At 43.8% G+C, this 69,725-nt stretch overlaps 7 protein-coding genes across 13 annotated transcripts in view; 3 read left to right on the top strand and 4 right to left on the bottom strand.

Annotated features, from left to right (window-relative positions):
• Positions 1 to 7,984: 7,984 nt before the first annotated feature.
• On the top strand, positions 7,985 to 28,546 carry rin1b (Ras and Rab interactor 1b). The gene is made up of 12 exons (XM_084003461.1): positions 7,985 to 8,269; positions 18,199 to 18,342; positions 18,560 to 18,674; positions 18,875 to 18,947; positions 19,176 to 19,267; positions 19,372 to 19,553; positions 19,633 to 19,917; positions 20,010 to 20,559; positions 22,862 to 23,170; positions 23,532 to 23,663; positions 24,198 to 24,367; positions 26,657 to 28,546. The coding sequence occupies exons 2-12, from the start codon at positions 18,199 to 18,201 to the stop codon at positions 26,978 to 26,980; spliced, it is 2,376 nt and encodes a 791-aa protein (XP_083859587.1). The 5' UTR covers positions 7,985 to 8,269; the 3' UTR covers positions 26,981 to 28,546.
• Positions 28,547 to 28,592: 46 nt separating this feature from the next.
• On the bottom strand, positions 28,593 to 32,620 carry LOC311009348 (actin-related protein 2). Its single transcript, XM_084003462.1, has 9 exons — positions 32,473 to 32,620; positions 31,579 to 31,689; positions 30,912 to 31,070; positions 30,643 to 30,772; positions 30,408 to 30,544; positions 30,179 to 30,328; positions 29,688 to 29,833; positions 29,471 to 29,603; positions 28,593 to 29,029 (listed from the first exon to the last, which is right to left on the bottom strand). Exons 1-9 carry the CDS (start codon positions 32,518 to 32,520, stop codon positions 28,862 to 28,864), a joined length of 1,182 nt encoding a protein of 393 aa, XP_083859588.1. The 5' UTR covers positions 32,521 to 32,620; the 3' UTR covers positions 28,593 to 28,861.
• A 2,198-nt stretch (positions 32,621 to 34,818) lies between these two features.
• On the bottom strand, positions 34,819 to 37,612 carry six7 (SIX homeobox 7). The gene is made up of 3 exons (XM_084002993.1): positions 36,977 to 37,612; positions 35,591 to 35,754; positions 34,819 to 35,498 (listed from the first exon to the last, which is right to left on the bottom strand). The coding sequence occupies exons 1-3, from the start codon at positions 37,382 to 37,384 to the stop codon at positions 35,291 to 35,293; spliced, it is 780 nt and encodes a 259-aa protein (XP_083859119.1). The 5' UTR covers positions 37,385 to 37,612; the 3' UTR covers positions 34,819 to 35,290.
• A 9,667-nt stretch (positions 37,613 to 47,279) lies between these two features.
• On the bottom strand, positions 47,280 to 50,932 carry b4gat1 (beta-1,4-glucuronyltransferase 1). The gene is made up of 2 exons (XM_084003118.1): positions 49,514 to 50,932; positions 47,280 to 49,299 (listed from the first exon to the last, which is right to left on the bottom strand). Exons 1-2 carry the CDS (start codon positions 50,612 to 50,614, stop codon positions 49,108 to 49,110), a joined length of 1,293 nt encoding a protein of 430 aa, XP_083859244.1. The 5' UTR covers positions 50,615 to 50,932; the 3' UTR covers positions 47,280 to 49,107.
• Positions 50,933 to 52,706: 1,774 nt separating this feature from the next.
• Positions 52,707 to 54,803, bottom strand: pfdn2 (prefoldin subunit 2). Its single transcript, XM_084003231.1, has 4 exons — positions 54,699 to 54,803; positions 53,783 to 53,871; positions 53,495 to 53,618; positions 52,707 to 53,359 (listed from the first exon to the last, which is right to left on the bottom strand). The coding sequence occupies exons 1-4, from the start codon at positions 54,777 to 54,779 to the stop codon at positions 53,168 to 53,170; spliced, it is 486 nt and encodes a 161-aa protein (XP_083859357.1). The 5' UTR covers positions 54,780 to 54,803; the 3' UTR covers positions 52,707 to 53,167.
• A 483-nt stretch (positions 54,804 to 55,286) lies between these two features.
• nit1 (nitrilase 1) lies at positions 55,287 to 57,990 on the top strand. Its single transcript, XM_084003257.1, has 6 exons — positions 55,287 to 55,472; positions 55,831 to 56,064; positions 56,171 to 56,274; positions 56,392 to 56,528; positions 56,862 to 56,987; positions 57,080 to 57,990. The coding sequence occupies exons 1-6, from the start codon at positions 55,384 to 55,386 to the stop codon at positions 57,344 to 57,346; spliced, it is 957 nt and encodes a 318-aa protein (XP_083859383.1). The 5' UTR covers positions 55,287 to 55,383; the 3' UTR covers positions 57,347 to 57,990.
• Positions 57,991 to 58,511: 521 nt separating this feature from the next.
• The window catches only part of clcn3 (chloride channel 3), a 26,374-nt gene continuing 15,160 nt past the window's right edge, over positions 58,512 to 69,725 (top strand). For 3 of the 7 annotated variants that reach the window (XM_084003247.1, XM_084003249.1, XM_084003250.1), the window contains exons 1-2: positions 58,512 to 58,659; positions 63,998 to 64,179. In XM_084003247.1, coding sequence (XP_083859373.1) covers positions 64,017 to 64,179 — 163 coding nt within the window. In that variant the 5' untranslated portion in view covers positions 58,512 to 58,659; positions 63,998 to 64,016. Of the gene's footprint in view, positions 58,660 to 63,997; positions 64,180 to 67,062; positions 67,315 to 68,043; positions 68,255 to 69,725 lie in introns of those variants that run through there. The other 4 variants (XM_084003252.1, XM_084003251.1, XM_084003248.1 and 1 more) reach the window with 4 other exon arrangements.

Genomic DNA, 69,725 nt, shown 5'->3' on the forward strand with positions numbered 1-69,725 from the left:
TTTATGTTTATTGAATGAACACTGACTGGTTGATGCCTAAAGAATGATTTCATACACAGTGTTTCTCTCGTGAGTCTTTTTCTTTGTTGTGAAAAACAGCGAACGCATGAAACGTGATCCTCGGATAAAAGCACTCCGTTATTTGGTTATTGAACAGAGGGACAGAAAGCTGGTGGTGATGGAGGTGGAGGAGGACCAGGGGGGTGGGGCGGGGGGAGTGTAGTCGGTGGTCTTAACCGTCCTCCGTGGCCCCCGAGAGCGGGAGTCATGGATTTAAAAGACAAATGAACGGTTACAAGAGGAGGAGGGAGACGAGGGGAGTAATCTGACCCCTCTCTTGCTTTGCATTCACATTAAAGAACTACTCTCTGCTGCTCCTACACACACACACACACACACTCACACACACACACACTCACACACACACACACACACACACACACACACACACACACACACACACACACACACACACACACACACACACACACACGCACACACACACACACACACTCCCCTGAAAGACAGCTTTCAGAATTGGATTACCAGCTCTGAATGGGGTCGGTTCCCCTCCGCTGGGTTTCGTCTCCATCCCCTGCCGGGACTAGTGGTCCACACACACACACACACACACACACACACACACACACACACACACACACACACCAGGCCTCCTTAATTGGTGGGATGTGCCCTCATTACATGTCCAAATATATGCATGTGCTGCTATTGTCTCTCCCCAAAGACTCCCTCTTTGAATGCGGATTGAAAGAGTGAACCATGCTGTGTGTGTGTGTGTGTGTGTGTGTGTGTGTGTGTGTGTGTAGTGATCTTGATGGCGGTGAACTTGATTCTTAATCTGACCCTATTCTTTGCAGGAGGGGTTCGGAGACAAAGCTGCATTCTGTCTACGGGGACACCCTGAACACACACAGACACACAGACACACACACACACCTGCGTGCAGGTGAGCTCGGTGGGAGTTCGGAGAAAGAGATCCGGTGTCTTGTTATCTGCCGCAGGCTGTTTCTCTCTCCCTGCTTCCCTCTGATAAACGTCTCAGAATAATTACCATAAAATATTCAAGCACAAGAGAGTAAAGTGGGAGAAGCACTTCAACAAAAAACACAATTATCTCCGTCCAGACCACAACGTGGCAGCGAGGGAAACCCAAACACTCCAGGAGCTCATTGCTGGTCATGTAAAATCCACACCAGCTGTTTCATGCTGTAAATATTGGGGTGGAGGAGGGGGGGGGGGAGATAGTGTGGTGCAGCTGCTTTAATATTCCCTTATTTTATCATACAGCTTATAAGAAGCAATGTGTAACTGTTTGTTAGCTTTGATGCATCTAATTAAATGTTGTTTTCGTTCATTATTAAGCAGTGTTTGAAAATTCTGTATTTCAGCTCGAATTATGAGCAAAAAAAGTCTCAAGACATGTAAGTCCATCGTTGTGTTGGTGGTTTGTTGAAATGTGATATATTTTGATGCTCATTTTATCAACTGTATAAGGTAGTAATATGTCAGTGTAATGTTTACCGCTTGTTGTGCTGCCCCCAAGTGGTCAAAAACAATACTGCAGCCACAGAGGTGATTCATAATTATACAAATGGTCATTTTAAGGGCAAAGTGTTCCTTTAAGAAGGAACATGAGTACAGGATATACTGAATTCATCAAGCATAAATACTTTGTTGAAGTCACCACACTCATACTGTCGGTCGGTGCCGGATGGCTAATTATATCTATGAGTTCTATGAGTGTGGAGACGTCTTCCAGCGAGGAAGGAAAGGCATGTAAAGCATGTTTTTGGCCTTCCACTTCCTGTTTGCATCCGTCCGTCCGTCAATCATGCCTTCCTCTCTTCCTTTGAACAGATTCGCTCGCCAGCGGCGGAGGAGGAGGAGGGATTAGTCAGTTAGGTGTGATCGTCACGCCTGTCATCCCTCACTTTACACATCCTCGCTCCCCAACACCATCCTCAATAAATAAAACACACACACACACACACACACACTGTCTACCTGTGAGTCTAGAAGGTGTTTCTGTAGGACGACAGTGACATGCTTATGTAACACACAAAGAGGAGGTGGAGGTGGGGGTGGAGGTGTTCATTTGCATGTACAGAAAAGGAACAGAGGGGTAAATTCCTGTTTTTTTTTGGTGCACATGAACACCTCCGCTGCTCACCTCTTTGTCTGTGTCACTGTGTGTGGGATGGAAATGTGTGAGAGAACAGGAGGGTTTTCACAGCGTGGAGGAACAACAGTGCACTTTGCTCTGTCGTTTCATCTCCTAATGTGCAAAAAAAAATATATATTATATATTCAGGGTCGCCCATAAAGTTGGAATCATTGGTTTTTCCCACACAATCGTCTGTTTATTCCTATTTGAATGCATCAGTAATCACTTTTGACGTGCAGGTGCATTGATTACATTATGTGTCACAGGTGAGATTAATTCACATTGGTATAAAAGACAAGACATGGGCGACCCTGTGAATATATCAAGTGTACCCTCTTCAGCCAACACGTCCATGGAATAAACTATATAACACACTCATCATTTGTGAAGAGCTCCTTCCTGTATTATATTTCATAATCAGCGTAGGTTGCATTTAAGCTTCATTATCACTGTAAAGAGTGCATGAAATAAAAGCATACAAAAGGGTCTCTAAAGATGACAAACGCCCCTGACAGCACCTGCCCGGACTCTGCAGGGACACCTGAACACATCTTCAGGTGTCGGGGGATTTGGATCGTGTGATTTCACGGCTCCGTGGTGACAGTGTGGCGAGCGAGGCGACAGCTGCAGGAGATTTTGGGGGATCAGCTGACGCCTCGGCGTCTGGAAACAGATGTTGGTGTCAGAACATTTTTATGAAGTGTCTGTTCCGGTGGATGGGCTCTGATCTGGGAGTTCTCCCCCGTCCCTCTCCACTCGTTCTCCTTCTGTCTTTCTCTAACACATTCAAATGCAACTTTTAATTACTGACATTTAGGATGAGCGTACAAATATAGATGTTTCCCTGTTTATTGCTCGGTTTTTAGACCATCTGGAACAGCATTGATTAATAAGGAACATAATAGAAATTGAATTAAATTGGTTGATTAAATGTGAAGAAAGTATGATTTGATTGCAGGTTTTACAAACTAATCCAGAAGAAGAACCTTCGTCGTATTAAAGGTGGAACCCGGTTCTCATCATATGAAGCAAATAACAGCCTGGAAAGAAGGAAGTCCACCTTAAAATTTTACACAAAAGTGACACGAGTTTATATAATACATAAAGCTAAATCCTGATCAACTGTTTTCTTGCTCCAATGACTTTGAGGCATTGAAATCTGAGATTTGCAAGACTGTTTTCAACACAATGAGCATTTTTATATTCATTAAAATGAGTTGTATTATATATGAGATATGTTTCTGACTATTAGCCTGTTGTTGCAATGGGGTTAAATGTGTCTTATTCTGCTTTTAAACAATAAAAGACTTGCTCAACTGCGCTGTTATGAAAAATCGGGAGCATTTCGATTGCGTCCCATGGCGACAGCTGAGCCGGCGGCTCTCAGCTAACAGTACTAACAGATCAAACAGCGCCGGAGGGTGCAGCTGCTAAATTAAACATCCGGAGCATTAATACTGCAGCAAACAACCGTGTGTTATGTGAAGACACGGCGGAGGAAAAGTCCTCCCCGTCCGTGTGAACGTTATCTGTGTTTGTCTCTTCCTATTACTTGTTTCTCTGAGAAGCAACACCTCTCCTGCTCACTTCCAAGTGTTTCCCCCGACTGCTAATCAGCCCGGATTCATTGACATCTAATCACAATTAATCAGCCGAGGAGAGGGACCGGACTGAGGAAACGTAGACCACGTCTCGCTGAGACAAACACAATTTCCGAACCACTTTCACAGTCTAATTAACCGGGTCACATTCCTGGTGTATGCTGTCCGCTTGGCAAACACCTGAACGCCAGTCGCACGCTGCTTTCTGACTAGACTGAGGATTAACTGATTATCAGATCCGACCCCCGGCGTAACCCTTCCGGCCCTCGCTCGTCTGGGTCCGTGAGTCCCGGTTCTGGGGCTCAGGGGGACGTGGACAAGGTGTCGGACGGATCCGGGATGAAGGGGAGGCGAACGGACAGACAGGAAGTGGAATAAACAGGGTGTCAGGGACACGACCGAGTCAGCTCTTCTGCGTGCTGTCATGAGTCGCTCTCGCCCCTTGGCATTGTGGGAAATGTGCACATGAGAGTCTGGGCCTCATACATGTGTGATTTTCTCCCTCTCATGTTACTTAATGTTGATTCACAGGTCTTGATGTCCTTCAAAACAGGCTTAAAGTGAAGCCAATGCAGAAGTGGCATTCTTTCTTATGGCCACCAGAGGGCGACTCCTCTCTGCTTGTATAGAAGTCTATGAGAAAATGGTCCTACTTCTCTCTGCTGGCCACCAGGGGGCGAATCCTCTCTGATTGTATAGAAGTCTATGAGAAAACGGTCCTACTTCTCTCTGCTGGCCACCAGGGGGCGACTCCTCTCTGGTTGTATAGAAGTCTATGAGAAAATGGTCCTACTTCTCTCTGCTGGCCACCAGGGGGCGACTCCTCTCTGGTTGTATAGAAGTCTATGAGAAAATGGTCCTACTTCTCTCTTGATGTATTATCTCAGTAAACATTGTAAACATGAGTTTATGGTCTCAATCTCTAGTTTCAAGTCTTCTTCAATCCAGCATGATGTTCATTTAGTACATTATGGTCCATTTAGAGTCCACCTGACCAGAAAGCAGGGGATGCTTTAGTGGGCGGGGCTTCCTTGGGATTGATTAAACTGTAACCCATTCACAGTGTATTTTCAGTTCATTAATTGAAATGTTGTATTGAAAATGGCAAACTTACTATATATCTCTATATAATATACTATTAACTAACTTCTGTGGGTTTTGAGTTTTAATTGACGTCGGTTCCATCAGGCATCAAACATCCTGCAGCAGAACAGATGAGACATGTTTGCATAGCGACGACGGCAAACACATAACGACACGTTCTCCACGTCTCGGTGGAGAAAGACAAACACATTTTAATTCGCAGACGAAGGTTTCCTTAATTAGGATTCTCGGACTTGTTGACAAAACGTCACGGTGCAGCTTCAAATGTCTCCAACGAAACTCACGATTCATTAAAACACATATTTGAGTGGAGGGGGGGGGGGGGGGGGGGGTGTTAAAAAATAGATGAGCGTGCTCATTGTCTCCTGAAGATGGACCTACCTGTCACGCCCGCCTGTCTCCATGACCGGACCCACAGCATATGATATGAGCCCACACACAGTTTCTGACATGCTGACACACACACACACACACACGCACACACACACACGCACACACACACGCACACACACACACACACACACACACACACTGACAGTATGAGCAGTGTCCGTGTCTCTGCTCGTTTCTCGCTCTGTGAGTCAGAGATGCTTTGCACAGCGTTGAGACCACAACACATCACTTCCTTTTTAGTTCACACTCTGAGAGGCTGTGGGCGGCGTGTGTGTGTGTGTGTGTGTGTGTGTGTGTGTGTGTGTGTGTGTGCAGAGAGAGAGAGAGTGCAAAAGGCCAGGAATGGAAATGTGTGTTCCAATTAATTAGCATTAGCTGAGCTCCGTTGGTTTCCGGGTGGCTGCAGATTGCCACACTAGTGGTTTTTCCACTCAGTGGACGGAGGATCTGGCCCACGGTGATCTGGCAGAGAGAGAGAGAGAGAGAAAGAGAGAGAGAGAGAGAGAGAGAGGCCTTTACATGGCAAACGCCCAGGAACGACACACTGCCAGTTAAACGCCATCTGAAGCAGAGCTTTCCGACCCTGAAGGCGTTCGGCGGGGGGGAAGATCGGACGTTAAAATGGCCAGAAATGAGATGTTAGAAAACAGTAGCCACGTGAAGTTGGAAATGGTTTCTTCAAGTGTGCGACAGACAACGGGAAAGGTTATAGTGTTTTAGTTTTTGCTATTTGAGAAACAAAACAAAAGGCTGCTTGTCATTTTGTAATTCGGTCCCTTAAAATACAGTCGATATCAGCAGGGCTGCAGCCACCACTGGGGATGCTGAGGTCACGTCTGGATTTGGCCCCAAACAACTCTCAAAACACCTACTTGCACATCTTGTACAGACATTCATGGTCCCCAGAGGATGAATCCCACCGACTTTCGTGACCCCCTGACTTTTCCTCTGGGACTTTAATCAATTTAAAATGTTTTCGGACAACAAAACATAAATAAATAAAAGCCTGAATAGATAACCGAGTATTTCTGCACCAGAACGTTATTCCTGCAGCCTGGAAACGGAGGAAATCACCTCAAACCAACGTCCACAGCAGCTGCTTTAGTGGTGATTTCAAGTGCCGGGAAATGAAGACGAAACACGTATTTTTGTTAACTTTTAGCCACTTGTGTTTAGTTGTTGATACAACCCCGGAGGAGTTTTCCTGAGAGAGCTGCTCCAGTCTGGAGGAGTTTGGTGTGTGTAAAAACCATGGTGATGCCGTTCTCCCAGGTCAGAGGTCAATGCTTAATTGGATTAATTAAATTAGAAAAACGATGTTTGTGTTTGACATTAACGTTTCTTCAGTTCTGCATTCAAAAAAATTACATTTTGGGTCCGTAAAGCAAAATAGGGGCATAAAAAGAATCAGACGTCTACTAAAAATGATTATTATTATGAAACTCTCAGCTCTCAGTCATGCCAGCCTGTACGTGTCATGGTTTTTAAAATGGCAGGATTTCACAGAGACACTCATCCTCACGGACGAGTCCAGAGAGTCTCACTGACAAACAAAAACAACAAACCCGACTCAACTACAGAGAAGCGATGGTTTGTGGCGGAGGCCCAGACAACAACGATCTGCTGCCAGACACCCAACGCAACATCTGGAGCTGCAATTAGAAACATGAGTGATGAGGGATGTGTGTTAGTAGGAACATTATCACGTATCAAACTTCATCCCGTCAGAAAGAATGTGCTGGAAGAAGATAAACCGAAGGTACACAAATGTAGATTGTGTCTGCGTTCTTTTAGCTATACGAATAGACAAATAGATTATTCATATTTTAATTATTATGAACTAAAACATGAAAAAGCACTGATTACCCAGTAGATTTCATTTTAATATGTGTGTTTTTTTAATGAATGTTTCTTGTGGTTTCGCATCACTTTCACACTTTTTCTTGAGTTCTGTTTGTGTAAATGAGACATTATAAATAAAGTTTATTCAAAACCACAGCAGCTCCTAAGCCTTTTTTTTCTCCTCCTCCATATATTGAGCCATAACGTTTCTGGTTGCCATGGTGCTTTGGCTCTCGTGTGTGAAGCTAAACGCGGCCTGTGGCGCCCTCCAGCGAGCAGAAACGGAACTACAACACCCTCAACTGTAAATAGAAAAAATAAAAAAATAAAAAGATGGGCGCAGCAGCAGTCCAGAAATAACTCACTCACATACACACACATGACAATGCACCGTCAAAGTCCAGTTCCGGTCAGACGATTATGATATTGATAATTAATATGCTTCACCTGTTGATTCAATTAAAACCCTCAGCTGTTTCCTAACAGCTTAACATGGCTAAGTGTTTCATGTAGGATATGATGAAACTTTTATTTGTAGCACATTTATGTTTATAGGACATTTTCTTTAATGTGCTATAAGTGCAATATGTATTTAATGCAATCATCATAATCAGCATTTTGTTAATTGCTAATGATTTGAGTTATTTTTTAATAATAATAATAATAATATGTAATATTGTATATATACTTATATAATAAGGGAAACACCCTTTTTATTATTATTCCCTAATTGAAAAAAGTGGTCTAGACTGTGAAAAGTATGTTTTTCTTGGGTGGTATAATATGATTTGGTGTGTGTGTCAGAGTCAGGGAGGCGGGAGGGAGGGGGCACACACACACACACGTGCACGCACACACGCACAGTCTCTCTGCTGTGACCGTGTATCACTTCAGACGCTCAGACAGAATTACAACAAAAAAACTAAACAAAAAAAATAATAATAATAATAAAAAACGCGCTCCTCCTTGTCGCCCGCGTTGCGCGCACATTTTTTTCTTCTCCCTCCCCGCCGAGCCCGCGTTTTTTTCCCGCAGCATGGTGCTCGGACTCGGAGGCGCGGCACCGTCTCACATCCACACCGTGTAAAAGTCGGCAGCAGACCACGCACGGCGCCGCGCAGCACCTGTTCCCACCTTCACAAAGGTAAGTTATTTTGGATTTCTCTGCTTTAAGAAGGAGAGAGGTTGCAATGCTTTAAAAAAAATAAAAATACATGTGAGTTCCTGGAGAGTTCCTGCTGCCTGCAGGCTATAATATCTGCATTCATGTTATTTCCTCCCTTGTGAAGGTCCTCTCTTAATTCCCAAGTTCAAAGCGCGTTGGCGTGTGTTGTTTCCCGTAGTTTCCGGTCGTCTCGGTAAACAATGCGAGGTGATTCATGCATGTGTGTCCCCTTTGACATCCCAGCGCTGACAATTAATCAATTAGTGGCCAAAGGGGGGGAACATGTTCGATCACTGCAGCCTGGCCAAAGCCAAAAGATTTGATTTCATATAAGAGAAGTTTTGTTTTTTTATCCTTCATGATAAATGAGTTATTAATTATTATTTCTTTGTGGTCTGACTTTTAAAGTTTCATTCTCCAGACAGCTGATGATTAAAAAGCAGAATCCTGCACTCATGACATACTCCCGATAAGTGATTTTTGTGTGTTCAATTAGCCACTCAGACTCTCCATCTCTGAGCATCTTGATCTGTCGGAGGGCAAAGTGAATGTAAGCTCCCACCAGTGGACTGTTACGTAACTTTAAACCACTGAAGTGCCATCCTGCCTGCGTGGGAGTGGATGCGATGTTCCCACTTCCTTGCTGTTGCTTCATTCTGAGGCGCATTACTGTAAGTGGCGTTTTGTGACTTAACGTGGCTGCTGATTAGGTTTTTTATTATTTATTTATTTTTATAATTTCTTTGTTTTTTTTATGCAGATGAGGCCTCTGATTGCTTTACACGTCCCTGCTGTGATTATGTGGAACTACCTACATGAAGTCTGTGATTGCTGAACGTGGGAATGGCATGTTCATTTTGAGGGTGGCATGGCCAAGTGTGTGTGTGTGTGTGTGTGTGTGTGTGTGTGTGTGTGTGTGTGTGTGTGTGTGTGTGTGTGTGTGTGTGTGTGTGCGTTGTGCCCCTGTGTTGTGTAGGAGGGGTGTGATCGCAGTGTGCCCGAGCATGACGCTCAGAGCTGTTGGACAGAGTTCAGTCCTTTCTCTGAGCAGTCTGTCCTCCTCGGTGCTGGAAGTGGTGCAGACAGACCCGCTATACAGTAACCCTGACTCATGTGTGCATGGCAGGCTTCCCCGCCGCCACCCGCCACCGCCACCCTGGACCTGTGTGTCATCACCGTGCAACACACACCAGCACATGGAGCAAATGGACAAAAAAATAATATGTAAAATGATCTTTTTCCACTTCAGATAAATGCACTTTTAGTAAATACACAGATCAGTTTCTACAGAGTCTCATTATTAGAAACTGCTCGTTTTGTGTCCAATAAGTCCGTCTCAAGAGGAGTAAAACACTTCATGTTACAAGGTAACGCTTTCTTTTATGTCACTTTCCTACTAATTACCAGGAAGTTTACTCTATAATATCAGAAATAACACTCAATATGTTTTCTTCATAATATCCAAACTAAGACTCAATATGTAACTGTTTCCTTAAAAATATCCAAACTAAGACTCAATATCTAACTGTTTTCTTCATAATATCCAAACTAATTATCAATATGTAACTGTTTTCTTCATAATATCCAAACTAAGACTATATATGTAACTGTTTTCTCAATAATATCCAAAGTAAGACTCAATATGTAACTGTTTCCTTAAAAATATCCAAACTAAGACTCAATATGTAACTGTTTTCTTCATAATATTGGAAATAAGGCACAATATGTAACTGTTTTCTTCATAATATCCAAACTAAGACTCAATATGTAACTGTTTTCTTCATAATATCCAAACTAAGAGTCAATATGTAACTGTTTTCTTCATAATATCCAAACTAAGACTCAATATGTAACTGTTTTCTTCATAATATCCAAACTAAGACTCAATATGTAACTGTTTTCTTCATAATATCCAAAGTAAGACTCAATATGTAACTGTTTTCTTCATAATATCCAAAGTAAGACTCAATATGTAACTGTTTCCTTAAAAATATCCAAACTAAGTATCAATATGTAACTGTTTTCTCAATAATATCCAAACTAAGACTCAATATCTAACTGTAAAAGGGTCTTATGATTTGCTAGAAATAGAGAAATTAATTTGTAAACACTTACTCAGTCTAGAGCTTTTAAAGAAATAACTTTCAATAGGTTTTCAGGGTGTGGATGAATTACAGATACGCATTTGTGAAGCATTTTGAGTCACAAAACAATCATTTCTTGGACCTCAGTCACTTAAAGAAATGTTTACAAACCCAAATAACTGGTGTGTGCACTACTTCCTCCCCCATTCTCCTTATAATTAGTACCAAATACCAGCTGGGACACTGGGGAGGTTAACTTCATACTACATTCTTGTGTTTCGGTTATATTTAAAGCTGGTTAAATGTCCTTTTTTCCTCAACCTTCATTAAAAGTCTCATCAAAGCTCCTGACTGAGGTCTGACTTCCAGAGTAAAAGCATTAATGCAGGCTTTCGTCCTCTTGTGGTCACTCTAACACAATCTGAACATGGAGGATGAAAGTGATCCCTCACTGTCGCTGTCCAGACCCACGCTCGGGAGATTCACGCAGAAATCCTCGGGAGGCGCGGGAAATGAAATAAAACGCAAAATGTTATGATAGAGATGAACATCTTATGGGCAAAAGTAAAGTAATTACTTGCCTGTTTACCCCCTTCGTCCTGCCATGTGTTATCATCAGGTTTTTGTTTGTCTTTGGAAAAGTTGTGTTGTGATCTTATCTGATTTAAGGAAAATACATCCTTGACCCAAACTTGGAATTGAACACAATTCCTTGGACACTTGTGCTGCCCGTGATGTTTTAAAACTTTAAAAAAGCACTCCGTTTTTTATTTTACAAAGTATAATTCGCACTCACGTCTATAGAAAAAACCTCCAACATTACCTAACAGCCCTTTACAAAAATAACATTTTGTTTGAAGTGCTGCTCATGTGGAACCTGTCGTTAGTCACCCGGTGAATCACGCAGTCGTCCAGAGGTCACAGCGGATTGAAGGCAGGACACGTGACGTCAAAAGGAAAAACCTTTTAAAGTGTATTCATTAATTATTTTCCAAGCTTTTACTCAAAACCGTATCCAAATAAAAGTATTTACATTCCTCACTTTTGTGAACCTTTTCTCTGAGAAACTCTCTTGTTTTTATTCAAATAAATTGAAAAATCAGACAGCACGGCTGGATTATTGCAGTTGTTTTGTCTTTTGAGAAGTGACACTAACAAGTGACAGTATCTTGGAAAATGTTGGGGGGGGGTTTTTCTTCAGTTTTTCACAGGAAACAAGTGGTTTCGTTGGAACTAGATTGTTCTGCTGGATAGTTTCCCTGGCTTATTGTGAGGGGGAATAAAATAAATACATCTCAAAACTCAATGGACGACCTGTTCAGATGGAGGGATGGAGCCAAACGCAGCCTTCATAAAATAAAAAGCTCACAAACATGGTGAGAAAAAACAGGATTCAGTGATAAATATTCATAAGTACTTAGATACTTAAAAACAAATCGACAAAGAAGAATTTATCAAACTTCATTCAACCACCAATCAAACATGACCATTATGCATCCATATCACCTAACAGGTCACTTATGATGGCTGAGTTGACCTCTTATTAAGACTCTATAATTGGGTTTGGTGATATTGTGTAAATTGACTGTAAATTAGAATTTAAGTAATTAATATATATAAGTCACTCATTATTCATAATATAAGATTAACCTCTCCACCCTTTCCCAATTTAATGTCCAGACTATATTTTAAAAAATGATTAAAAAAGTGACTATACACAACTAAATATCCATTTTATATTTTATGAAAACGTTGATGCATTGGAGTGATTAAGCTGCAGTACCTGGTTTTGGCCACCTAGGGGCAGCAGTACACGCTGTAAACACAACTTTGACTAACTAACTTGCTAGCTAAAACTTGCTAGTTTATACATCAGCAGCGGCGCAGAAACATTATACTTGATATGTCGTCGTGTTTGTGGCCACCTGGTGAATGTAAGTCCGGTATTTACTATCTTTTATCCCCGTGTGTTTGGTCTCTACTCCCGGAGGTCAAATATCTGCTCTGTAGCCGCTAACGTTAAATGCTTCGCTATGTCCGCTAGCTTGTTGCTAACTCTGTCAGCCGTTTGACGCTGAGCAAGTAGCTACACTCGGTTTCACAACTTGTTTACGACGATAATAACCGCAGATAAGGGTGGTAAGAGTGAACATAAATAGTGACGGATGAATAAGCTGTAAACTAAAAGTACTTTAGAAGATGCTAACACACGTAGCAGAGCTACGTTGGTGTTAGCTAGCTGCCTCAGATGATCGTTTTCTGTCCATTAAATAATTCCTAAATAATAAAAATATAGACTTTAGCAGGGTGAAAAGCATTTTGTATGTGATGACAGCATCTGTCAAATTAATCTCAAGTAATAATATTTTATTTTTCAGAAAAAGCTAAATTCATATGAGAGTATATCACCGCTAGATGGCGCCAAACCAGATCCAGAAATTATAGTCGTTTAATCAATTTGAGCCAGAAACAGGTGTGTGTATCACATACAAATAATCTTTAAAAATTAGTCTTTTACACACACACACATTTACCCCTGGTCTGACAGAACTATTCCTGATAATGCCCCCTTCTGAATCACCGCGTCAGTTAAACTGATATGCTTCTAAAATTATGAATATTCACAGTTATGCTAACAGGCCATCTTCTCTCCTACAGACCCAGTGTTACTTCTGACTCACGCTATGCCTTTGTACAACAGTGTCACACACACACACTCAGTAACACACACTCAGTAACACACAGCTCTCACTCGATGTCATCGGCCCTGAGTGCCATCGCTACAGCGCTTTTTGCAGCAGGCATCAGTAGGGACACCTGTCATCAGTCAGCAGGCCCCCCGTGCCCACTGTTGCCCCCTGTGGACACTTATAGCCCACTGCAATTATGCTGTTCCATTAGTCATCCTACGCATGCACTGATGGGCCGCTGGCTATACTTAGCCATCGTCATGGTCACTCTTGTGCAAAATAGGAGACATTAACAGTCTGACGCTTGTGGATGGCGTCAACCGCGATGAATAGAGATGAATAATAAGTTCTCCTTGTTTGTTGCCTTTCTGACACATTGTTGTTGCATTGTTGAGGAAATAGCCGCTGCTTGTTAATACGCTACTATTTTTGCATGTTTGTCACGTTAGAGAAGCTATTTTCGTAACGTTAAAGCTGTTTTCTTAACGAAACTCCAGAAGAGATTATTATTTCAATGTCAGCTGAAAGTCTCAGAAATGTTTTTGCGTTCAGTTAAATGACCAATTTTGGATAGATAATTTCCATTTCATTCATCGTATCAAAAATATGATCAGGAATCAGTCTTACAATACAATACAAAGTATTTTTGGGCGTGTACACATGTATGCAGAGAGTTTCTAAAATATGGAGAATCATGGAATAACAGTATTTGAGAATCGCATACTTCTAATCAATCTTACCCTGTCATGTTTTAATATAGCAGTGACAGAGAACAGTGAATAATACCGAAATGGATCGCACGCATTAAAAGTGCCACATAAACCCTCTTTGATTAAAAACCATGAAGTTACAGAAGCTGAACGGAGGACTTTTGACTGTTACTGTGGGAGAATCTAAGAACTAAGAACTAGAACTAAAGTTTGAAGAAAAGTCGAGCTTCTAGTCCACCTCTGCATCTTTGCTTGGTTCAGAAATGGTCTCTGTTGCCCGTTGCCTCTGCAGAGAGAGACAGTGGATACTTTATCAAATCTTCCAGCAGAGATTGGGGTTGACTTCCCATCCCACTGGGAGTGTCTGTCGTTCCTCCCTGTGATATTTGGAGGTGAAATGTCTGCGTGTGTGAAAAAGATGAGGAAATACTTAAGATAATAAAAACCCAAAGGTGTGAGTTTGCAGTGGATATGTGCTGTGCTCGCTGCCTGCTCCAAATCTCCAGATGGAAATCGCTTGTGTAGGATGTGACAATGAGCAAAGTGCACATCGCCGTCTGCTTTCGGTGTCGCCGTCATTACATGCTTGTTGGCTGGAGGTTACATTTGTGAAGGAAAGTGTTGGTGTGTGTGTGTGTGGCTCAGTGTCGGGGGGGGGCAGGAGATGGCGTGGAAGATGCCTCCTCATCCTCCCTCGGATGCCGTCTCTGGACTTATTGAGTTAAGGTTCGTGTTGCTGTGTGGATAACTGGCCAAATGTAATCACAGTACAGATGGTTTATCACTGAGATTAGTCTCAATATTGTTGCGCTGGTGATTTGAAATCATCTCAGAAGAGGCAGAGATATTAATCCTCAAGAGACCACAATGCAATGCGGCTAGAAGATGTGATGCATTAAGTGTAAAGGGCAGTTTTTCTTCACTGGAACCCTGTGTGTTTGGGTTTTTTTTCGCTCTTCATTATGGCTGCATCCACCCACACAAATTACTTAGCAGAATACAAGTGCATGTGCATGTGGAGGCTGCTGAAAGTAATTGGGGGTAATGTAGGAAGTTGCTATTTGGGGGTCGAAGTAGGGGAGGCAGGTCAAAGGCTTCCTTTAAGGCACCATTTGCAGATGTTTCATGGTGGAGAAGTGGAAAATAGAGCAACACAGGATTCAAAAATACATTTAAAAAATGCATTCTTTATTTATGATCATCTTATTTAAGGATATTTGATGATTTTCCACACAAAAAAATGTGTTTCTTATCTGCAAAACAATACAAATATTAGCTTCTTAACAAAATGTTCTGCCGTTTTAAGGGATTTAATCTGGAATTATTTATTCGTCCCACGCCTTCTTCTATGTTCAGGAAACATCTGGAGGTGGCACAAGTTGTTGAGGTTCCTGGAGTAAACCATTGATCCCGTGGGGGGGGTGCACTGCTTCGGAGGTGGATGAATCTGGACGGCCACGATGTTGTCCGTCTTCACCACAGCGAGCTTCCCTGTCAGCGATCTCTTTCATCCTACACTGTTCTCCTGAAAAACCCTGTGTTTTCATAATCCTCCTCCTTCAGCTTCGTTGTGACCGACTTAACTTCCGCTTCACCTCCAACCCTGAAAGCCTTCTCACTCTTTTTTTTGGCTCTTGAATCCGTTCTACTCCAGAATTTGCCTCGTGAAAAACCGTCTCCCTGTGAAGTTAACAGGTGCACGACACTGTGGTCCGCCGAGCGACGGCTGGCGATGCTTTCTGCGTAAAAATCACGTTTATTCTTAGGTTTCACAAATTGATTTATGTCCTCAACGCCTTGGGAATCGACGCCGCTACCTGTAGCACCTGCTCTGTTTTCTCATCTCCGGGTGTTTGAGTCACTCCGTCAATCAGCCGGCGTGTCGTTCTGCATCTCGTTCCAGATCCCTCATCTCCTCCTGCAAAAAAAACATTCTCACAATAAAAATCTGATGTTCACTTTCCAACATACCCATTAGCAGCCTGCTGATTTTTTTATTTTTTGGCACTCCAGAGTTGCCTGTACAAGCCAATTCCCCCTCTACTGGCTCCCGAACGTGGGCGCATCATTTCGGGTTTCCCTCTACAACTCCCCACAGATTCCCACTGCTGCTCTCGGTCTGTTTTCGTCCATCTATTCCCTTCATCCTCCTTCACACGAGTCTCGCCCCTGACTGTCTTTTCATCTACTTGTTAAGTCCTCCGTGCGTTAAGCAGCAGCAGATATCGTTATTGCCCTCAGGTTTCAAATATCACCTTGTTAGATATACGGCATACGTTTTTATATTTTTATTACACTTCCAGTCTGCTTGGTTGAACTTCTGCGCTGCAGGCCCACCGAAGTTATGATTTCCTTACCCGGCTTTAATTTCCAGTCCCGGCTTTTCTTTTCTCTTTTCATCATTTTTTTAATCTTTTTATCTTTCTCTTCTGTTTCTCCCTCTCTGTGTGGCTCTCCTTCTCTGAGGGAATTGCATAAGTATTTCTGTGTGTGTGTGTGTGTGTGTGTGTGTGTGTGTGTGTGTGTGTGTGTGTGTGTGTGTGTGTGTGTGTGTGTGTGTGTGGGCAGCGTTGCATTTTATGTAAGGTGGACCTGGAAATGGCTCGTGAAACACAAGGGTCTTGCTCTCTCTCTGACTCTCGCTGCGTGTCTTATAGCCTTGTGGGGTTGTGTGTTTCTGCGTGTGTGTGTGTTTGCGTGTGTGCGTGTGTGTGTGCGTGTGTGTGTGTGTGTGTGTGTGTGTGTGTGTGTGTGTGGTTGGGTTATCGGACTGTGGATCTGCGTGGTGGTTGGCTCCAGATACACAATGGGGATGACTCTGTAGGCCGACTCACACTCGCAGCTTCTTCCTTTTTTTCAAATTGCACCTTGAAAAATAAATATATATATATATTTGACTCCTCATGAAGATGATGACGCTTGTTGACTTTTAGCTCTGGGGTGAAGTGTGTTTTGAAGTTGGTGTTTGTGGTCAAGCATCCGTTTTAGGGTTTAGTTGCAGTTGCTAGACTAGAATCAGACTGTTTACTCTTTCTGGATTTTAAAAAGTTACGTGAGAGTTTCCTCCAAAGCCTCGCAGCCGGCAGAACAAACCTGTTATTACATAACGCCGAGCCCCCTGCTTTGATTGATGTCTGCTGTACGTGAGTCCTAACCCGTCTAATGCTATTTGCCGTTAACCGCTAATGGTCCTACAGAGCCGGAGTACAGATTGGCTCACGGATTATTATTATATTTTTTTTCTTCCCCGAGAGGAGGGGAGAGTTATGTAATAAGTTGCTGGCGGTGAGGAATAATGTGGAAAAATTCAAATGTGTTATTGAATGAAAACAATATTCATGATGCTTCCTCTGAAACGGGCCGCTGGTTTTGGAGAAGCGTTGCTCAGAAATTAACTTCGGTGCTCTGATGTGAGGGAGGAAGGAATCACTTTTATTATTTAATCATTTTCAGATTCATTCGGGAGGGAAAAAATGAAAAAGAGCATCTTAGAATATATATATATATACTGTAAGAATATGTGTGTGTTTGTGCGTGCACGCGCATCTTGTCCGAAAAAAAAAGGGTGTTTCACTGAGTGGGAATGCCTGGTAGGATGTGTAGGCCCAGGTTGCTATGGCGACCATCTGCTGCTACGCTCACAAGCGCTTCGCCGGCAACCCACACAGTGTGACATCCAGCAGCAAGCCCATCTGAGAGGGAGAGAGAGAGAGTAACTCTGTGACTGAATGTTAACACTAAAGGGCCAAAAATAAGGAAAACACTCAAAGGTGCTCTTTTTTTTTCTTCTTCTTCCTGAAAAAAATCAAAGTTGAAACACATTGATTCTTCAGTAATATGTCGAGTTTCCTGTTCGAGAGGAGAGTCGTGCCGCGCTCTGAAGCACACGTTGGTTAACAGAAGGATGTGAAGCTGCTTTGTAATATTCAGAAGTTTGAATCCTGTTTCTCACTCATTTCCTGTCTTCTCTCCACTAAAGCTATCAAATAAAGGCTTATAACGGGGGGGAAAGTTGCCAAAAAAGGAAACAAAATAGCATTTGTTTCAACCTGAATCTGAGTCCAATCAGATTTGCGGTTAACGCGGTTACGGTCTGATTGGATTTCACGAACCCGGCAAACACGGGGAGACAGAAGAGTTGTTAATCTCCCCGGCAGCAACATTAACACCTGCAGTGTGAGCATGTGTACACTCAGCTACACGTGTATGCTTACTGTATAAGTACACTCGTGTAGTGTGTACTGCGTAGGTTTCAGTTTAGCTTTAGGGCACGCGTTCTGGGCACACTCGCTCAAATACTAAATATCATAAACATTTCACTCATCGCAGCCTGAAGACAACTCATTGACCGAAAAGATACAAAAAGAGACGATATTCTCCACATCCGGTGGTCGTTGGATGATAATAACCTGCATGTGTTTCAGATGCAGCAGATGGGCAGCACCCATCGAGGCTCTCAGAGGGTCTTCAGCGTCCTGGATCGTCTGCTGATCACACATCCCGTGTGGCTGCAGCTGTCCCTCAACCAGGACTCCGCCCTCTACATCCTCCTCAGAGAGCCCATCGGGGTACGGACCATTTATTACGTCATTGTATGACCTCATAGGTTAAAAGAATACACTCTCAGACTCACTGGTACATTTAGAAGAAGCAAAAACCAACATTGTGTTTTCATTTTTCCAAGTAAAACAATAATTTCTATTGCTATTTGCACCATCTGTGAGAAGAAAACATCATTTTATCATCCTTTTTCTTGTCTCTTGTGGTGTTTTCTGGTGCTTCCAGACCTTTTTGGTGCGTAAATGCAGCTCCAGCCAGAGGAAGGTGCTGTGTTTGAGAGTGGCGGCGGACAGAAGTGCCTCCTCCGTTAAGGAGTGCTTCATCTGTGAAGAAGACTCCAGTGAGTATGACACGAGCCACATTAGCATGCGCCCAATCCGCACCGCCACGCACTCTGCGCCGCGTTTATCTGCTCATCATTCATACACTTCCTGGGTGAAGCCGTGTGGGACAGACACACGATGAGTTCTCCACATTATTTCCACCCGCCGCGTTTCCTGTTCAAGCCGTCAATCAAACTCTTGTCTCTCCTGTAACCAGCATTCGCCTTGGAGAGCTCGGCGCTCACCTTCCCCGACTTGTGTCGACTGGTGGCCTTCTACTGTATCAGCAGGTGACGTATTATTAAAACATGGCCAAAAGTATGCAGACAGTTGTGGCTGTCTAGTCTAGTGTCATCCTGTAGATCTAACTCCTAATGCTGCAGCTTTATGACAACAGTTTAGAGAAGAGCCCTTGATGTTACGTGAGATCCATAAAGAAGGTTTATTCCACGTTTTTGTGTGGAAGAACTTGACCTTTAACCCCTGCATCACATGTCGGTTCCTTTTCTTGTCTGCAGAGATGTGTTGCCCTTCCCACTGCAGCTCCCAGAGGCCATCGCTAAAGCCACAACACACAGGCAGCTGGAGGCCATCTCACACATGGGACAAGGTACGGTGACTGGAAAAACTAAAAGCTAAAAGCTCCGATCTGCATCTTTTAACATGGTAACGTGTGCTGATGCAGATAAACTTCTCTTCTTCTTTCTGGATTAGACTTTTGGAGCGTACCGACTGCTTCAGAGCTCCAAAACGGGCCGGTGGACCCGGTGGCATCCATCAGTGGAAGTCGGGTCCAGACCTCGGTGGCCCAGGACCGATGTACCCTGCTGACTCGGGGTAGACCCGGCAAAATCTGCTTCATCAACCCGCTCTTCCTCCAGCTGGAGGTGACCATGGTTAGTAGCCACGGTCGCTGTTACTTCCCGTTTTTCCACCGGCTCTTGTTGGATGAAGGACTGAATTATTTTCCTCCAGCAGCCACAACTTATGAACCACAGCGCCTCCAACAAACGGCACCGCTTCAAGCGCAGCATGCGGCTCCGGCTCTCCGAGTCCTCCATGAATCTGTCCCTGGAGGGCGTGGGCTCGTACTCGCCTCCCTCGTCGCTGGAGCTGCCCGGCGGGTCGGAGAGGCTGCAGAAGGCCGGCGGGAACCAGCAGAGGAGAGTTCACCCTGGGGCGGGGGTCCTGAGGAGGACCCCAGCCGTGTCACCAGGTTCTGCAGAGGAAGAGGACATGATGTCTGTCTACGTGCCACAAGTAATACCTTAGCGTCTTTATTTGTCTTCCTTCAGTTTTACAGTTACTGTAGTCAGTAATAATTGTATTTATCACTTCTGTTCCTGGTCCAGACATCTGCAAACGTGGAGGAGCCTCTACAGCCCCAGCAGCCCACCTCAGCCGTGGAGCAAGGCATCGAGGTGGCGGTCCTGGCCCTGGAGCGGCGCCCAGCTCCGTCCCTGGCCGAGCTGGACAGCAGCAGCTCCTTCAGCAGCATGGACGAGGACGACGACTCCGACTCGGACCCGGAAAGCATGGCCCACGCCCAGCCTCCCTTCTACCAGCGCCCGCCGCTCGTGCGCTCTCGAGGCCGCGGCGGACTGCACCGCATGAGCGAGGCGTTCGTGTGTTTCTTCGCTCCGGACAAGCGGCTGACGCGACTGGTGGAGGAGCTGTCCAGAGACAGGCGCTCCATCTTCGGGGGCATGGTCCAGGACTTCCTCCTGACGCAGAGAGAGGCGCTCAAATCCCTGGCTTCCGCGTCCTCGTCCTCGTCACGCGTGACCTCGGTGCAGCTCCTGCAGGGTCTGCGCCTCTTCCTGTCTCAGGCAAAGTGCTGCCTGCTGGACAGCGGAGAGCTGGAGCCACCCATTGAAACCCTGGTGCCCGAGAACGAGAAAGGTAAGGAAACGCAAACCGGGGAAATGTTTCAACCAGGCACACTGAACTTCCACTTTTTCTTGCACAAATTAAAGTAAATGTAGGTTGGGAGGAGATTGAGCATCGTATCTCAACAACTTGTTGCACAGCTTTTTGCCTCAAACAACCTGATTGGCTCAAGAAGAAAAGAAATGTAACAGAAAACAGCCTTCAGCCATAATCTCTGAACAACACCTGTATTGTTTTTTACATGCAGAAAGAGAAGCACGATTATTGCAGTCCTATAAAAAAAAAACTAATTAGAAAGGGTTTCCAATTGAAGTAAACTGTGGAGCCATACACATAAAAGTACACGATTCAAATAAAAAAAAGCATATTTTACCTGCAGAGAGACTAATTAACCCTCAGTGAGTTATTTCGGATTACATTTTGAGCTCAACCTTGTGAGTTTCTTGTATCCTGGATCAGTTTGTCCCGTCAAAACGAGGAGACAGCGAATACAGCAGGAGAGAGAGAGATGTGAGGAGGGGAAATAAAACTGGTACTATTAGAAAACACTGATTCAATAGAGCATAATGCCAGAGGACGGCGGTCTATGGAAACAGACATAAATGCTTGGCTGCCCAGGCTTCAGTGAAAGGCACTGTCAACACAAAGCAGTTTGCGTGGCTCTCATTCACCAGAGCTCATATTGTGTGATATTTAGAAAACAGCATTAGGGGAAGCCCTCCCATCCATCACATTCACAGTGTGCTCATGGTTACTGTAAAGACACCGCGGCGTGCTACGGGAAGGATTCTAGTCAGATCTTTTGACACCGTCCTCTGCGTAGGTTCGTCTCTTTTGGACTGCCTTTTGTGTGCGTGTGTGCGTGTGTGCAGGTGTGCGTTTGTGTGTAAATGTGAAACGGTGATGGATGGTTGCCTGGCAGTGCAGAGGCTTCAGGGGAGAGAGAGGGAGAGCGAGAGAGCGCTCGGCCTTCCTTCCTTCCTCCCCATCCTTCCTTCCTGCGCTCCGTTTCTGATTTATCTCGCATTGCGTCGGTGGGAGGCATTTGCATTTTTATTTTTTTTTTTCATTTTTTTTTTCTCTTTCTCCCCCTCGTTTATCATAAAAAGATATCACAGTCCCACGCTCACTTGAAGAGCAGCACGATTCAGGGGCGGGTGGGAGGGAGGGATGGAAATAGGCAGGATACTTTGAACATGTAATCAGTTACATATCTATGAGTAAGGTGAGGGGTTTAGACGGTAACTAACGAGGCTGTAATCTCATTACAGGTGATCTGTTACTAATCAGAATGGGTAAGAGAGAAAGGGATGCTGGGAGGGGGGAGGAGAGGGAGTTAGAGACACGGTATGGAGTGATTAATCACAAGGGGGATGATATAGTGAGGTAGATGGGGGGGGGTTTACAGGAGGGGAACATGAAGGATGGAGAGGAGGATATTGATGATGAGTGGAAAACAGCGTGCACTGGAGGATTGTTACCCACTTAGTCAGGACTGCCCACTGACTGCTGTGTGTGTGTGTGTGTGTGTGTGTGTGTGTGTGTGTGTGTGTGTGTGTGTGTGTGTGTGTGTGTGTGTGTGTGTGTGTGTGTGTGTGTGTGTGTGTGTGTGTGTGAGAGCACGCATGTGTAACATATCCACGTTACATCTCACTGTTGTCAGGCCAAAAATAAAACCAGCTCCAGAAGAAGAGCCTTGTTTTCAGCTTGGTGACATTTCTGACAAAGATGTTTTATGGAGAAGCTCAGCATTTTTTGGGGGGAAATAACGTTACTAGTGAGATGATCGATACCGCGCTCATATCTGGAGCTTATAAAGATTGCTTAGTAGCAGCTCTATAGATCCAAATCAACATACGTCCCTACCTTATTAGCTCATCTAGAGACCTTTTTCTTGTGGAGGGCCCCAAACAAACAAGAGTAGAATGGACGTTCCCATTCAAATCCATAAAGAGGAGGGTCAGAGTGCTAAAGATCTGTGACCAAGCTTTGATATTTGGGTTTTGGGGTGTGTATTGTGTGTTTGTATTTCTTCTGTGTTTTGTCAGCTGGTAAAAAAAACCCAGTAAAAACGCAAATTACTGATAAAATCACAAAAAATGTCCTTGGTATTTATTTAAACATTTTCTACAAAAAGGGAGAGCGACTCCATTTTCAGTGTTGCTCCCTTAATAAATGAAATGCAATAACGGCATACCTTTCTGGGCCTCTTGCCAGCACCTCCGGATATGTAGATATGTTCGTCTACCTGCGAAATGACCAAATAAACACAACACACAAGACAAACAGCTAACGATGCCCCCTCTGTCCTCAGACCTGGCGCTGGAGCGGGCCATGTTCTCCTGCGTTCTCCGGCCCCTGAGGTCCCACCTGGATAAAGCTCTGGTGGCGTGGCACCACCAGGACGGCACCACCCAGCGCCTCACCCGGATCATGAGCCGCCTGAAGGGGGACGCCGCCATGGAGCGGCTGGGCGTGCGGACGGGCGTCCCCGACAGCCGCGAGGTGGAGCGGGTGAAGCAGAAGCTGCTGCTGATGCAGAGGACGCACTCGCCCATCGACAAGGTGCTGCTGCTGCTGCAGGTGTGCAAGTGCGTCCACAAGGCCATGGGGTCACTGCACGGTATGTTTGATTTCATTTTATAATGTTCACAGAGAGAGATGACTGGAAATATTCCATTTGCTGTAATGTTTTTTTTTTTAAATGCTGTATTTGCTGCTTGAGAGCTTCCCGGTAAAAAGGGACGAAGGTCAGCAATCGTTGCAAAGACGAGTGTCTTCAAAAGCTCCACACTTAAAAAACACACTGAATCTGCGTGAGCTGTAGCCCGACCCGTCTGCTGGAGATGATTACATCATCCCGTCACTACACTACAGTGTTGAATTGGTGCTTCCAAACATTTTTACGAAGCTAAATGTCAAAAACTGCTACAGTATATAAATAAATACGTTGATGAATGCCGTTCCTGTCCTCCTCCTTCCAGGACAGGAAGTGAGTTGGGAAGACTTCCTGCCGTCGTTGTCCTACGTGATGGTGGAGTGTAACCGGCCTCACGTCCTGATAGAGGTGGAGTACATGATGGAGCTGCTGGAGCCGTCCTGGCTCGGAGGGGAAGGTATGAACTCTGGACCTGCGTTGGTGTTTACCTTTTAACTGAGAACTGCAGTATTTAGTGTAGAGGCCGTTTGGTACGACATACATCATCATACCCTTTTATTTTTGACTCAGAAGTAACTGCCGGCAAATTGGCTGCAATTTAAGATTATTTTCATTATCAGTTAATCTGCCAATTATTATTTTAAGTCATTCAAGTATCAGCAAATATTGACAAATACCCACAAAATACCCAAATTGCTTGTTATATTCACTTTTCTATCATTTTTCCCTAAAAAAAACCTGTAATTTATTATCCAAATCAATTAATTTTCTATTAGTGACTCTATTTTTATTTATTTTACAAGTAATAACATCTGTATTTTAGTCATTATACATGCTAAGTAGCAACATAACTATTTAATCAGTGTGTCAGTGACAGAATGCTTGTAATAATTGTCCATAGTGAATTTTGACGACATTACTTGCTTCTACTCCTTCTTGTTCTAGTACTAGTAGTAGTACTCGTAGTACTCGTAACTGTGTGTGCTTCCAGGCGGGTACTACCTGACCAGCGTGTACGCCAGCCTGCGTCTGATCCAGAGCCTGGACGGGGAGCAGCCGCTCTCCGGCTGCCTGACGCCGGAGGCCCAGGAGGCGCTGAAGGAGTGGAGCTGCAGGCGGAGCCGGGAGGCCCGGAGACAGAAGGAGAACCAGCAGAGCCAGGTGGGTGCAGGACCGGGTGGGTGCAGGACCAGGTGGGTGCAGGACCGGAGGTCTCGGTCGTAGCAGGAGAGCAGGTAGCGGCCCAGCAGCGTGAGTCGGTCGGCTTCATGGCTGTCACACATGGCTGCCCTGCGTGAGTCCTGATTGATGCGCTGTGGAGGAACGCCTGCTTATTATGCAGCGAAACAATCCGGAGGGATTTCCTCCAACGTGCCACATGAAGAAAATTACTGTTTATTTTTATTTTTCAAGTTATGAGAAACATGGATATAATATATTTGGATATCAAAAGTGTGTTCCAAGCTTCGGAGGACTGGGTGATATATGGACAAAAATATAACATATATATCAAGATAAAGCATGCTTTTCTGGTAATTAAATACATATATAGTCCATATGAAAATAACCACATGGTTTTGTATGCTATTGTGTGAATTATATACCTGATAAATGAGTATCTTGTCATTTAATCAAGAATTTTAGCACAAAAATAATCCGATTTAATCAGAAATTGGGTGGGAAGTCTCTGTGTGACGGAGGAAATTGTGCTGCTTTAATGACTCGAGTCGATGCTATTAACCAAGATGTCAAATATTCGCTGTTGATTAGTGATTACAACCGGAGCTACGGAGCCCCGAAAACTGGTTTTCAGGACATAATCACGGCGTCTCATCACCTTAAATTACCACCCAGCTCGTTTTTGATATTATAACAACTGACAGCCTCGGTGACGAACCATTTCCACATTTCATGGTTCTGTTTCCCACAAACAACAAAGCGATAATCCAACAAAGAGGTCAGCCTTTACATTAATCACAATGATGGCGAGCAACATCAGATTATCCTGCATCTGTGACAGTAACAGGTGGGCTCGGAGGAGCGGCGGCCACCTATACGCAGCACTCGAAATCATCCGAAAATCAAACGCCACACCTGGATTCCCCTTCACACGTTTCCAATCCATCTCAGGGGATTAGTTTTTACATTTTTAGAGGTAATCCGCTGATCTGGGGCCGCCGGCTTACGGCAGGGCGTGCACTAATACGACTTTTTACCTCCCGGGGGCCCCCAGGTTTGGCAAAACGCTCCGCCAGATGCCAGGGAGAGAGGAGAAGAAAGAAAGGAGGAAAAAAAAAAAAAGGGCATTGTCATCTACGTTTCTGTCTCGTCACGTGGTGCCTCTCCTGGCTTCAAATAGCCGATCTAACTCACCCGGCAGCCAGATTTTCCACTGACACAGGCGGGATCAGTGAGCCAAGTGCTATGAAGAAGTGGGCGGTCAGATAACATGAAATTTATTGAGCTGCATCTCCCCATCGAAGCAGGCAAACACAATATGCACACGGACAGCGAGGAGCTCAGTGACTCTGTAAGTTTTCATGGAGGCTGACCTGTTGATTGGAATTGTGTTTTTTCTGTCATATTTGGCCACTTGTGTGTGTGTGTGTGTGTGTGTGTGTGTGTGTGTGTGTTTGTGTTGAGGAGGGGGGAGGGGGGTGTGTGTACAGGTAGATGTGTGTGTTCATGTGTGGCTGAGAAGAGGATTCTCACTGGTTTCTCCAGGTTGGATGTTTTGGTAAAAGGATTAAGTTGAGTATGTTTTCATTCTGTGTGTGTGTGTGTGTGTGTGTGTGTGTGTGTGTGTGTGTGTGTGTGTTTTAAAGAGAGTTGTGAGGGCGTCCGTAGGTGGTTGCATCTGCCATTATATAATAGCTTAGGTACGGCACCATCGCTCCCTAAGTGTCTGAAGAGTGGCGATTGTTGAGACGGACCCGTTTGTTGTTTGTTGGCTTTTTTTTCTTTTCTTTTTTTCCTTCTTTTTTTTTTTCGCTCTCGTGAAAATGTGAAAAAGTTTGAATGAAAATGCTGAGGGGGAGAAACTTCCACCAGAACACCAGGATAGAGAGAGTTTGACGGATTATACCTGGTAAAATTTGGAAGTGGACATTCTCTAGTGGATTAATATTGAGTTTGTCAACAAAAAGAGCCTTTTTTTTTTTTATGAAGATGAGTTTGATCTAGAGCTCTGGGAGCCGCTTGGCTGTGAGTGTGGGAAGTAGAAGCTTTGTTTTCCAGGGAATTTCTTTTATGAGCACCATTTTGTTTCATTTATCAAAGTGGATTATCAGCCTGTGTGCTTGCACAGCTCTCCTCCCCCTCTTGTTGCCCTCCCTCCATAAGCCTCTCGACCTCTGTTTTGCATGAATGCAATATATATTCACTCTTTTTTCTTCTTCTCCCCCCCCTCTCTCTCTGTGTGTCTCCTCTCTCTCCCTCCCTCGCCTCCAGAGGTGCGTTCGGATACTCTTCCAGGACGGGGAGCGGAGCGCCGTGCGGACGTTGCAGTGGAGATCCGGCGAGACCAGCCAGGCGCTGGCGCAGCTGTGCGCCGACACTTTCGGGGTGTCCGACCCGCAGCAATACACCCTGTACTGGCGCAGCGGCGGCGAGATGAGGCCCCTGCCGCCCCAGGCCCAGCCCCAGGACCTGGCCAGCCACAGCGAGGGGGGGCCCTCGCTCTCCTACCTGAGGACCGACCACGACTTCAGCAAGATGCGGCGGCTCACCAGAGGTGGCGCCGTGGACCTGAGCGAGTCGGTGTGTGAGGAGTGAGTGGGAGGAAGGAGGGAGGAGGAGGAGGTGGATGGCTTTTTTTTTCTCCATCTCTCTCGCTCCGTCTCTTTCTCTCCGGCGGTGTGTTGTGTCTCGTCGTGGGTCAGGACTTTTATTGTGAAAAACCACAGCCCTCCTCCAGACTGGGAGCAGACCACTACCGGTAAAACTCTTTTCCCAAACGGACCGACGTGCAGAGCAGCGGGCGGGACCGACGGTGTCAGCATGTACCACTCTAGTGTGGAGGGAGTGTGCTGCTGTTTGTGACATGGAAAAATGTGTAATAAATGGATATTTGGTTGTTATTTGAAACATGAACCCGTAGTTTATACCATGAAGGGGATTACATCATTAAAAACAAAACAACAAAAAAACGTGAGGAGGCTCAAATCCAAAGACAAATTCCGTGAGGCGACTGTTGCCTGGAAACAAAATCACTTCCTGAACGCACCGCCGTGGTGATGTAACCCTTTCACTGTATAGCTCCGGGCGAGAAATCTAAAAGACACTTGGATGTTTTATTGCTTCACTTTTATGTTGGATGGAACCACATTGTTAGAAGGGTTTTCTGTGTGCCCCCCCTACACACACACACACACACACACACACACACACACAGGTGAGATGTGTAAAAGCCAAGACCAAACCTCAATACCAAAGTGACAAAAAAACAAGAAAGAAAGGCCATTTTGTGATACAGGAAGTCAGATTTACAAGCTGTTTATTTTTAGATTCACCCACAGAGACTATTTTATTTTTTCCTTTTTTTTTTTTTTTTGCAAAGACTCTCCTCTCCTTACTCGCCTGTTCTATTAAGTGTGTGTTTTTATTTTGGCAGATGGAGAGATTGGCGAGTAGGAGGGAAGTGATCAACTCTCCACGTGGAAACAAACAGATTCACTGAATGACTTGCGAATGTATTCAAATCTTTTTTTTCTCGGTGTCAAGACTTTTAATCCTTTTCACGACATTCATCTCTTGCTTGAGTTTCTTCTTGCTTCTCTTTGGCCGTACTGTAAAAAAAAAAAAATCACACCCGGACCAATAAACCAGGACCGAATGTACGCGTCACTAGACTGTTCCAACTCCCATTCTCAATTAATCATGTTGTGATATTTTAAACTTTTACTGTTCAATTTGTCGGGTAGATATCGAGACTAAGTGTGGATTTATTTTTTCCAACGTATCTGGAGTTTTTAAATCCGTTGCGGACGAACTATGACGTGTTTTTTGGACATTACTGCATGCTTTTTTTTTTCATTTAACGTGAAGGTTTCTGCGAATGTGGTTTGAAGCATGTGTTCATTGTGAGAGCTCACTATTTCTTTTTTTCTTTTTTTTTCTCCCCAGTGTTGAAAACACATTAGTGTATTTTGTCAGGTAACTCAGTATCGCAATAAAAATTGCAATATCTGTTTACATCCTGTTTGTGTTTTTGGAGTGGGGGATTGTGATTTCATGTCTTTATCAAACTCCGCCACCAGATGGCAGCACACGACACCAGTTTGCCCTCAAAATGTGCTGTGCTTTCCAAAACAGATGTATTTTTATTTCTTTATTGCAGCTTTTAACGAATCAACGACATCACTGGTCAGTTACCAGACTTCACGAGCATGTTTGAGCAAATTTATTTTAAAAAATCCCACAATAGAGAGAAAATATACTTTATTCCCCCGGTCTAGTCCGACAGGTTTGTGATTATCTGCTAAACATTTCACATTTTCTACATCAGTCATTGGCGTTTTGGGATGAATGAAGAAACTGCTGTTTGTAAAATGTCAGAATACACAAATAGATTCACTTTACAAAGATACAAAGAGTTAAAAAAAACTGGATAATTGATGGTTGTTATTCCAGCAGGAGCAGGAAGCAGCTTCAGCCTCAGCTGGTTGATCCCAGCTTCTGCAGCACGGCCAGGCCCTTCTCCTCGTACTCGGCCCGGCTCAGCCAGAAGGAGTCCTTGTCTTTCATGATGTTGGCCAGCACGGCGCCGCCCAGGAACACCATGTGTTTACGGCGGGGAGGGTCCTCGATGCGGATCTTAAACTTCTACACAGGTGAAGACAGGAAGGAGTTTGTTAGAGCAACACATAAAACTGCTCCTATTCACAAGATAATATTACACAAAAACTAATATGACAGAATATTATTGGGTTTGGATTCACAATGACAAAAACATTTCATTTTCCTCATTATAGAATTGTAATAATCCACAATATAATACTAAAAATGTAACACAGCTCTAATATTAAAGAACTCATCTATGGAAAAATAAACATTTTTAACTGCTTAGTAATTAGCAATTAATATATTCAGTGATGGAGATTATAGACGGCATATTCTTGCCTTTGGAAACAGAAAACAGAAACAATCTCAGCTCTTGATGACCATGTGATATGGTCGAAAGCTCCAGAACAAGCAAGTAAGTGGATCTCTGAAGGTAGATTAGAGGATCATCACTTATATAACAGCAGCGTTTAATGTTCTTACTGATAGTTTCTTGGTGTCTCCGTCCAGCACCCTCTCCAGGTAGAGCTGCTTGATCTCTCTCTCCAGTCTGGATGGGAGTCCCGGGTACATGGTGGTCCCTCCGGACAGGACGATGTGCTTATAGAAGTCCGCCCTGAAGAACAAGAAAGAAAACCCAGATGAGGAAAAACATCCCCGGTTTGTCTTCTGACTGCAGGTCGCTGAGAGGGACTCAGACCTGAGGTCGATGTCCGCGGCCTGGATGGTGTTGAACAGCAGCTCGGCCGCTCCCGCCCCCTCCACGTTGATGAGATGGGGCTGGAAGAGAGCTTCAGGGGCCCCGAACCGCTCTCCACCCACCTTCACCTGCCGGCCGTCGGGGAGCTGCACCGCGGGGAGGAAGGACAAACAAGTTTAGTTTCTGTTCATCTTGTACGCTAAGCTAGCTTAGCTTGAAACAAGTTAGTCAGCATAACTCCAAAAAATGTAGGTTTTGTGCAATTGAGATATAAATTGTTAGTTTTTGAGAAGTTTTTAGCACCAGGCTAGCTGTTTCCCCCAGTTTACAGTCTTTATGCTAAGCTAAGCTAACCCACTATTGGCGTTAGCTTCATATTTACCGCACAGATGCAAGAGTGGTATCAAACTTCTTGTTTAACTCTCGGCAAGAAAGCAAATACACAAATTCCCAAAATGTTAAAACAAAAAAAAAACGTTTTTTTGACGTACCATGTAGGACTCCACCAGGTAGGTGGTCTCCTCGGCCAGGCGCTGCTCCTGCTCGATGTTGTAGCCCACGTAGCACAGCTTCTCCTTCAGCATCCGCACCGTCTCAAAGTCGGCCGTGTGGTTGAAGGCGTAGCCGCGGAGAAGCAGGAGCTGATGGCGGGAAAACACATTCATTTTAATGGGTCGTGACCTTTTTTAGGGGTCAATTTTGTCTGAAACGTTGAGTCACCTTAATGAGGTACCGCGTGATGTCACGCCCGGCGATGTCCAGCCTGCGTGTGAGGTGGGGTAAAGAAAAGCCCTCATACACCGGACAGATGTGGGTGACGCCGTCCCCCGAGTCCAGGACCACGCCGGTCAGCAGACCTGCAGATGGGATATTCAACGACACACATTACAGCTCGCTGTGTCCTCGAGATCAAAATGCGTTAAGTAAGATTCTACCACCGTGTTTGGTGTCTCACCCTGAGCGTACAGCGTGAGCACAGCCTGAATGGCCACGTAAATGCCGTGGAACTGGTACTTCTCGAACATGACCTCCGCGATCTTCTCCCGGTTCTTGGTCGGGTTCATTGGCGGCTCAGTCAGCAGGATCTTAAAAAATACATAAAAATGTGTTTTTTTCCAGGCGTGGAACAAAACCTTGCTATCATACAGAACATATGGATGTTTGTTTTGTCACTCTTAGCCTACTTATATATATTATTGGGCTTTATTTTAAATGGTTGCAAACCTTGCATTCTGACGGGTCGATGTCCAGGCGGTCGGGACCGAAGGTGTAGTCCCACAGGTGGAGCATGTCGTCCCAGCTGCGCACCATGCCGTTCTCCATGGGGTAGGACACCTCCAGCATGGAGCGGCATTCGCTGGCCTCGTCGCCCACCATCAGGTCCTGGTGGGAGGGAACGGGAATACCGCCGTTTGAGGAACGCTTACATCCATATTTATCATTATCTTGACGTGACAAGAACCGAATACATCATTAAAATCAGGTAATATACGATCGCCCTTTGACCTCTGCCGTGGATTACGAAATCAAGCCAACGGCTAATCTTTAAAACATCTTCACAACTTATTTTGGTGTGCAGTGACCTTTTCACTCCCGGATTACACGGAGTAAAGGTCTGAATAATCTGCACGACCTCGGCTTGGATGAGCATATGAACTTAACTGTGTCTTACAGGCAACTAACAGGTGTACGGTTCTAAGACACGCTGATACGTATGAGCCGAGGGGTAAGACGGGCTGGGGCAGAGGAGGCAGGTCAGCTGTTTAATTACCTTAACGAGCCTTACAGTGTGTGTCCAGACTTACCAGACAGGCATTCCCTTTGCTTTAAATAGAACACAATGACGCGTAGGTTTGGTTTTCCTTACGAGGAGACGAACGAAGCAACTCACCTTTATCTCAATGTTGCCCACTTTGGTGTTTGACCGTATGATTGGCCGACCCACCATGGCGGGGAAGATGTGGTCCGGGAAGTTGGATCCGGCGAAGCCACACTTGACAAACTGGGGGAAAGGTGTGAGAGTGTGACATATGAGACTTTTAATGTGTGTATGTTCTGGTCTTTGTATGTTAATTAGCACGTTGCAATGGATCATTTCCATTCATGAATCAGTTCCATTCTGTCTTTCCCAGAGTGCATTATTATTATGATTTACCAGATTGTTCATCAGACGATGCAAATGCCATTTCATTAAAATGACTTTACGTTGCTTTTAAATGGCCTGCAGTTCACTGCTGTTTTTCGGCCTGTCATGACTACACCTCCTACTGTAGTGTCTCAACTTGTCTTTGTGGCTGTAGACACATTCCTTAGCCTGGAGGGATGCAATGCATTCCTGCAGAGTCAAGAAAATACTGTTTCTGACTGCAGGTAGGGCTCACAAGTCACGTTCCTTCCTCAAGCACATCAACGTTTACACGTTCCTCAATACAGAACTGAAGAGCCGCTCTCGACATTTTATTATCTCCAATCTCTCTTCCTGCTTTTTTTCGTCCAATTGTTGCTCAGTTCATCACGACCATGTATGGCTGTGTGGGAGCATTAGAGGCAGAGTGACAAGTCCAGACAGATGTGGAATCAGGCTGCAGTACGCACACGGATTCACACCCTTCACATGATTTAGAGGCAAACTTTTACCAACTTTAAAATAAAAGAGGTGTTTAACAGCCCTGGTGTTTTGCATGAAAGATCAGGTTTAACTTTGAATACAAATTTAACTCTACTGGAAAAGAAGAAAGGACAAGCAGTGCTGCCAACGTTGCACTAAAGACACTGTTTGACTTACCCCTGTCCCATTGTCACAGACCACCACTTTCCTCCCGTTGCTGTCCATGCTTGAACCAACACAGCTGCAGATAACCCCTCCTGTCTGGACAGGGGTCCGACTATCAACTGGCAAAGTCAAGACTATTACACATGTATTTAGCCGTGGCTACAACTGACAGGTAAGCAGAAGTCCTCCTGCGACTCCAGCGTGGGCGGGGTTGCTGAATGTGTGAACGCCCATTTTTTTTTATGACTCAGGAAGAGAGGAAGTACCTGTGCTTCACCTTTTTTTTAAAGGGAGACAGGTTTTGTTGTTTTGAACAAGGCAATCATTTTTTAAGTTGTGTCTATATACTGGAAATGTTTATACTTGGTGGATTGTACCATCAAACTTTTTTTTGTCTTTTTTTGGTGGGGTTCCACATTTAAAAGTCAATATTTTCTGATTTGTTTGAGGAATTAAGCCTATAAAGTTCAAAATAATCAACATCATATGTAATACAGAATAAGAAACAGAATTGATTTTCAATTTGATGTGATGAAATTATAAAAACGAATCAAAATATTTTTGTTTCATTTATTTAAAAATGTCCATGTTTAGCCCGATGGATTTATTAATTTCATGTGTCATTATTTAGAATTCTATATTCTATGTTTTTGATTATATTCACACAGCCACTGTTGGTAGCCTTTTTTTTTAATTCATCCATAATGTTATTGTTTAATAAAAAGGTTAAAATGGTTGCTAAATCAATCTGAAATATAGTATTGCTACATTATTGTATAGTGTTTTAAATTACTTCCCAATTAATATTTTTTTGCGTCCTAAAAGTCGAAAAACTGCCACAGGGTGACGTCGTCTCCGCCCCCTGATTTTCTACCGTTAACGTCCGTTAGGCACGGAGCTATGTCACCTCCGGTCGCCATCTTTGTTTTGGTTTCGGAGACATTTACAACTCCGAAAGTGTTAAATGTCTTCTAAATAGTGCACCGTAAGAACTATTTGTCATTAGAGCTGGGTGAAAGACTTTTCTGGAAACCCGGAGATGTCCTGGTAAGTGTATGTGTGTTTTCCAAAGTATGACTTTTGTGTGTTAATTATCAGAAAAAAAGCTAAACTTATGCTAATCATAGCTGCATTATTTTAAACGTGAAAACTGTGAAACACAGGAAACAAACTGGTGCTAACATGTTTGTATATGTTTACCATGCTGTTTGATTATTGTCACTGTTAATGAATGAATACATAAAAGGTTAAATTAGTGCTAACGTTTTTGTCAGTGAGAGGTGTTAGCTAGCAGCTAAAATATGCTAGCTAGGCTAAGCCAGGCTAAAACAATAGCTCTATTTGCTAACATGCTAACAATTGAATGTTGCCCTTCCTCACGGGGCAAATTTGGAGTGAAACCTAAGTTGGATAGTAGTGCAGACATTTTCATTCTCTTTTTTTTATCTTCACCTTGTAATCATTGAATAATTAATTGAACTGAGCCACAGTTAGCCTACATCTGTTCCTGCTTTCTGGTAGAATGTTCTGGTAGAATTTGGGGATTCTCCCTCAGTTACACTGAAGATGAACTTGTTCTGCAGTGTTTTTTTCAACTCCTTTCTCCTATACCACATTAATACAGTCTTGAACGTATGAATACAGTGAGTCAGTATAACTTTGGATAAAAATAGGTTCATTTATTTACATAAAACATTTACAAAATACATCTTTTCATTGAAATGCAGTCACGTGTGATGAGAAATGACGATTGTAAGAAAGACAGTGTGTCTTTCTGGCAGAGAGGAAGAAAGAAATAAAGAAAACTGCTGGGTCTCACTGTTCTCAAATGTAATAGGCACATTGAGTTCGGACCGATTAGTGCTTTACATTCTCGCTTTTCTGTTTCTCAGCTCCTGCAGGTCATCAGAGCGGCGTTTACAAGAAGCCCTAAACATTTCAAAGCAGTAACCGAGAGAGAAGTGAACAGGTAAAACACAGCTGGTAACAGAATGTTGTGTATTTGAAGCAGCGTTAGTCACATAAAGTCGGTTTAAACTTCTGTAACTTTTTTGTTTGTGTTTGCATTGTAAAAGAGTGATGCCCTTAGTTCCTTTTTTAAGGCAGTGAAATGTGTGTATTTGGTCTGTCACTATGTTTACATGCACATTATATAACCCGATCACTCTGCATAACAAGATCAAGATAATGCAATTTAAAAGTTAGCATAGCAAGTCTTTTATAGTGCCGTTTTTTTTGCTTCAACTTTATGAACACCCATATTTTGTATCAAATAATCTGAATGATGAAACAAACCTAGTTAATGCTTACACCGATAATTATTTGAATGTTTAATATGTGAAATAAGCCGATTTAATTGATCTGCATGACACTTTCCAGAGTTGGCATATTGCTGTACAATATAATAAAGTTATTAATGTGCATGTGAATGTAGTTAAATGTTACATTAATAGCCTCAGGCATTGTTCATTGTGTTGTCGCAATTTCCATACAAATAACTGATAACGACTATTAGAAAATGATCTATCCCAAAAAAAGATTTACTTAAACTCGGTATCAAAACTTGCAGCATTAATACTCATTATCTAAAGACCATCAGCAGTAAACTATTCAACAGTCAGAGTCATGTGCCATGGTGCTTTTTTTTCTTTTTTAAGTGCATGTTGTTTTTGCATATCATTGCCATACAAAGTCCACTCGCGGCCACATCAAGCGGCCTCATCGTCCTCCCACAGTGTGTCCACGGCCACGGCCGGCTCAAGTGTCTGTGTCTCAGCGACTGACGGCGCTCTCGCCTCCTCCGCAGGTGAAAGCGAGAGCCTCGGTCGTCTCACGACTCGAACTCGCTGTCGCTGCTGACGGAGATCTCCGGGGTGGAGGCTCCCGTCCCCCTGCGCTCGTCCGCGCTGCAGTCGCTGGCCTCCGGGCTGCCCAGGTGGTGAGGCGAGGGAGGCAACATGTGGGCGTGGTGGCGGCGATCCTGCATGGAGCCATCAGGTGAGCTCCCAGAGGGCATGAGGGAAGGATCCTGCTGCATTCTGGGTAGGAGAGACGAGAGTGGGCTTAACAGAACTCAACTTTTTACTACTATAGGATTTCATTATATAATCACACGTCGTTCTCGACATACCTGTTCTTCGCGGATGCAGCGCGGTCTCTTTGGCGGCGGTTCTTGAACCAGTTGCCGACCTGCGTGGGCGTGAGTCCCGTGGCCTGGGCCAGGTGGCGTTTCCTGGACGGGTTGGGGTACGGGTCTTGGAGGTACCACTCTCTCAACAAGCTGCGAGTTCTCTCCTGCAGAGCACATGGAGAAAAAATGCATGAAATATTTCGGCCGCATTTGATTCATCACAATGAAGGTGTGATATTATTTACTAATAGAACATACACTTTATTAGCACTTTAAAAAGACACCAGATGGTGTTTTGATATCATCCTATTAAACCACAATAATCTTATCACTCTCGTATGATGCTCAGTATAATCGCATTACGTCGGATTTATGAATACAGTAGATGATTAAAATCTACATTAGAAGTGTACATAACAATTTATAGCCACTAAATTGGATCATGTTAAGGGGCTTAATAGGCTATCGAGAGACGATCCCTCCCGAGGTTCGGAATTAAAGATTAACTACAACTATGAACAATACTTCAGCCTGTGAGAGATCCCACACATTAACACACACACAGGAGACAAGGTTTCTCACATACACACAATGTATTTTCTTAATCTTTGAATCATGTAAGTGTATAACTCTCGTGAAATATAACAAATAAGTGGTGTTATCATAACTTTAAATGATAAATGCATAAAATATCAACTTGCGACTCCTAAAAGTAAAGTGTTTCTGTAGCTTTTGTGATGTGGCAGCACTCTACAGATGTTCAAAAGGCTCCTGGATAGCAGATAGATGTCCACCTTAGAGTCTGTGCTCATAGCGGCTTCACATTTAAAAGAGCTGCCAATTAAAAGAGATTAAACTAATGGGAATATGTCCTTTGCAGCTGCATGTAAATGAAAATAAGTGTGACATCATATACTATGTATAAGCTTTATATCGTATATGAGATGACAAAACAAAGATAATGAACATAATTTATTTACACTTTCCCTGTATAATCAGTGCTAAAACTACACGTTTTTGGCATTATTTAGAAGCCATAATCAATTTGTCTGACCTTGTTTAACAGTGTGTCAAAGCATGGTCGTTCCTGGCAAACGTATAAAAGGAAAAAAAGGATTAGTATTAGTACTTTCTAAAGGAGTTTAGTAGACTTCACGGCGGAAGGCAGCAGGAGGATCACCGGCCATTATCATCTTAAGAGCTCAAAGACCAGGCTGCATGCAGCGGGTTAAAAAGCACCTTTACAAGGGAGAAGTGGTCACTTTTCACGTTGTTATAATTTGATCCCCGAGATGTTTAAAAACACTTTGTACCCGCGTCAGACTACATCCCCCAGCAGCCACCTGGGTAATATTCCCACATCGCGTATCGTAACTTGGTGTTTACCTTAAAGCAGTGCGTCTTCTGCTCGCCGTCCCAGATGGTGCGGGGCAGCGGGAACTTCTTGCGGATCCGGTACTTCTCCACGGGGCCCAGCGGCCGCCCTCGGAGCCGCTCCGCCTCCCGGTAGTGCGCGTCCAGCCACAGGTCCTGCAGCTTGGCGTGCGACTCGCGCGTGAACCGGTGGCTCTGGAGGATCTGGTAGAGACCCTCGAAGTTGCCGCCGTGGAAGGCGACCAGCGCCCGCGCTCGCATCACGGACTCGTGTCGGTTCAGCGCCTCCCCGGCGGAGCCGGGCACGGCGGCCGGCAGGGACCAGAGGAACCTGCCGAGGCGCTCGATGTCGCCGGTCTCCTCCAGGTTCTCGCACACCCGAGCCACCTGGTCCGGCGTGAACATCGGCAGCGGGAACATCTCGGCGGGTTTGCCTCTCTGGAGCTCACCGGAGAAGCTGTGAAACGTTGGCGACGCGCATGCAGATTTATCCAGCCGTGCGTAACGCTCCGTGCGCTCGCTGCCTTTTGGCTGATGATGGCAGGAGTGTTGACGCTCGCAGCATCTATCTGCTGCCTCTCTCGCAGCTGCCGAGTCTTTCCTGGTATTTGGGCAAATGTTTCAGGGAAGAGGGTGCGCGACTGTCGCTGGAGGTTTCCCGAGAGGAGCCAAATAAAGAAAGAGGACAAGGAGTCAACTTGTATTTATAGCGAGATACAATTAGCATCTCTGTAGTTGTTTTGAGAAGGATTATACTTCCCGGCCATTAGCCTCTTAGTGGGGGGTAGTGTGTACAGAGGTGACTGGCTGATAAGCTTGTTTGGCTTATAGCCTGAGGATACATTGACTACCAGGATGACTGTGAGCAAACAAGCCAGGATAGGTTATTTGATAGGACGGATCTGGTGGAGATGATGATGATGATGATGAGGGGAGTTGGGGAGCAAGAAAACCACTCTGGTTTTTGACAGCAGGCAAGAAAATGTTAAATTAAACAATCTTAAATTAAAAAAAGTCGACTTTATACGTAATGTGAAGCCCCTTTGAGTTGAGTGTTGCTGGACATTTTGACAAGTAGCCAACGTTGTGGTCAAAGGGCGACCCACGCTACCGATCGCCGAAATATCAGGTCATGAAAATCGGTATCACATGCGCCTCAACATTTGGCCCGAGAGGACACACTGGGACACAAAGCTGCGGCGATCCCAGACCAGCTAATACCCGTGTAATTAAAGCAGACGTGGTTGCACCTAAAGGTCATCCTCGGCGACCTCTCGCCAGGGCAAGACATAATGAAAACGCCCCTAGATATCGATGTATGGTGGGGCAACTCCAGGACAGGGAATTAATGATCCGCTGGCTGCTTCAATCCTTCTGATCTCAGTAGCTCATTAATCAGTCTTAGGATAATTTTCTTATTAGTCAGGTTAAGGATCCTGTAAGCATCTGTCAACCATAATGCAAACATGTGACACTTCATTCACACATCAGAGGAAACGCATCTATGCGTGGCAAACGTCAGCGGACCAAAGCTTGAATAAAGAATATAACGTTGTCTATTAAATGAGTAATTTCACTTAAACGTCTTCAACAAAGGGCTCCACAGGCAGACAGATTAATCTCTGGATTGAATATGAGGCTTTGCATAAAGGTTGCAGTCAGGTGAAGGATCATCTGGTTTAAAATAAGGTGAAGTGGCTTAAAATCCGTCTGCAAATCTGTCTCGAATACAGATATGAGCCGGCCAGACACTGAGCGTTGATCTATGAACATCAGGAGGTCTGAATATACTTCACAAAATACAACTAATCCCTCCAACTAAAACAATAAGCACCGTTTGTTTCAGCTTAATTAACAGCCTTCTTCAGTGCAGATTTTTTTTTAGAAATACTAGACATAGAAAACAGAAACTTCAGTTCAATTAAATTAACTATGAATCTGATCAATTATGTTTCTCTGTATATAACGTTTTTACTCACATCAGTTTTGTTTTTCAGGATAAAATGTTGTTTTACTCAAATGAGTTTTAGGTTAATTTCCTTCCCAGCACTTTAATGGTTGCAGACGCTTCATCTTTTACCTAAATGCCAATTATGACATTTTGTCAGTGCCACCGTTTAAGAAAAGAGCCTTATGATTAATTACCCAATTATAATAGCTGCTTGAAAAGTCATTTATGCAACACCTTGTTTTATCAGATATATAATGTCAAAAGTACAATCTACCCCAAGTTACAACAATGTAAAACAGCCCAAACCCCAAAGATATTCAATTTAAAACACTCTTAGACTTCTTAGAAGTAAAAAAATCCTCACATTTAAGCAACTGGAATGAGCAAATATGTACTAGATTAATTAATTGAAGCATTTAATCAAGGTAACAAGGTAATTTTCAGTCAACGCGTGGACTAATCCTTCCAGCAGCAGTCCTAGCTGATCAGTTCAGAGTGAAGAAAGCATGTGGAATAACTGTATAAGCAGTGGGCAATCATTTGATATGGTTACATCCTAAATCTAGATTAACATGCCAGGTAGGATTGGTGGTGAGCTAATGCAAGGAGGGGGGGGGGGGGGGGGGTAGTAGGTGTGATTGTGTCACAGAAGGGGAGAAATGAGCTCAGTGAAGATCATGCTCACAGTTAATCTAACCCCTCCAAGTTTCAGACACTTTGTGACCACCTCACACACACACACACACACACACACACACACACACACACACACACACACACACACACACACACACACACACACTCACCTTCATTACCAGAACCCCCCCGCCCCCCCAACCCAATCTGTTTAACACTTTGAGAGCAGACTGAACCAAAATCTGCTTAAGTGCTCCCATGTTGCGAGAAGAGGGATGAATCATAAGATGGTGATGGGATGAGCAGATTACGTATGTGTTGAAGGGATGGGAGGCTCGTATATATCATAACTTATACTTTATATTATACTGTAAAATCATCATCAGCAAGGGTATTATTATGAAGAATTTACCCCATGCCTTAGTGATTAAATGTGTAACAGCAATGTTAGTTCAATTATATACATATTTTCCACCTTTTATTTTGAAATTAATTAAAAAAAAATAGATGAGCTGTACTTTAAAATGTTAAAAAATAATACAGAGCTTCATTTAAAGCGTTAAGAAGCTTCTTCAAACGGTTCGCTCTGCTGTGGATCAGTGATTTTCAACTTTATCTCTACATATAATAGTTGAGTAGTCCCCTGTTATGTTAAGTTTGACCGGCACAGAAAGGTGAAAACCAAACCTGGCCTGCTGGTGCATTCCTGTATGGAGTCGACATCATCTCCAAGGTTACCTTTAGGTGTTTGGGCTGCCTCCCTCACGCAGCCAAAACACATTTAAAGCCACCGAGCTGTAACAGTGTTTGTGTGGAAGGAACACGGCACACCGGGTCTGAAGGCTGGACTATTCCCCATATGGAGGGGGATCCAGTCCCTGAACTGGGACACAGCTTTTATGAGTTTATAGAATCCAAGTTCCTGTGTCCCTATAAAGTGATTTTAAGTGCTTTTGTTGCCATTTAAACTATCACAAAGTAGTTATGAACCCCTGTATTGTGTTTTATTGAAGAAAAACACACACACTGCCTCCCTGGCTGGACCTATAGATTGCGGCACCATACTCGGCATAATTAATTAGCGGCTTAAACAGAAGCCTCCTGCTTAAAAAAATGACCTGTTGATTTTGCAGGCAGAAAGGGGGGGCATGTGTGTGTGTGTGTGTGTGTGTGTGTGTGTGTGTGTGTGTGTGTGTGTGTGTGTGTGTGTGTGTGTGTGTGTGTGTGTGTGTGGAATGGGGGGTATTACCATGCTGTATAAATCCACACCAAGCACAATTAACAAGCAATTGGGAGGAGAAGTAATTAGTATTATCTGCTTATCACTGTTGACCCCTATTCTAAGGAAAATGGGTTAAAAAACACACAATGACACACGCACACACACACACACACACACTAATTCCCCCCCAGGCAAATGTGTAAGGGCTAATTACAAGCTCATTTGCAACTCAATAGCAGTATCCTCTCAGACAGGTCTATACCCCCTGCGTCCTCCCCTCCCCTCGTCCTCAACATACTGTGTGTTAGCTTTACCTCTCGGCTCACACCGGGGGCACTCGCCAAACAAACGACAAAGATTGCTTCCCCGTCCGTCGCCGTGGAGTGAGAGAGGGCTAGATCTCTTCATTCAATAGACACAGGTGATATAAAGTAAATGTGGGCTGCATTTTCAGCAAATACTGAAGGGGCATTTCATTAAAACATTAAAACCAAATATGGGCCAGCTAAATCAGATATTTGAATATTTATAAAGCATGAATATAAATTAAGGGAATAAAGAAGCATATTGTCAGCGTTAATAAAAAAAAAAGCTCTATCAGCTTGCAGAGATCTTGTGCGAGAAAGCTTGTGAGTTTAGAAGTATTCGTTTTGTCCAACTGCAACACCCAGGGCTGCCACTGACAATTAGTTTGTAATAGTTTTTCACAATTTTCCATAGCCCAAATTGACATTAAAATAACTTGTTTTCTCAATTTAACCAAACCAAATTAAGGCAGTAGCGGTGATGTCAGAAATCAGAGTGTGGATAGGTAGTATATTTGATTTAAAGTCACTAGAAGGCTGTTTCCCTAAAGCGACTCAGTTCAGACTGTTTAACAGTAGATATCAGGAGGAGGATCAGGTAATAATGACGACTTGTTAGGGATATTAAGTTGTCAATTTCCTTCAGGTTGTTCAGAATGTAGGAACCCAGAAGGTCCTTCAAAGTCCGTGATCTTGCATCACGTGACCCCATTAACTTTAATTAATAAGCGAGTCACAGCAAAAAGCTCTTTTACACCCCAAGGTGTGAAGCGGAAAGCTGTCTGGAGATCATTCGTGTAACGAGATGTCCCTTCCAGGTACCGTCAGCTCGTGGATCGGGGTAGCCGCTCCCTCCCAGCGAACCGCCCCCAGACGGTATCATGCTCGCTGTTGAAGGATCAGCTTACCGCAAGCTCACGGTTAGCTGGCAAACTCTAATTTAAGCCTTTAAAAAATAGCCCGGCAAATCGCCGCTCCATTGGCTTATATGGTGTCTTGTCTGATTTGTAGTGGGTTTGTTTGAACAGGCTGAGTAACATGGGACGCTTGAAAACCCTGGAAACGCTTTAAAGTTCGTTTGAAAGAATCAGATGTGGGAAATAATAGAAATGTGACCAAGTAACTATTCAATTTCCGTCTGCTTAAAGGTGCTTTTTCTGTACATTTAGTTCATTTAAACGTGGCGTTTAACTTATTTAACTAGGAGTGAAAGGAACTGCTGCTTATTATATAGAATAAAAACAAATAAAGCTTAATTTGTGGGTTTCAGTTGCCACCCTCTTTATATTTGCCAAGTTGTAGGTAACTAAACTAAAACCTAATATGCATTTTAACTGATAGTACTGCAGATTTAATCTTGTGTCTTTACTAAAGTACTTCCAGTACTTCCACATTTAATTAGTATGAAGTTTTCATTATTGTTAGTTCAACTGAGCTTCTGATATGAAATGGCATAACCGTCATATAGTATATAAACTATACATGAGTTTGCAATAATGTCTTTTTTTTAAATGATAAAACAAGTATATTTGTTATTTGATTCCAGACAAATGTTGTAAAAACTGTGTTGAGGTTGAATATTTCCTGATATTGCCTCATCATATAACCCTCCTTTACCTCTGCTTCCCTCCATCATCAATGGCAGCAGGTGTTACTGGAGTTGTTTAGGAATCCTGAAGGATTTAAGGTGGGACTTATTCTTACCTAATACTATAATGCTCATTAATTCCTGCTTTGGTGACTTACGTCCCCCTGATCCTCTCGGCCCGGCCCGCCCGTCCTCGCCCTCTGTGTGCGGCGAGCAGAGGAAGGCGCGACCGGGAGGATGATTTGTCTTTTTAGAGGGACGTTGCGGAGGAAGGCGGGAACATGGGATTGTAAGATAAGGGTACGTGTCTGCGTGGGCGTGTCGAGCCCCACAAAGCTCAGAGCGCCGTGTTTCCCCTCTGAGTATTTTGTGTTACAATTGTTTGCGAGGATTTGGGGCCAAAACAATAGTTTCTTAGTTGGGGTGGGGGAAGACGCGGTAAAGTGCATTTTCTCCCTCGAGTGGAAATCCTGAGTGCAAACCTGATGATCACAAGAGCTGGGCCTATTTAAACCACCTTGTACTGGCTGGACAAGCACTTTATAAACATTTAGGGACACACCTTGTGTGCTCAATTGAATGTAATTTGTGCATTTCCATAATTAGAAAAATCTCTCTGAATTTCCTCAGTAAAAGAAGTGGAAAATCATCAAACAAAAATCATTGTTTGGTGTCACAACTCAGGATATTTTCCTTACTAAACCACCACGCATGCAGGCCCATTATAGCGAGGCAAACGGAGGAAAACTGTGCCCGTTGGTGACCTCTCTGTGAGGAGGGGTCGGGCTATGACACGTACGCCTACGGTGGTCGCTCTGTTTGTTTTCTATAGTCTCGTGTCTGACAACATGGGGGGGATGGAGCCTCTGTCAACACGTGTCATAATGAGAGGATCATCTCTCACATGGAAGCTGGAAACAGCGTGGTCAAGCACTTGACAGAATAAGTGTAAACATTATATAATATAAAGTGAAATGAGTGTAATCAAACCCCTTCCATTATGTTTTTGCATAATGACAACAAACTGCAACTTTAAGAGACTTCTGCTCCTCTATTTACTTACATTCTGGGACATTTCATGCAAAAAAATAGTGTAATTCTGTTGCTTTTCCAGCCTTAACACACATATTCAAAGTTAAAATGAGTCATTGGTCCAGGATATACGTATATTAGCCATAGGCCTGCACATATCTTATACAGAGACTTCATGGCAGGAAGAAAACTCACACAGTAGTAGTGAAAACCAACAGTCACCCTCGCTCCGAGCTTATATTGATTTTGTCATGTTGTGTGATCCTTTGATACAAGGGCTGACCGCTCAACTAAAATTTAATCTGTCATATAAACCCGACTTAATCTCCTGCGTTGCAACTGCTTTATTAAGGATATTAACTAGAGCAGGTGCCAGGTTACGGTTGATATCGAGGCAGCTTCTTTATAGTATAACCAGTTAATTTGAATCTTTAGCGCTACCTCTCAGACTTTTTATTTGTAATTTAAGTCAGGAAAATCCATATTTGATGAGTTTCTCCGTCGCGGTCGTAGGCTGAAATCCTTCAGGTAATCTTTGAGACATTGTTGGCATACACATGGTTATGTTGTGTAAACACTGGGGTAATTGTATCATAGCTTCCATCATCTGTTAATACACGGCACTGATCGATTGATGCAGAATTAAGTCACAGTGGTGAGCTGTGTGGCAGCTCCTGGAACATGAAGCTCGTGTTTTAGTAAGTTTTATGTATCGTATATAGATGCACATGTGGATGACTTTTAATGGACTTCACCTGAGTGTGTGTTGGTTGTGTATATTCTTCTGCTCTTCTGTCTATTGTGTCTTTTACCCGCTGGGTTCATGTGACAGCAGGGGTGGGAGGCTAAGAGCTTGGTGAGAAGGATTACCTATATCTGTTAGGCCTCCTTTTCTTTCCCCGGGGCAGTGTCACGTCTCATTACTTCTGTCCTCCAGCCCGGATAGTCTGGCTTTAGCGGGATACATTTAAAATGCGGGCAGCCTGGGCGTCCAAGAACACCAGGTTTAGAGGCAGAGTGATACACTCGCCCTCTGCCTGAGAGGCTTTTTCCCCCAGTAAGCGGACAGGTAAACTTCTCCCAAAGCTGGCATTGGAGGCGGTTAAGCCTCCACTTGTTTAAGTGAAACGGATGGTTGCATCTGAGAGGGAGACGTGCTGCTACAAACTGCATGTAATTAGCGTGTACTGGAGTACGCTTCACATGTATGAGGAAGAGAGGAGGGGGTTTTATAAAGGGAGGTTGTATGGATGGAGAAATGTGGGGAACCAGCTATTAAATGTGAGGATTTGCTTCTTTATTCTGCTGTATATATCATTATGAATTCAACATCTTCTTATATATTATTTGTTACGACATGCAGTTCTCACATTTAAAAATGATAATGCTGGAACTATTTATCAATCAGGTGTGACTATTTGCTGCCTATCTATCGTTGTTATCTAGTTTTGGATGGTTGATTGGACACAATCATTTAGGAGAAATGTTTTAGGTATTTTCCACTGTTTTCTATTCCATTTATTGATCATTCAACACATTAATTGATCATGAATTGGACTGTTTTCCCCTCCCTGTCAGGACAGTAAAATGTGGGTTTTTACCTTTGCATTATTGTCTAAACCTCTTCTTATGTGACGTTTGTCACAGAGCTGACATACAACTCTTGCGCGGCAAATACACAAGTCAACATTCTGATATAGTTTATTCTAAGTCTTCTTAACGGTTAACATATTCATTCAGTAAGTGTAAAGATCTCTTCAACCATTCCTCTAAACCATTTGGCCTAATCACTTGCAAATCCTTCCAGTCAAGTGGCTCATTAGCAGAAATCACTGATGCTAAGCCGAGTGGCATAAACATCCCCTATGGTCCTTTTCCATTCAAGCTGCTGTTAAACATGCTACAGTGGACAAACAACCCAATTTGTTTCATTTTGCGATTTCCTTTCATCGGCGTGGGTCATTGACATTTCTCACCCATTCACTGACCCACAACGGCCCCCGCATGTCTACAGCGCCTGAATGCTGACCCCTCGCTCTCGTTGCCCTCGCCCTCTCCTCCCTCCCTCCCCGAGGAACCCCCCACCGCCTGCTCATCTCGCCCTCCAGCTGGTTCCCTCCACCGTCCAGAATCCGCGGAGCTCTCCTGGCCTTAGCAGGGCGGCTAATCTAGATGGCGGGAGGCCTCCCTCCTGCTAGCGTACACAAGAGAGGGCAGCCCTAATTGCTTATGTCGTAAAGCTCTCTGACCCAAATAAGCCTCCACTCCCCAAAGCTGTCGATATAACCCCACTTTACCTCACCAAACCTGCCTCTCCTGATCCACAAGCCACCCCCCCCTCCTAACATTTCTGCACCTTCTGCCACATTATTAACACCCAGGACAGGGGGAGATGGGGAGGAGAAAATGACCACCGTGGGGACGCAGCATGCGTAGTAATAGTAGCTTATTTATGCAGGAAAATAACACATTTTATTAGAAAAAGTCAGAAGAGACAAAACGTTATAGATGCATGAATAATCTTCCTCAAAAATATGTGTAAAAGAATTGTCCTTGTATGTTAAAGTAAGATCTTTCGGAGAGGGATAAATCAACCAGAAAGCAAAAGTGCCAGATATTTTGCAAACGACACACAGCTCCATCAGGTGGGACGGTGATTAGGTGCGCTCAATGAAAGCCCATCCAAAGCCAAAGCACGGCGTTGCGTGCAGCTAGCTCTCGCATGCCCGGCTCATTATGGAGCCCGGTAATGCAGGCTTAGCCACAAAATGCCACAGTGCCTCGGACAGTCGACGAGTGCCAAATGTCACACGTGCTCTACTTCACCGACAGATGGCCAGTTCACCGATCAACCCCAACTTTAAAGCTACATAACCGATATCGATGTTTTTTTATAAGTCAACTTTCTAAAAAGTTTGTTAGAGGGACTTTAAATAGGATATCATGAACGTCCATCAGATTAGGAGGCTTCTTGGGTGGTGTCGCTGTTCAGCTGAAATTAATTTCAAACAGGAGACTCGATGAAGTTCACTTTAATACAGGTCTTAATTACTAAATAGGAGCTTTTAACTGGATGTTAGCCTGACTCACCCTGTAATCATGCTAATGCTGTTGGTGCAGGGATGCCTTTAAAGCCCTATCTTAAGCCACGTTACACCACAGGTTAATGTCAACCCTGTCAAGTGCTTGGTTAACGATACTCCCGCTGATATCTTGTAGTTTTTCACGTGGTGAATGACCCGCTACGGAGATGCTACAAATTCCTACATGACTTTGGACACAAGTTGAGCTCAAATGAGTGAGAACTGCTGTGTTGTGTGTTAGAAATGTGTTTTCTTGACATTAATCTCTAGTTCTTGGCCCGTCCTGCCTTCAGCTTCTACACCATCTATTTAAGTGATGATTCCAGAAACACTTAAGACATTACTCGTCCTCTAAAATCACGCTGGTGCAGTTAATTGATTGCATTTGTGCATTTCCAAGTGCTCAAAGATCTTTTCTGGTGACTTGAAAAATATTGTTCAGACTGTATCTGGTATAATATTTACTAAAACAATCAATGTCAGATAAAAGTTGTAGGTTTAATAGAAATTCCAACAATACAAATCAGGCATTATATTTTGTGAAATAAATACAAAAGAAAATGTATGAGAAATAAATCACCACATCACGTCATCACACAAGTAATATGTCTAAATTGATCTCGCTCCAAAAATACAGAATAAAGATGATTTATAGTGGTCGTAAAGCAGTAAAAGTTCCACAGCAAACGTCGTTTTTCGCACCAAACACAATTTTCGTGCTACAGTTTTCCTGCTTAGGGTCATTAAAATAAAAAAATAATCACAATAAATATATCTTAAACACTACAAGTGTTCTCTGAAATCAACAATTACACATGAACTTAACACCTAAAAGTAACCAAACATCTTAAATGCATACTTTGCAGTACATATGCGGTTTATGTGAGAGGAGTGGTTTGTGTGTAATACTGTATGTGCTACGGAGTCATGATTGGATAAACTATAGTGGTGTTTTTCATTTCCACAGACTGCTCTAGTTTGGTTTACATTTTGATTGTGTTTTTCTGCATGTTACATTTCTACCTGTAGCCCCATCATATACTTAATAATCTCATAATTATCATCACATCATCCCTGTTATAATACAGTAGTTTTCCACAGTGTTGGCAACATCGTAGTGTCATAACATGTAACGTTTCCCCGTGCTTTGTTGTCTACACTTGTGAGTAATCTCTTCAGACAGTTTTTGGCAACAACGAGCTCTCACAGGGTCCTGTGATACAGAGACATGCGTCCCCCTGAGCGCCGGACAACACTAGCGTGGTTTAATCTCCCTGCTTTAGTGATCCTCACGTTCACTTCAGGCTGAAGCACTGAAAGATCAAGTGCCTGTTGCCATCTGGTGGTCATTGATTGATGTTTCCTTTGAACGCCGTGTCGAACATTCAAACTGAAAACACAGTGGTACGATTGTGGGGAAAAACTGGGTTTGTGTTCAACCAGATAATCAGACTGAATCGTCTTTTTTTCTCCTCCACTTTATTATTATTGAAAAGCTGAAAATATCTGGAACCAAGCTAGACTTTTGTGGACATCCTGCCAGAATTTAAAGTCCAACTAAAATTTAAATAATGCAGCCTGACTACTGTATTCAAAACCCCAAAAGGAAGAATTATATATATTTTGTTTTCCTTTTAAACCATATTTGCAGATAGCAATATTGGATCTCTCAGCTGGGATCTCCCTATTTTGGGGATAGAAAGACATTTTTTCCTCATTTTAAATAATAAAAAACTGTAACTATGACTTTTACCTTTGACAGCAAAAGGAGAGAACTAATGTGATTTCAGTTGATCTTGGATAAACAGCCTTTCCATGAAATGTAGAGCCTTTAACTTCATATTACAGTACGTACTCTAAAATGTGGATGTTTTTGTTCATCAGGATGTCTATTTGAGTGAATAAGACTTGCAGTTACATTTGTGTCTATTTCAGTACGTAAAAATGTACCGCATGTGCTTTGATATTAATGTCGATCATATGGCATCTAGATTTTGGATTTGCGTTTGATTCAGAGTCAGTTTTTTCCCATCTTGAATGATCATTTCTGTCTTTCAGTCCCAGCAAGCAGGGCGCTCTCTCTGAAACCTCCAGGGGAACATTTCTCTGCTGCTCACTTTAAGAGAGACTTGAAACAAACCCAAGCGTTGGATTCCATTAAACTCCTTCAGTGCCGGCATCACGAGAAATCAAAGAAAAAACTAGGACGTTTCAGGCAGAGAGAGAGAGTCTGACTGGAAGCCAAAGAAGAAACATGGAAGTCGATCATTTCAGCAGAACACTGATTTCTTCAGAGACTAACGGAGGCAGGATGTATGATCTCGCCTCAGCACCGCCGGTTGGAGGACGGGTATTTGGTTTTCAGGCCCTCTTTGAAGCTGCGAAACAGAACGCGGTTCCGTTTGTTCTCCTCGTCCTTCTTGGCGTGGAACTCCCCCTGGATCTTGAAGCCCCGGTGCACCACGAAGGCCGAGCTCAGCACCGAGAACCTGAATCCGGCCACATGGAGCTCGCAGGCCTGGGGGGGGGAGACACGGAGGGTGAGAATGATAGACTGTGCAGAGGATAGAGGAGATTAGTAGAAAGGTGACAGCAGCAGAGGCCAAGATAACCTGACCTTTACTCCCTGTGGGTCAAAGAACACTGGATCTTATGTTTTTGCATGTCCTTACTCCCCAATGCATTCGATTACATTCAAACTGGACAAAAAAAATAGATGAAATTCTGCAAACCTGGCTGATACGATTGAAGCCATATTGCTTGAAGTTCTCGTCATAGAGGGGCACAGTGTGGGGCCCGATGTAGAAAGGCTCCCAGGGGTCCACCCAGGTGAGCCTGTAGGCGACCTCCAGGTTGCTCGCCCCCCTGACGTGGCTGTTGACCCACTGCGAGTAGTTGGTGGGGGCCTGACAGCGAGGACACAGCTCCTCGTAAAAGGGCCGGACCTCACCGACCTGGTAGAGCTGAACCAACTCGGCCTTGTTGGCGGGCATCTTCCGGGCGTGGCGGATCTCGAAGGCAGGCAACACAAACACCTGATCGCTCACCGGTTCACTCATGATCATGGCCAGGAACTGCTGGTACAGGTCGGCGCTCGGCATCATGTCGATGTCGATGACCAGGATGTAGGAGGACTCGGTGCCGCCCCGGGCGACGTTCCGAAGCAGGTTGTTGGGGTAGGAGACGTTTCCACTGATGGCGTAGTTCTGGGATTTATCCCTGTGGGACTCCAGTCTGGAGAACACGGAGGCGCAGTCCTCCAGCCCGGCAAAGTGCTCACGGTCCTGCTCGGGGAAGCTGGCCATCTCTCCGGAGAGGCAGACCAGGTGGAAGTCCACCAGGGACTGGATCTGGGGACAGAAGAAGCTGAGTGCATAGACCAGAGCTGTGGCAAACTTGACATCTTGCCCCTGTGCGAATATGGCCACCGAGAGGGGGTTGTGCCACCGTTCCAGGAGGGAGTCCAGGTGATGCAGGTTGTTGATGGTTGTGTGTGTGGCCAAAGCCAGGACATTGGAGCCGGGGTCGGTTCCCGGTTTATGATTTGTGGTGAAATCACTTTTGATCAAGTTCTTGTACACCCGGTACTGACCGCTGTGGTCAAAGATCCCACCGGTGGACAGCGAGTACCTCAGGCGCTCCTTCCGCGAGTTCTTCTCGGGGTGGCCATTCCTCTTGCCCCCGGAGCCTCCAAAGAGCTCGGAGTACCGGTACCGCTGCTGCTTACCGTGAAACTTGGACAAGAAGGACAGGTATATGAGCTGCAGGAGCGCCACTATCAGCAGAGCACTCAGCACCACTTTGAAGACGGAGCATTTCTTGGAGAGATGCATTCCCGAGGAGCTGCAGACGGTCCGACTAGTGTACACAAAGCGGGTCCGGAGCACCGGAGCAGGCTGTATCCTCGAGGGCTGGCTATTTCGGTCCCAGCTAACATCGCCTACATTGCTATCGCGATGCTAACCCCGCAGCCCGCACGGCTGGAAGCGCAGACAATACCTGCATTATTCTGCCGGTCAGTGGCACACCTGCCCCGGGATGTTCACACGGGCCTCGACGGCAAGATTAACACGACGCTTCTAGTCCGGATTTCTGGATCTCCATCAGAAAAATCACAACAACACGGTTGCTACCGTTCTGCTGCTGCGACGGCGGCGCGTGTGTCCATACGTAACAACCGTAATGCCGGAAATAAAGGCGCATCCGAATGTGGTAGCAAAGCTAGCTGTTAGCTGTTGCGAACGGTAAAAAGGAAAAATACAAGGCTCAGTCAGTTCACGTGTGTTTGAGAGCATTAAAATAAATATTTATTATGGTAACACGATTATCTGTAACCAGTATGATGATTGTCTATTATAAGATGGCACCAATATGTGTATGGCAGTCCATAAGACGAGGTGGCCGAGTGGTTAAGGCGATGGACTGCTAATCCATTGTGCTCTGCACGCGTGGGTTCGAATCCCATCCTCGTCGGGTTCCAACTTTTCGATTTTTTAAATTTTTTTTACATCTAGTTTTCACCACTTACTTATATAAGCATGCGACTGGACAACGAGAGTCCTCTCTATACAGACAGCAGCTATTTTACAGCAGTGTACCATCAAATGCCTAGTTTCTTTATATGCATAATTCCCATTATAGGGAATAGATAGACGGCATGGTACATAAAGCAAAATGCTTTGCTCAATGTATGCATACTACACTTTAATTTGAATTAAAAAGTACAGTTATTTACCTCAAAAGACATGAATGTGAATTCTGCCCATTGCAAATAATGTAGCAACGGCTGTTGTTGTGGGGATATATAGACTAGATTTTAATTTTCACCAATCAGACAAACAGACAAATCTGTGAGAAAAAGAGATGACAATCAGTGAACCCTAATTTTAATGGTAAATGGACCTGCGTTTATATAGCGCTTTTCTAGCTAACTAGCTACTCAAGGCGCTTCACATACTACATTCAGTCACTTTTACCCTTTCACACACACATTCATACACTGATGGAAGAGGAGCCGCCTGTACATCAGGATCTAACACATTCATACACCGATGGCGCAGCATCGGGAGGAGAAGGGGGTTCAGTATCTTACCCAAGGATACGTCTGCATGCAGACTAGAGGAGCCGGGATTCGAACCGCCAATCTTCTGATTGAAGGACGACTCGCTCTACCTCTGACTGCACCATTTGCAGTTTCACTTTGGCAATCTGAACATGAAATTTACCACGCACGTCTGGAACACTGCTTGAATGGGTTTTACCTCCTGATACAGTGGTGATGTTAACAGCAAGTGCTTTTAGACGTACATTAACAAGAATTCAAGACGCCACACTAAAGAAAAACAATCGTGAAATTTTAATTCAACAAAAACAGTGTTGTCTTCTACACAAACAGTGCAGACATCAGGTCCCAGACGGCATTACCTTAAGATTAATTTAACCAAACTCAAGCGTGCGCTACAGATCAGAAAGAATATGACTGCTTTGTGTTTTCAATGAGGGCTTTATTAAATATCTAGGTTGTGGTGATAGCACTGATTTCTAATCACCATAACATGCGCTTTAGTAACCACTGAATAATAACCTACTATTAGATTATGAAAACAAACCAGCAGCCATGGTGTGTGTGGAGAAGATTTTATGAGTAATGATTTAATATTTCAGAAAGTGTGAACAAAGCTGGTACATTCATTTTGATCTATAGTGACACGTTTAAATAATCTCATTTGTGCTTATAACACATTTTGTCAAAATGCCTTCCAGGACCTGTGCTGCCTTAGCAAGAGTGATTTATTTTAAGCTCAATCTACTTGAGGGACCTGTGAAATCATATTTTTTCCCCTAATTCTTCAATTGTCAGTCCAAAATCCCACGTACACAAAATGCAAAGGCATGCTTACTTAAACTTGCACTGTGATATAGTTATTTTATTTTAACTGTGCATCCAGGTCTCTTTTTTATCATTGAATTTTATCCCTTTTCCTTTGGGAAAAATCTTAACACGGGTAAATATTTTCTGTGACCACAAAATATTAAATTTGCTTATGTGTAAATGAGAGTCAGATTAAAACACATACTCAGAATTTAATTAAGTTTATGCCACAATATTTCAGAAATAAAAAAAGTCAGCTTCACTAAAAGGCAAACGTAAGACAAACACCCTCATTTTTATACGCAGTAACATTCACACATACATAACACTATGTATAGTGAGTTTGTGTCTGTTGCAAAGTACTTCAGTACAAAGTGATGCATGTTTAGCAGAAATTTAATCCAAACCAAAGTTAACCTGTGAAAAGTTCAACCTAGATTCCAAGACTCCAAGCATTTTTTTTTCAGTACTGACGAAATCATAAGGCCTAATGGTCGCCCTCTATTATAACAAACTATGAGACTAATACGCCGGCTCCGCTTTTAGACCCGCCTCCTTCGCTGTCCCTGGAAGATGATCCCGACTGGCCTTGTGCCTCCGCTTCACCCTCTCCCATCAACCGGATGTTGTAGCGTTCCCTGTACTCCGTGAGCTCCCGTCCTTTCGTCTGCATCTGTGACTTGATGGACTCGATTATTTTAGAGATCTGGGGAGAAAAAGAGGTAGCAGGTATTAGAGGAAAGTGCGACTTCAACTACTACTTCAAATTGAAATAGTTAAACAATCCAACCCTGATTTTAAAAAGATAATATACATTTGTTTTTCCTTTCTCATCCATCACCTGTTCTTTGTTGCTTTCCAAAGCTGGTAGAACTTCTTTTACCGTCCTCTCCACCAACACTCCCCCTACTAGACGAAAGCATTTCCTGGAAGGATCCACTTCCCTCAGGGTGTCAACTACTAAGCTGGAATGTAAAAAACGTGGCGTTGTCACAGTTAGTCATTGCAGTTAAACAGAGATTCTGTATATATCAACATCAGATCTATGTAGGCTCAGGCAGCCGCAAACGTATGAAAGAAAGTAAACATTAAATCAAAAAGGCTTCAGGGGGGAAAATGTGCTTCCCACCTGTGCTCGTTGATCTCCATCTCCAGCTCTGCAGATTTAGAAGCCATACTTCGCTGCTCCTGACGCATCCTCTGAAATGTTGCCACCACCTGTCACACAAAGTCACACCATGAGCAACGTCACACATGCACAGACTTGTGTAATCAGTTTAAATCAATTAAACTAGTTCATTATTATCATTATAGATCAAGCACTCTGGGTTTATGGCGGTCAATCTCTAATACGTTGCCGTTAAAGACATTTATCATGATTTCCCATGCTGTAGAGACTAAGTGACTGCTAAAAATGAACTGATTGATTGATTGATAAACATAACTGTTCACTTGTTCCAGAGTGAATATTTATTGTTTTTAAGTCATCTGTCAATTGCAGCTATAGAAGATTGTGAATGGCGTTTCCCGTTACTTTTCTGATATAATATAATAAAGATGAATCCATTAATCAATTAAATAATCGTTACACTAGGTATCATCTTAAATAATGTAGGTGCAGCCCAACTTTTAGTATATTTTGCTGATTCTCTCCGGGTACAAAAGCAGCATTTTGAATACAGTAACGTTAGTCTGGATACTCTAGACGTGAGTTTAATGTGGTTTAGGGTGTTAAAAATAGACCCATTCGCCGAAGCACACCTTCACATTAGAGGCGTAACGTTACGGCTCATTAAAACGCACGACCCCCATTAAAGCGTTTGTTAGGAGCACAGCTCAGTGACTAACTGTGTAAATGTCTTCGGGCCGGCTCGCCGTGATGCATCGTTTTGTGGTGAGAAAGCAGAATTATGGCGATGGGGAAGCTAACGTTAGCCTCGGCTAGCTGGGAGTCCGATTAGCGCCTTTAGCTTCGCCGGACGCGACCGAGCGACAACCGCGGCGAGTGTACCGACTTTAGCGGCCCGGCGTGGAGGTGAAGGTACCTGTTCGGCCGACGGGCCGGACGGTTTTCCACCGGCGCTGATGCTGGACTTGCTGCCCGTGCTGCTACTGTTGGCTGCCATCTTGGAAGGGTGTCGCTGGGAAGGACCCCGCGCAGAATGTATAGGGCTGTCTGTGCGAGTGCCTGTGTGGAATTGAAGGAATTAAGCACAGCATGGAAATGGAAATACTCAAGTAAAGTACATATACCTTAAAACTTTACTTAGTTACTTCCGGGCCCCCAGAAATGTCTAACGACAGCCTAAATTCTGAATTCTGAACAACCAATATAAAATCCACAAACGTTGGATCAAAACCGAATATATATCTTGACAAGTGCAGGATTCATTTTTCACTACTATCTGCAAAATGGTTTATATAAAGTGTTTTGTCATTCTGACAAAATATATATACATAGAAGTAATACATGTACATTGTTAAAGATAATGATCTAAGTGTATTGTTGTTTTTTAATCAATCAAACCATCAAAGCTGATGTCAGCCTGTCAAAAAAGCAAATGCTCTCCAGCAGGTGGAGGTGGTGTGCTGTAATGCTGGTTTTAATCCTCTTATAAATAACAGAAGAAGAAAGCTGCCTGATTCTTCCTGAATACATTACCGAACCAAACATATGCGCTGCTAACAGACTAACCGGGACGTGACGTGGTGTCCGGGTAACTCTGACCAATGTTCACGGTCAGGTGCATTTTGGGAACATCTAGAAAGTATTTGACTTCTCTCCCAGTTTGGAGGCAACGGATCGAGCTAACTAACAGGTATGCTTATTATTCTAACAACGAATGTGTTGTTTTGCTATCTAACAAGAAACCCATGATAAAGACTACACGTGCATTGTGTTGAAAAGTTATTTATTATATCATATAATTATAGTTTTAAGTTGATATCTGCAAACATAAATGACTAAGCTAGAATGTTTTTATTTCAGGTATTGATTTAAAAGTCCTCTTATCCCAGTAGGGTCACTGTTTTTTATTGTGCAAAGCTGCACAATATTATACAATAAATATATAACAGGATGATTAGTGCAGTTAATAGTTAAACATGGTTGTCCTGACATCTTCACCAGTCATGCAGCTTCTGTGCACTGGATTTTAACTCCTCCTCCTCGTGCAGGATGTCTACTGTAACTCACCCGGTGGCTGCGGTGTGTCAGGTGACATCAACGCCGGACAAAGTGGCCAACTTCTCCGCCTGCAAACAGCTGGTGGAGGAAGCCAAGGAGCGAGGAGCCAGCATGGTCTTCCTGCCTGAAGGCTTCGACTACATCGGATCCAGTCGAGAGGAGACGCTGTCGCTGTCCGAGAGCCTGACGGGAGACACAATCTCACAGTACACCCAGCTGGCCAGGTAGACGCACAGTTCTTTATATGTCAAGAGATTTCCCAGGAGGCTGCTGGCTGAGAGCAAGATTAACTAGGATGTCTTCAGGTTTTTTAACCTCTCCTTCCTCCAGGAAGTTGGAAGTGTGGCTGTCTCTGGGAGGATTCCATGAACGAGGACCTGACTGGGAGTCTGACAGACGAATCTACAACAGTCACATCATCATAGATGATAAAGGTACTCGCCATCGAACCATCTTTAAATTCTCCCACCCTCAGAACTAAAGTAATTCAAGGTCTTATTAAAGGCTGATTGAATGTGATACATGCTGACACACTGTCATTACATCCACAGGTGACATCATTTCAGTCTACAGGAAGTCTCATATGTTTGACGTGGAGCTGCCAGAAAAAGGCGTATCCCTTAAAGAGAGTGGCTTCACCATACCGGGACCCTCCCTCGTGTCTCCAGTTCAAACTCCCATCGGCAAGGTGTCATTTTATGAGATTCAAATTAAAGCCAGAGCTGTAAATGCACATTCATTGTTAATATTAGGTGTCAGAAGACAGGTGGGGAATATTGCAATGGTTTTGAGCTCTGAATACCTTAATGCAAAATGCTTTTTTTTTTGTAAGATACAGTAGGATCATTTTTTTCCCTGCTCAAATCATATTTTATCATGGAATTTCATGGAGATATGTTCACTTTTAAACTGTATAGTTTAATATTAACCATCTAACACTGGAAATATCCACTGTTGATGTTATAGATACGTGCTGACACTGATTAAGGTGTTGGTTTTTACTTGTATTTTATCCCCACAGGTTGGCCTGGGGATCTGCTATGATCTGAGATTCCCTGAGTTGTCGCTGGCTCTGCGAAGGAACGGGGCAGACATTCTCACGTACCCATCAGCCTTCACCGTAGCAACCGGAGCCGCTCACTGGGAGGTGTGATGAGTCATGATAAGACAGCAGACTGTTTTTTTTAGATGACTCATTCTTAAGAGAAATAAACACAAACTCCATGTATGTATTCCCAGGTGTTACTCCGAGCGCGAGCCATCGAGTCCCAGTGTTTCGTGGTGGCGGCGGCGCAGGTCGGCCGGCACCACGAGAAGCGCTCGTCGTATGGCCACGCCCTGCTGGTGGACCCGTGGGGCGAGGTGCTGGGCGACTGTGGAGGGGAGAAGCCGGGCGTGGTGCTGGTGGAGGTCGACCTGGAGAAGGTCAGCAGCACCAGGAGGAACATGCCGGTCCAACAGCACCGCAGAGACACCAGTTTCTATCACAGTCTGGACACGACTTGACTGTGAGGATTGACGGACACATTCTTGTCAAATGAAGCTGTTAATGAGTAAATTATCTGCAAATTGTAGCGTTAATCAGTCATCTCTGTTTTCACTGCTCGACTTTTAATCCTTCTTGTCATCACTGCAGTGGATAATGTGATTTCCACTTTGTAAAACTCAAAGAACATCAGCTCAGAACAAATTAGTCTGTAAATGATTTTACTCGTACTGGCCAATAGATGGCACTGTTGGGTACTAATATGAGAAGTGTTGCTGTTCTGGTTAAACGTGTTGATCTGTGATCCATATCTTTAACATTTTCTGTAAATTATAAACTCAAACATATGAAAAAAACATCTTTACTTGGATTGTTTGTCTTCTGCTTCCAGTTCTCGTACTTCCTTCATACTGACATCTTCATTATTAATATTAAAATGTGAGGAAACTGAGTTAAATATATCCATTCTCTGGAGTCTTAAAGAAAAATGTTCAATTTCAGGTTCATACTTTTGTGCTTTTGTATTGAACAGCTGAAAACACTACAAACACGATGATTTTTGATACTTTATGTACATTTAACTGATAATACTTGCATACTTAAGTAGTATTTTTAATGTTTCTTTTTCTTGCAGTGAAGTATTGTCACGTTACTTTATCGTGATTCGTGATAAAAAGCACTCCGAATTATCGATCGTGCTGAATTTACATTATCGAGACTTGAAAAATGAGTGTGGCTCACTTTCGTGGCAGAGAAATCACATTAAAAAAAAAAAAGAATGCATCCTTTATTTAAGCACTTTATGATTCATCATCATCTTATTTTACGATTATTATTGTTTTTCACAAAAGAAATATGGTCCAATAAAATAATTCCCATCTTAACCGTGAGTGTGTTTTGTTGCCATTTGAAGAGTTTTAAGCACATCCTGGTGATTATCGCGATAATATCGTGAATCACGATTATTTGTGTGACGGTAGGAAACGTTCATATCGCGCCATGCAGTGATACTGGTCATCGTGACTCCATTATTACGTCTCCCAGCCGTTTGATTTGCAGTGGATGAATTATTGATCAGCTTCTCCCCTCCTCCTGCCTGTCTCACCCTCACAGAAGCCAGTGCTGCTACCGCCGCTGCTGCTGCTGAGGATGGGAAACCGGAAGTGGACGTCACTGACACAGGAATGGGACTGAAAAAAGAAAACATCATCATGGTGAGGAGGAGAATGTCAAACCCGCTGGTGTAGGGAAACTACATCCTCCTTTCAACTCCGGGAACAAACGCGAAGAGGATGAACTGTCGCGTCCGAGCTGGCATCGAGGCATCGGGAAGGTAACGCGTGTGTGTGTTAGCGGGTATGACGGTTAGCTCACTGTTTGAGAAAGCAGGTGTGTGTGTGTGAGTTTCACCATCCGAGGCCATCCGTCATCCATCCATCCATCCATCCTCCGACCCTGTAGCCGCTGTGAAGCCGTGAACTCGCGGGTTTGAATCCCTCCGTGCTCGCTGGCCGAGCAGGTGCTAGCGTGGCTAGCTCGTTAGCTCGCCGCTCAGGAGGAACATCCCCGCTGGGTGGCGGATGGAGTTCGGGGGGGGTAAAGTGTCGGTTTGCTGGGCTCAGGCCTTTGGCTGCTCGCTGAGGGGAAGCCGAGGCTGCGTGAGATGCGGATAATTCAGTAAGTGCACGGCTAACTGCCGGAAAGCACCTCTGGATGTGTGGATGTGTTTCTCATCGTTTTAAAATCTACTAAGGAGGTTTTCTCAGGTGTAACTTTGCTGTCAAAGCAACTGTAGAATGTAGACGTGTTGTCCTGGATATACATTCAGATTTACTGGGATATTAATTGAGACTTTCTTGTGCAAAGTTATGTTTTATAATTTAATTTTTATTTTTTTTTATTTTTATTATTTATTATTTATTTTTCAGCTGAAAAAATGTCAAATTGTAATCAGCATTTTTGCACGTTTCATAGACCGAATGATCCATTTATTTAATGTGCATTATATGAGGAGTTCAGCCTATAGCACAAACAAAAAGATCATTAGCAAAGTCCTTAGATTCTGCAAACATATCGATAATATTAAAGTACATATAATTGTTCATCAGTCATTAAGTGATTCACTTCCAAACACCGGCTACATGATGATTGTGGCTTAACAACTACTTTCATTATCGATTAATCCATTGATTGAATTTCTCAATTAACTTTGCAGCTGTTTGGTCTATACAATGTGAAAAATGACCATTACATCTCCCACAGCCCCAGTCCCATTTAATTACTTTTTAAGGTACATTTAAAAACATAATCTACTGAAAGATATGATGAACGGTTATGTTGCCTCTAAATTTTGTGTTTCTGCGACACACAGCCCAATTTTCTACCAAAATGCTGCACACGTCGCCAAGATAGCGTTAAACATCAACTCAAGTTAATGTTTCCCTTTCCTCCCTTCATCACTGTACAATAATCCGGTTTATGGTTCATCCTCTCACAGCAGACGAGAGTCTGGGCAGCCTGACTCGGACACAGACGGGTCAAACCAAAGGCACTCTTTATTTGATTTGCTACGACTGCTGGTTTAATCGGCACTCCTGATTGCGTTATGTCTGTCTGGAGTGTTTTGTTACGTTAAGCTTGACCTTAAAGTTAATTTAAAGTCAGACAGACGGACGAGGCATCTTATTTGTGGGATTACCTGCCGTTGTCTTCTGGTTTATCTGGACAAAAACACATCTCCATAACCACATTTCTGTTTTAAAGTTAGACATGCTCTTCCTAAATGATTAGTAGCACACAATTAACATAATGAGATACCTTAATTAACCATTTTTACCCCATAATGGATATTTTGTCATTTGAATTAGAGTCCTTATTTTTATTCTAGGGTGCATCCACTGCCGTCCCCCAAGTAAAAATCAGTCTCAGACTGGCGTTGGCTGGAGGATATTGATAGCCGACAAAGCCTCATTGATCGCACATACACACACACACACACACACACACACACACACACACACACACACACACACACACACACACTCTGAAGGATTTCTTGAATGACTGCGTTTCTCTTGCTTTCGCTGCAGGCCAAATAAGACATGTATTATTCATCGTCCAGCGTTCATTTTGTAAAAGTAGGAACTTCCTCTTTCTTAAGTCGGGCTCGTCGTTATTTTTTTATTAACGGCAGTTTCTCCCCTTGTTAACCTGGTTATAATGATTTAAATCCACTTAAAGCTCTGTTTTTCTGCACAACTTTATCAGTCGGTCAGCGCTGCATGTTGTTGAAGTGCTGGTAATGAAGCTCCCCGTTGTGTTGGAGCTGCTGCTCGCTGGGTGTTTGTGCTACAGAGCGATCCATATATCGATCGCCCCGTTGCCTTTTTTTTGAAGGATGCGTGTCAACTTATTGCAGGTGCGTCGTTGGCCCTGTGTAGTGTATGGAGGAGGTGTGAGCCGTGTGTCCGTTAGAGGCAAAAACGCTGAGTCACATCCCAGCAACAGTCGCCTGGGCAACACCTCCGTAGTGACCAGCCGGAGGAAGATAACAGCCTTCGCTGCTCAACTGGTTGTGCAACACGAGAAACGTTTTGTTCCCTTGCTGGTGATTATGCTGCCATTATCAACCACACACACACACACACACACTCCTCCCTCTCCTTAGCTTATCCTCGAACGGCAAAATGAAAATCTGACTCGGAGAATAGCAGCTCCTCAATAATCCACATGCTCCCGTCTCCCCGGCGTAATTACTGTTTTGATTACCGTTGAGAAGAAAGAAGGGGAAACATGAACAAGTACACTGCAGTCAGTCATAATTATAGCGATCCATTCAAATGTCACCAGCGGGAAAAAGGAATGGGACAAAAGAGGACAAATCTAATTAAGGCAGACCATCATTAAGAGGCTCAGGAGCTCAATTGGTAATAGAATTCTCTGTCTGCAAAGATAAGCGCGTGCTTTCTCTGTAACATGCAGGAATTAATCCTATAACCTGTTACGTGGTTTTGCACTTCTGGTTCCCTTCTGTTTTTTTAATAGTTTATTTTAGATGCCTGAATTACCTTTAATTCGTCCTATAGTTGGCATTAATCAGCCCCCTCTCCCCTCTATGCTTTTGTGTGTTTTCTTTACACAAATGTGATTAAGAAGAATGGTTTAAAGAGACTTAGAAAAGGTGACATCACATGAGCTCACCTGGATGAGCTCTGCCTCCGTATTGACTCTGAAAACCAGCTGAATTGAATTTCCTGGGTTCGATACGGCTCAAAGGGAAGTCCCGTCTCATGGTGAGTCATTGCGATTGTTGGCGCGGGGGTTTGTTTTCTCTTCCCTCTTTTTCCCCCACATTATAGAGTTTGTGCCAGAGAGGATTAATGGTTTTCAGTTTCACTGTTGGTGCTTTGCAGGAGGCTTTTGTTCATGATAGCCCTGTGCCCCCGATGTGGTATTACTCTCACAACAAAGTGTCTGGATTTATCTGTTGGAGGAGAGCGACTTTCACCGCAACACCCGGCTTACAAAGGGAAAGGGGTCGGCAGTTTAGGGAACTTTCCACGAGTGAAATAAGTCTGAAACTCGCTGCTTTTATTCTGAAATTGCACTTCACCTCTTGTCTTAATACAGTTTACCTTCTCTTGCCATACCTTTCACCTCCTGTATGCACTTTGTCCAAAGATTCTCTCACATTTTTAGAGAAAAACCACCAATCGAGCTGACTGCAGTGTTTCTTTTTCCTTCCTTTTCATTATGACCTTTTCTGAAAGTCACACTGCAGGAGAGCAAAACCCAAGATCAAGTAGGAAGTCGAATCCTTTCAGGTCGATATGAAGGGAGCTCAGAAATCTCATTTCCACACATGTATAGAGGAATATGGAGTCGCCTGTCAGAGCATAAAGGATGAGTGAAGATCAGTCAGGCTGCAGAACCAGGGCATTAAATGTCTTTTACTCTTCTGATCTTTTACTGTATTACGTTGTCACTTATCTGACCCGGAGTCTGATATTCCTGTGAATATCTTCAGGTTATCTTCTGGTTTCCTCCAGTTATCCAACGGTCATTGTGCTCGGCCCGGTGAGGATCATTTTAGGTCACGTCTGTCACTCTCAGACTCTGGTGTAGTTTACAACTCTTCCACAGGAGGGCGATGTTTGAGCACTCTGGTCCAGCATGACTTTTATTCTCATACTCATCCTCTCATTTTAGGGAGGAGGTCCGTGTGTCATTTTAATCCCTCAGTCTATAAATACACCACTTGGCTGTACAGTAAACAGAATATTATTACAGCACCGCTGAAAAAACACATCTTTAAACTTTACGTATTATCTGACAATTTAAGACACATAAGTAAAGCGAGCCATATATGTTAATTTCTTAATATTTGGATCCCCCAGCATGAATTCAAATACTTTTATTCTATTCTTTAAATGACCTAATGTAACTTTATGGCATTTCCAGAATTGCAGGACCAGTTTCCAGCACCCATTGTGTAGATTATTTAAACTCAGATTATCTGATGTCATCAGTCATTAAGAGCTCTGAGGAAGATTCTGAAGAATATTTGAGAAAAAGATGAGTTTTATCCACAGCCATTGTTCATCTAAAAACAAAGTTTAACATCTGAATCTACGCTACCTTTTAATATTAAATATTAGAAGTCAAGCTTTATCTTATGGGTCCAATATTTCCTTAAAAATGTTTTTAATACAACTATGTTAGTTGATGCCAGATAGTTTAATAGGGTTTTACTTAAGAGAAAATAACAATTTTAACACAATTTATTGATCATATATGTGGAATGTGGACACATTTTAAAATGTTTTTATTAATTTAGAAATTGTGTTTCTGTGCAAAGAGAGGGAGTGTCATCGCTCCGTTTCATCGCTGAGACATCGACTTAAATGTCATCCGTATCCCTTCCCTCTCACTCCACCTCATTCCCCTTTTTGTTTTACTGAATCTTCACCTTGAGCTCCAGTGGTTGTACGATATATATCTGTCAGTCTATAATCCCTTAAGGTAGCCTGCACCTTGAAAATGGAGATTTTTGTATACGTGCGTCCGTGTTGGCGTTTTTCTTACCACAAATCTCCTTCTTCCTTTTAGGCAAGAACTCTTTGACTTGAAAGGAAATATAGTTGGATGACTATCAGTGGAGACGTTAATGAAATTGAACACATGAGGTAGACGATAAAACCATAAGAGAGAAAATCAAAATCAATCGACTATAATATAGAATATATTTTGATTTGGTGAGGAAAAACCTACATACAAGAGAAAATTGTAAGAAAGGTTAAATTATCTGTCATATAGGAATTGTTCTTTTTTTATATTTTTACATTAATTAAATGAATAATTTCTTTTGTTTTCCCAATGAAGGCATCACTTCCTTGAACATGTGACCAGTTGATCGTCTCTCGGCTCCGTTGTTTCGTTGTTTGTCTGGTTGTGTTTCTTGCGGTGTGCCGTTTCTTGGGTTTTGTTGCCGGACTACGAGTGTATCCCTCCATCTCCACGAGTCGACCCCGTGCACGTTACCCCCCCCCCCACCCGACTCATCCGTGTGCCTGACAGACCCACCTCACCTTATAGACTCTACAAATCTGGCATCCTCACAACACGGTGTGTATATCTCCACCACTCCCCCCCCCCTCCCTCCTTATCACCAGGGCACCGGCGCGTTGCTAAATGGAGTCGGAGCAGCTGTACCACAGAGGCTACTGCAGGAACAGCTACAACAGCATCACCAGCGCCAGCAGCGACGAGGAGCTGCTGGATGGAGCCGGCGTCATCATGGACTTCCACACCACCGAGGACGACAACCTGCTGGATGGGGACGCTGCCTCCCCAGGTAGGGAGAACGGGATACCTCCCCCCAATCTGTTTGATTGGTCCTCCCCCCCCCTCCCTCCATGACGAACCCCTCGCTCTCCGATCAGAGAGGAACGTCTCCTTGAGCTTCTCCATCGTGTCCCATTCAAAGTGGAGTTTATCTTCCAAGCTGCTGGTCATGAGTCACCCCGCTGCTGACGTCAAGACGCATCAAGTGTGTGTGTTCGCTCGTGTGTGTGTGTTGCTGTCCCGTGGCGCAGTCGCTCTTGCCATCTGCCCCCCCCCCCCCCTCCTCATCTCCATCCACATCCATCAGCTGCTCTCCATGCCGGCCTGACACACCCGACAGACGGCCTCTTTTGTCAGCCTCGCAAATGGTTATAAACCTAAAACTTTATATATTTTTTCCATTTAATTATTAAAAAAACACTTGCAATTTGAGCTTTTTTACTAATTAATTACTTAATTAATTAGTGAAGTCCTAATAAATTGCTTTATAACCATTTGATAGGCTCTTTAAAGTCTCCCGTTTGGTTTCTTTCATTATTTCTTTCACCTACAATCACGTGTTTGCTTCGCATGTTTACATAGTTTTGGTCCAAATCCTGTTTCCATCCACCATCTTGACCCGGTCACCTTTTTTATTTATTTCTTTAAAGCACACCTACTTTGCTCGTTGCTCCTGCTGCACCTCATCGTTTGGCTTACGTGGATCGGTCTGTCCTGTCAGGTAGCATTAGTAGACAGGTGTGTGTTGTAATAACACAGACACGTGGCATTCCTGTATCATCGGGTGGCTTAATATGGAAGAGCTTTGTGTTCAAGTGAGAGAAGCATTATTAAAAAAGTGTTTTATGCGTTTCCTGCTGAGTCAGACAAGTTCAGATCATGACCTCATTCACGGCTAAACTGCTACTACGAGTGATCTCTGCCACGGTTTCCTCCTATCTGGCTGCCGTCCATGCTAAATGTTTATAATCATACCTGTTGGTTCAGTCCTTCTGCTGTTTGCTCATTCATTCAGAGGCTCAGCGGCACTCCTGACTGGTATGTGTGGCGTCCCGTCGACATCTGGGTTGCTCTATTCTCTTGTTCTGGTTCTGGGTGTATATGCTGGGTCCTCTCTTTTAGTACTTGCAGATGATTAAACAGGAAGTAGACCTGCTGAGGGGGCTGTGTTCGAGGAGACGTTCTGTTTAAACTCTGTTTTAAGTGTGCAGAGAGAGTACCGTCTGTCCTTTTTTAATTGGTTAATTGTTTAATTTACTGCCTTTTATTTGACTTTAAGACGTAATGGAACATTTGTTGTGAGGTTGAAAGTAAACTTGACTAGTTGCTTGTGGAGAACAGACCTTTTCCTTTCTTTTTGCTTCTTCTTCTGCTGTTATCTGCCCCCTCTCGTTTCCGTGGGGCAACTCTTTGCTCAGTTGGAAAGTCACAAGTCTGATTGCACCGACAAGTTTGCAGCAAGACGCTCTACAATGCGTCCCTCTGTATCCAGCATTACAAGTCATGTGGCACTTGTGTGGTTTGCACAAACTAATATTCTGTCAAAGCCAACATCTGATGCTCGGAAGCTCAAAAGTGCACATTCTTGTTGTCAGTGTTGCCCCACATAACAGCAGCCGTGATCCTCAAATCTACAATGAGTGCTTCTAAGGTTACAGTGTGAACTATAATGGCGTGATGGAGACAGCTGTTTATTCACATGACACATCGTTTGAACATGTAAACGGCATGTTTGATGACCATGAGCTTTTCATTTCTGTGAGCTATTGTCTGCTTACATAACTTGCAGTTGAGACTATAATTGTATACTACAGTGTGCGTCTGGCTGCTGCATCTATTGATTCCTCACAGCGCATCGCCTGCAGACTTCAGTTGTGTGATTTCTATGTGTAGAAGTGATTTGCAGCTCCTTTTTAAATGCTGATGATGGAGGTCAGAGGTCAAATTTGTGACCGTAGAAATGGAGTTTAGGATGATCACGTAGAGCGCCTGAGGATGCAGACAGAAGAGGGATTGTTGAGGGAGGTTGTCATGCTCAATGCTATCATTTGCATTATATTGTAGCATTTATACACTTAAACTAGCGCATAATGTAGAACATGTTAGCTCATTAGCTAGCGTGCTATAGCCCAACACTGGAGTTATGAAGTCTGATATTGATATTGGTATTTTCTTTGTTTTTTTTTAAACTCATAACATAAAAAAACAATGATACTCTTTTAGTATTTTTTTTAAATATGTATTTATATAATACCAAGACACATATTGGCATTTTACAGTGTAGAAATAAAATAGTCAGTGCCCTCTGGTGGACAAACTACATTTTTCTAAATTAACCTTAAACCTAGTTCTACATTATTTTTTTACTTCTACACGTTGTACTAGGTGGAGAGTAAGGGTGTAACCGACGAGTTGTATTTTGTCTTTGCCACATGCATTTTCCTAAAAGGCAGGAGAGGTTGTGTTTATGTGAGAGGGATTGGTCGTTAGTCTCTAGGAAAGCTGAAAGCATAAGGAAACCTATCCACTTAAACTGTCACCGTTCAGTGAAACGCTGCAACAATGGGACACAAAACAAGCGCTGTTTCCTTTGACTGTATGTCCTCCTGTATTTGCCTCGGCTCCGCCTCCCACTCCCGTCCTGATTTGTGTGTGACACCCCCCATGTGCTCCAGCATTCCCGTGAACCAGTTTGGCTTCCTGCCGGCGTGAGCTAGCGTTTCAGGAAATCTCTGGATGTCTGTTCTTCCTCGAGGCTGGTGCGCTGCCTGTTTCTGCCTCCCTGTTGCTATTTTTACGTAGCAGCGAGGGGTGGGTTCGTTGTGAAGCCCTCGTCTCGGCTTCCACTGCAGTGTGGGGGACGGCTCATGCTGTGGTCCGAGAGGAGATTTGTGTTGAAACTTTCTTCGCTGGGAAGGAGTAAGAGGAGATAAATGGAGCGTTGCATTGAGAAACGTGGTTCATCGAGCTGGAAAAGGATTTACTGCGTTTCCTTTTAACTCTCTGGATTTCTCCGTTCCAAGCTCCGTGTTGCTGTTTTGCTGGTTTGACGTCCTGACTGGGACTTGTTGAGCAGGGAGGGAGGTAACAAACTATGGCTGACAACACCTGCGTCATTGCCTAGCAACAGGAGCCCTGCTGCAAGGTAAGGGACCTATGATGGACTGTTTTTTTTAATATATATAAGAGTTACATGTCTTGTTTTGGTCTCGGAGCTGTGACTTCAGCTGTATTGTTTCATATAAAAACACATGATCACAAGTTTACAAAACATCATCTGTCTCCAAACTTGTGATCGCTTTTACAAATGAAATTACCTTCACAGAAGATTACACTAATTATGAATAATTCCGTATTAAATGTCCTTGTGGCCTGACTAACAGCCCAGAACCCAAATATTCACATTACCATCATATGACAAAGAAAGCAGGAAATATTGACGCCCATAAAATTATTGTGTGCAAAAAATAAAACAATGAAACTTTTTCAGAATTGTTCCAAATGTGTATCAACTAACTGACTTTTTATCATTATCTATAATATAACTTAAATTTCTTCTTACTTTACACCCCCCTGCACTTTCTCAGAATAGAATATTCCATGTTCGAGCTTGCCCTTTCAAACACACACTTGTTCACACACACACACCCCCGTGACCCGGCGCCGTGGTCTCTCCCATACAGGCACGGCTCACTGATCTCCCCTAGCAACCACACAGGCGAGGCTGGCCGTCGGTGTGCTCGTCTTTCCCTTTCGAGTGTGTGAGTGCGCGTGTGCGGTGACATCATCAGCTCCAACAGTCAGCTGCTGCAGTGTGGAGGGGGAGAGAAAGGGGAGGGGGAGGGAGGACAAACACACACTCACACACACACTCTTCCACACACACTCGCAGCCTTGCTTGTCTTCCTCTGGTAAACATGGCAGCGGCGGACACGCAGCGAGCGGTGCGTAGTGAAGCCTTAGCTTAGCTTAGCCTAGCCTCGTCTCAACTGTCAACATGGAGGAGGAGGACGCAGCGGCCGACCCCTATTTGCCCTACGACGGGGGAGGGGACACCATCCCCCTGCAGGAGATCCCTAAAAGAGGTACGCCACGTCCCCTCTTCTTTTCTTCTCCCACAGATTCCCTCCTTTTCCTCACGCTGCTGCTGTGATGACAGAGGCCGTCCTCCTCCTCCTCCTCCTCCTTCATCTCCTCCTTGTGCAGTGAGTGCGTTTAGCCATATGGAAGGCAGATACAGTGCAGGGGAAGCAAACACTGCCTTCATCTGAGAATCCGAGTGCCAGTATGGATTGCATTTTGACTGCATGAGCAAACTGCCTGCTCATTTCACCATCCACCCTTCTGTAGATGATCAACCAGCCGTGTGTGTGTGTGTGTGTGTGTACGTCAGCCAGAGATAATGAGATAAAGAGGGAGCTGGGTTAGTGTGAAGGCTTGTGCTCGGGCCTGTGAGCAGCAGCGACTAAAAGCAACATCATGGGCGTCCATTTTCCTTCCCCCACCCAGAGAGGCCCAGTCGCCGCTTGGGCTGTTGCATTATGTGGACTGGATGTTCCTAGATTCAGCATGTGTGTGTTGTTGAAGTGGTTCACAATGTTCCTGCGGTACGAGGACACCTGTTGGACAGATCCGGCACGTCACCTTACGTCACACATCCCGGGGTCTTCAGGGTAAAAGGCACGCAGATGTATTTCTTCTGTAATTTGAGCTTTGATTTGCTCCCATGTGGCCTTGAGGGAGTTTTCCTTTAAGCTGCATGTATGTGCGTCGGTTCCTCCCAGCCCTGTGAGGTTTTTACGGTGGATGAGCAGACACAAGAGGCCCTTCCCGGGTTAAAGACTCCCCACATCCACTTTGTCTGAAGGGATGTCCCTGAATCCTTTATTTCCTCTTCTTGCAGATCCAGTTTCGTAAGCAGTTTTCAGTTCAGCTCGTGATTCTTCCGTCTATTTGACCACATCCAGCTGCACGTCCACTTCTCTCTGTCCATGCATCTCCTGGCTGACCATGTCATGATTACAGGAAACATGGCCCACATATGTTTTTTGACACTTTCCCTCTGGACTCTTTGTCAGCCACTCCAGGGATTCAACCAGTTTCCAACGATCGTGCTGTAGCGGTTGTCAAACAGGTCTACAAGGAGGTTGTCAGGTTCAGTTTCTGATGCTGATCACATGATTGCTGAGCAGACTAACTCTACTCCGACCGGGCTGATCCAGGGCGTCCGAGCCAGCTGCCTGTAAACCTCTCTGATCTGATTTACTCCACGGTAGTAGAGGAGGCCTACAACTGGGGAATGCAGGGGGGGGGGATTGTTGGAATTCCTCCACCCAGCAGAAACATCCCAACAAAGATGTCCGACGGTGACTTCCCACCTTATTGATCGCAGGAACGCGGGGCGGGCGTGTGAAAATCATTCGGTGGTGTTGTTGACCTGCGTGTGCACCGACGCGGCTCTCAGTAGGCTGAACAGAATCGCTGTGTCACTGCACCGATGCAGGGACAGAAACTGAAGCCTTGTTTTTCACGTGTCTTTTGTCCGTGCGCCGGGCC

The sequence above is a fragment of the Eutrigla gurnardus genome (assembly GCF_963514095.1).
Source record: "Eutrigla gurnardus genome assembly, chromosome: 23".
NCBI lineage: Eukaryota > Metazoa > Chordata > Actinopteri > Perciformes > Triglidae > Eutrigla > Eutrigla gurnardus.

Bases quoted from the DNA above. Each gene is read 5' to 3' on its own strand.
- rin1b (XM_084003461.1), top strand. From the start codon at position 18,199: ATGCAGCAGATGGGCAGCACCCATCGAGGCTCTCAGAGGGTCTTCAGC. The intron at 19,554-19,632 runs GTTAGTAGCCAC...ATTTTCCTCCAG, and splicing joins TCCAGCTGGAGGTGACCATG to CAGCCACAACTTATGAACCA. The intron at 20,560-22,861 runs GTAAGGAAACGC...CTCTGTCCTCAG, and splicing joins GGTGCCCGAGAACGAGAAAG to ACCTGGCGCTGGAGCGGGCC.
- LOC311009348 (XM_084003462.1), bottom strand. From the start codon at position 32,520: ATGGACAGCAACGGGAGGAAAGTGGTGGTCTGTGACAATGGGACAGGG. The intron at 31,071-31,578 runs GTGAGTTGCTTC...CCCTCCCACCAG, and splicing joins TGGGCAACATTGAGATAAAG to GACCTGATGGTGGGCGACGA. The intron at 29,604-29,687 runs GTCTGAGTCCCT...CTTGTTCTTCAG, and splicing joins GCCGCGGACATCGACCTCAG to GGCGGACTTCTATAAGCACA.
- six7 (XM_084002993.1), bottom strand. From the start codon at position 37,384: ATGTTCCCGCTGCCGATGTTCACGCCGGACCAGGTGGCTCGGGTGTGC. The intron at 35,755-36,976 runs GTAAACACCAAG...TGTGCTCTGCAG, and splicing joins AGAAGACGCACTGCTTTAAG to GAGAGAACTCGCAGCTTGTT. The intron at 35,499-35,590 runs GTATGTCGAGAA...TCTCCTACCCAG, and splicing joins GCTGCATCCGCGAAGAACAG to AATGCAGCAGGATCCTTCCC.
- b4gat1 (XM_084003118.1), bottom strand. From the start codon at position 50,614: ATGCATCTCTCCAAGAAATGCTCCGTCTTCAAAGTGGTGCTGAGTGCT. The intron at 49,300-49,513 runs GTTTGCAGAATT...TCCCCCCCCCAG, and splicing joins GCTTCAATCGTATCAGCCAG to GCCTGCGAGCTCCATGTGGC.
- pfdn2 (XM_084003231.1), bottom strand. From the start codon at position 54,779: ATGGCAGCCAACAGTAGCAGCACGGGCAGCAAGTCCAGCATCAGCGCC. The intron at 53,872-54,698 runs GTACCTTCACCT...TTTGTGTGACAG, and splicing joins CCGGCCCGTCGGCCGAACAG to GTGGTGGCAACATTTCAGAG. The intron at 53,360-53,494 runs GTGATGGATGAG...TTTTCTCCCCAG, and splicing joins TGGAAAGCAACAAAGAACAG to ATCTCTAAAATAATCGAGTC.
- nit1 (XM_084003257.1), top strand. From the start codon at position 55,384: ATGTTCACGGTCAGGTGCATTTTGGGAACATCTAGAAAGTATTTGACT. The intron at 55,473-55,830 runs GTATGCTTATTA...CTCCTCGTGCAG, and splicing joins CGGATCGAGCTAACTAACAG to GATGTCTACTGTAACTCACC. The intron at 56,065-56,170 runs GTAGACGCACAG...TCCTTCCTCCAG, and splicing joins CAGTACACCCAGCTGGCCAG to GAAGTTGGAAGTGTGGCTGT.